Genomic DNA, 57423 nt, shown 5'->3' with positions numbered 1-57423 from the left:
GCTCCTTTGAATATCAATGGTTATTTTTATAACACGGCAATTATCAAACAAAATAACATGGCATATCACCATAAAGTAATTTTATGCATTCAGGACGGGTTTGGGTATGGTTCGGGGTGGGTACCTATATAGCTGTTACCCATCCCATACCCGTGTTTTGAAATCGGAGAAAACCCAAACTCATACCCAAACCCAATCAAAATGGGGAAAACCTGTCAAATTGGATTTGGTTTGGGCGGGTAATCACGAGTATGAGTTTTGTTGCCATGCCTAAGTGGAAGGCAATGTTAGAGATAAAATTGAAAAGCCAAATGAGTTTTTATTATTGTCAATCGTAAGCCATGTAAATCAATTTGAGTATTCATGATAAAGCGGTGGGCATACCACTCAAGTCCAAATGCAGATTAAAAAAATTGTATGCTTGAGACTTGTGAGAGAGGAAGAAAACCATGAAAAATAATTGAAGAGGAAGCAGTACATTTCAAGAGAAAAGGAAACGTATTTTTGTGTATTCAAGTGTGTCGATTCTTTTTTAGTGGAGTTTAATCATGATCGTGTATTTTGATCCATCGGATGATATTAGCTCCTCTCATCTCTCATTTAAGTTACTCCTCTCACTTGATATGCCATCTTCTCTTAGAAAAAAATACCCATATTTTTTGTTTTTGGAAAAATTAAAACAAAAGGACATAAATGTAATTTTCATTTAAAGTCAGTTTTTATTTTTATTTTTATTTTCTATTATTTTTTCGAGAGCTTTTATTCTCTTTCTTTCTTCTCTGCTTCTTTGTTATCCCTCATATGGTTTACAATTCCGACATTGGTGCCGCTCCTTCTTTGTTTCTCTGTTATCCCTGCTATGTTTATATTTCCGACGTCGATGCCGCTGCGGGACATTTCATTGAAGTTAAAACCTGCAATGCTAGAAAGGGGTTGTAGCTAGCTTTTTGGCATCTCAGTGAATTGAACATTCAAGCATCCAACTCTCTTGGTGACGGTATAAAGTATATTCAATCCTTATTTTCCTTCGTCCTTGTTTCTCCAGGCCATTCTCAAATTCTATAGGAAAACATAATTGTTGGATTGAACAATAGCAAGATTGTGAGAACTGATTTGATTATATTATCATATTCTAACCTATTTAAAAAAATGATTATACTAAATAAACAATTTAATACATTTTAGTGATTTAAATAAGCAAAAGAAAGGTTTGGTTGTGTCGACATTCATGGTTAAAGGTTTTGTAGGAGCAAACAATTATGTGCAAGAGAGAAGAAGGTCTTCAGTGAAATGGTAGGTCAAATGACCTATTTAGTCGATGCTTTTTGGCATACCACGGGAATATTGGAATATTTCACAACGGCTCCACCGCCGAAAACGTAAACTCAAGAGAGTTGCGAAGAAGGATAACCTATGAAGCACTCGGATTAGGCGTGTCCTGGTCTCGGACACATGTCGTGTCCGACACCGACACGACATCAACACTTATAATTACACTGAATTATGTGATTTTTTTCAAACTATTAGCTGTGTCGGTGTGTTAGTGTCAGTGTCGTGTCGTATCTGTTCTTCATAGGGGATAACAGAGAAGGAAGAAAGAGAATGAAGGGGACAGGAAAAGCTCTCGAAAAATGAAATGAAAATAAAAAAAAACGACCTTTAACTGAAAATTACATTTATGTCCTTTAGTTTTAATTTTTCCAAAAACAAAAACTATGGGTATTTTTTCCCAAGAGAAAAAGTGTTGGTTGCTAAAATATACATGTCCCATGTTGCCACATTTTCTGCACTTGACATCAGGCCTCCACCAACATCTTATTTGAGGATGGTTTGTCTTTTTTACAGTTTGCACATGGTTGAAAATTATCATCATTTTGCCTGTTGTTGCCTCCTCTTGGATTTTTTGCTTTCACATACCAAGCTCATTCGATGGACACTTTTTCTCTCATCATTTTCCTTTGTTCTTGTGCTTGCAATGCATTCACCAATTCTACCAAGGAAATGCTCGACAAATCTTTTGTTTCTTCTAATCAAGAAATTTTTGATTCATATCTCTCAGGCACAGAAACCAAAATTTTTTGCACAATTCTTTCATCAGAAAAATCATTACCAAGTAATCTCACCTTGTTAACAACGCCCAGCAACTTATCTACATACTCTTTTATGGTTTCCGCCTCCTTCATTTTTAGCATCTCGATCTCCCGAATTAGGTTGAGTATCTGCATGTTTTTGGTTCTTTCATTTCCCTCATATTCTTTTTTGATGTAATCCCTGTAACGCCCTATTTCTATTAAAGTGATAAAACACGCGAATAATATAAATATTCAAGAAATAGACGCTACGTCTTCAACAAAAACCAAATCAACATGCATATATAAAAAAATTCTCAACAGTCGCAGCAGATATAAATCATACATCTAAAAAATACATGTCATAACTCCAAATATATCAATACATGCAATCTCCAAAACCTGACACCTAATCAGAGCCTAATCTAAGACTCTATAAACCGATAACGGAGATTAGCTCCCACTATCCAAGCAATCACCAAGCAACTCACCAAAAGCAAACTAATCCTGCACTTCGTCTACCCATTCATACAAACAGGTAGGTGGTCAAAACCACTGGGGGTTAGCTTTACATCAATCATAATCAACTTAAACAAAACATAAGCATTCAAGGATTTCATGCATAACACATATACATACCCATCCCTCCTAGAATACTAACATCACATGATTATTATCCCCCATTCCATACACATCATGCTATCACAATTCTAACATAGCATAGTAAGCATATATAATCCCTGGTCAAGTCATCGACACAAGCTCATCATTTATCAACATCAATCAATGAAAGGATTTCCCACCTTATTTTCATTTAGCCTAATCAACTCAACAAATACAATTCATCATTTCAAGGCATAAGCAAGAAAGTCATCATCACCAAAAGTCATAAAATCACATTCAGATAAATTACACTTCATTATTCTCACTAAAATAAACATCATCAATTAAAATCATCAATTGTACAAGTATCACCATTAACCACAAACATTAACAAGTACACATCTTCGTCAAATATCACCAAGTGTACAATTCGCCAAACTCACCAATGTGTATAAGTCACCAAAGTTCACCAACCACATAATCAAATATGACGCATTTAACAAATTCACCAAATGTATGTAATGCGCCTAGACACAACTCCTACATGAACACGGTACCATCAACTACGACAAAGTCGTCAACTCTTGATGCAACAAAAACATCATCAACTATGTATGCATGAATATATGACTTAACACCAATACATATATTCAACCACACATTCACAAACACCATTGGATATAATATCCTATATCACCTTTAATTTACATACATGCATTCACCGACAATATCACATTCAAAATTAGAATGTGTGCATTCACCACCAACAATCAATATTCAACATGTTCAACCAACAACAAAACATAACCATGTTTGTCACAATTCATTCATCAAATAATCATCACCAAACATTTAGCATATATGCAATCATCAACAAATCGCCATTACTTAAAATATATGAAACACCCCTACTAGAAAATTACATAGAATATCTAGCATGAGTGTTAAACTCGGCATCGGGTACATTAAAATTACAATAATTAAAAACTCTCTGAACAATACATATAACTTCTCACCTGTTAATTCAGAAAAAAGTACCACTGACGTGTACTTTATATGGTCTAGCTACTTCTGCTCCTTCCTCAAGTATCATCCTGTCGTATAACAACTCGTATATCTGAAATAAATAAAAGGGATTGGAATGAGACAATATGTCTCAGTGAGTTCCACCTATCCTAGGCTATAGGCAACCTCGGGGAACCTAGGATCGCCATCTGTTTCTAAACTTAACCCATTTCGGGTTTATAGGATTTCACTACGCATAGCTGAGCGATTAGGGGATAACTAGAATCGCTCTCTCAAATACTACTTTGATTATATAATTCATATAGTCATACTCATAACCTTAATCATAATTTCATAAACATATTCACCATAATCATAATAATCATAAACATATCTCCAATATATCGTATTCTGGTATAGCTTACATTCTGACATACTTATCTACGTATGTTTCCGATCCTTTTCTGATAACAACTAGTTTCGGCTAACTAAGCCGGAATTCCATAACTAAAATTCCACATTCCCTACTTTTGATAAAAAATGCCCATGAACTATTGCTTCGTAGCTAATTCGTTCTAAACATAATTTTCATGATAATATGCGTATGCTATGTTAATATTCATGTTGGAGGGTCCTTAAAATTTTTTCCTTGGTTTCATAATTTTAATTTTTGTTCTCTTTCAATAATATTAGAAAAATTCTTGATTTAAAATTTCATATCATTAATTATACATTTAATTCGTTACTATGAGCCGTACCTCATAGGCTACATTATCTCTCGTTGTAGCAAACGGTATACTATGACCCGTACGTCATAGGCTACATTATCTCTCGTTGTAGCAAACGGTTTTTCCATATATTCTCTTTTTCTTTCTTTATCTATGAGCATGTTACTCATTTCAATTTTTCTTCTCATTTCCATTTTTCTGTGATTTTCTATAATTTTATACATCAATTGCCTTGATAGAATTTCCCTCCAACATTTATACTAACATAAACATAATTATTAACATAAAAGAGATTTTAATTTTTCTCAACCTCGAGTAATTCAACCCATAGCACTATTGTTTATCTAAACCATCATGGCATCATATTCTATCTAAATAGTACCAAAATTATAATCTACATTCACCACTTAATAAAATGAATCTCAAAACTCATAACTCCAACAAGAATACAAATACAAAGTTAATTTCTAGCTCCCATTATAAACCAGTATATACCAAGGCTCTAATTAAGTCAATACTCATGCTTTTCATAACAAAATAACATGCCTAAACAAGCTCTCTACTTTCAATCCAAATTTCACGCATTATTGTCGAATATAAACTTAATCAACATTTCTTTACACCGATTCAATTCTTAATTTCAAAAGAATCTAGTTCCAACCTTACATCAACATAAACTATGATTTTTAAACACATAATAGGATAAAATAAGGCTCAAACAACAACTAAGTATCATATAACCATTGAAGCCTTACTAGGAAGCTTAAAATTATCAATTTAACAAAAACAACATGCTAAATTTGTGGCTTTCTTCAAAAACCGAAAATAAATGTAAAAATTCCAAAAAATAAAATTTTGAGAAGTGGTAGAAGATAGAACTCACAATTATTGAGTTGATTCCTCTTGAATGTGTGGTGCCAGAATCCAAAACCCAAGTCACTAGCTATCCTCCCTTCTCTTCCAAAGCTCTTACAACATCAATTAAATCATTTTCATGATCACCACAACTTATAACACATCCTTTGTATTTAATCCACTCTTAGATGCTCCCAAAGACAAGCTTACATGATGAATTCCCATGAAATTGGAATGAAATTAATAAGTTAGACCAAGAGAGGGAAAGGACGTTTTTTTTTTTTTTTTTTTGGGAGTGAGTTGGAGGGAGGATGAAATTCAACTTTGTTCTTGCTTAATCCACCGCTAAAAACTCATATGAAGCATTGTTAGACGATTTCATGGAGGATTTGATGAAATTTTTGGTGGTTAAGGTGGAGATGGATGAGGCCGAAAATGAGAGGAGAAGAAGAGAAAGAAAATTGTGTTGGAGAAGGAAGTAGAATTGTGTAGAAGTTGGGATGAAATAATTTTTTATAAAATGAATTTTGGTTGGCAAAATACCAATTTTGCCCTTGCTTAAAATTTCTCATGGGATATTACATTCTACCCCCCTTAAAGAAATTTCGTCCTCGAAATTTTAGAAATTTATTTGCTAATAAGCATAAACAATTTCTCCATAATTTCAACTTTAGATTTCAACATACGTCCATTACAAACTGATTCTTTCTGACTGACTAATTTAAACTGCATAGGTACCAGCCACCACGCTTCCCCTGCGCCACTCTGGTTTATTTCTTCACACCTTACATCATACTCCTTATACTGCGTCTTCTGTTAAGGTTTCATTCATCTTTCAGACATTTGTTCTAACTGTCATATATTAGTCTGAGTTGATCTGGCTCAGCCAGACATGACATTTGAAATAAATATTTGGAACCCAATAGTCACACTACATATTATTGAATTCCATTGACCCTAGGCACAATCTGAATCGACCAGCTCTGATACCAAATTGAAACACCCATACTAGAAAATTACATAGAATATCTAGCATGAGTGTTAAACTCGGCATCGGGTACATTAAAATTACAATAATTAAAAACTCTCTGAACAATACATATAACTTCTCACCTGTTAATTCAGAAAAAAGTACCACTGACGTGTACTTTATATGGTCTAGCTACTTCTGCTCCTTCCTCAAGTATCATCCTGTCGTATAACAACTCGTATATCTGAAATAAATAAAAGGGATTGGAATGAGACAATATGTCTCAGTGAGTTCCACCTATCCTAGGCTATAGGCAACCTCGGGGAACCTAGGATCGCCATCTGTTTCTAAACTTAACCCATTTCGGGTTTATAGGATTTCACTACGCATAGCTGAGCGATTAGGGGATAACTAGAATCGCTCTCTCAAATACTACTTTGATTATATAATTCATATAGTCATACTCATAACCTTAATCATAATTTCATAAACATATTCACCATAATCATAATAATCATAAACATATCTCCAATATATCGTATTCTGGTATAGCTTACATTCTGACATACTTATCTACGTATGTTTCCGATCCTTTTCTGATAACAACTAGTTTCGGCTAACTAAGCCGGAATTCCATAACTAAAATTCCACATTCCCTACTTTTGATAAAAAATGCCCATGAACTATTGCTTCGTAGCTAATTCGTTCTAAACATAATTTTCATGATAATATGCGTATGCTATGTTAATATTCATGTTGGAGGGTCCTTAAAATTTTTTCCTTGGTTTCATAATTTTAATTTTTGTTCTCTTTCAATAATATTAGAAAAATTCTTGATTTAAAATTTCATATCATTAATTATACATTTAATTCGTTACTATGAGCCGTACCTCATAGGCTACATTATCTCTCGTTGTAGCAAACGTCATAGGCTACATTATCTCTCGTTGTAGCAAACGGAATACTATGACCCGTACGTCATAGGCTACATTATCTCTCGTTGTAGCAAACGGTTTTTCCATATATTCTCTTTTTCTTTCTTTATCTATGAGCATGTTACTCATTTCAATTTTTCTTCTCATTTCCATTTTTCTGTGATTTTCTATAATTTTATACATCAATTGCCTTGATAGAATTTCCCTCCAACATTTATACTAACATAAACATAATTATTAACATAAAAGAGATTTTAATTTTTCTCAACCTCGAGTAATTCAACCCATAGCACTATTGTTTATCTAAACCATCATGGCATCATATTCTATCTAAATAGTACCAAAATTATAATCTACATTCACCACTTAATAAAATGGATCTCAAAACTCATAACTCCAACAAGAATACAAATACAAAGTTAATTTCTAGCTCCCATTATAAACCAGTATATACCAAGGCTCTAATTAAGTCAATACTCATGCTTTTCATAACAAAATAACATGCCTAAACAAGCTCTCTACTTTCAATCCAAATTTCACGCATTATTGTCGAATATAAACTTAATCAACATTTCTTTACACCGATTCAATTCTTAATTTCAAAAGAATCTAGTTCCAACCTTACATCAACATAAACTATGATTTTTAAACACATAATAGGATAAAATAAGGCTCAAACAACAACTAAGTATCATATAACCATTGAAGCCTTACTAGGAAGCTTAAAATTATCAATTTAACAAAAACAACATGCTAAATTTGTGGCTTTCTTCAAAAACCGAAAATAAATGTAAAAATTCCAAAAAATAAAATTTTGAGAAGTGGTAGAAGATAGAACTCACAATTATTGAGTTGATTCCTCTTGAATGTGTGGTGCCAGAATCCAAAACCCAAGTCACTAGCTATCCTCCCTTCTCTTCCAAAGCTCTTACAACATCAATTAAATCATTTTCATGATCACCACAACTTATAACACATCCTTTGTATTTAATCCACTCTTAGATGCTCCCAAAGACAAGCTTATATGATGAATTCCCATGAAATTGGAATGAAATTAATAAGTTAGACCAAGAGAGGGAAAGGACGTTTTTTTTTTTTTTTTTTTTTGGGAGTGAGTTGGAGGGAGGATGAAATTCAACTTTGTTCTTGCTTAATCCACCGCTAAAAACTCATATGAAGCATTGTTAGACGATTTCATGGAGGATTTGATGAAATTTTTGGTGGTTAAGGTGGAGATGGATGAGGCCGAAAATGAGAGGAGAAGAAGAGAAAGAAAATTGTGTTGGAGAAGGAAGTAGAATTGTGTAGAAGTTGGGATGAAATAATTTTTTATAAAATGAATTTTGGTTGGCAAAATACCAATTTTGCCCTTGCTTAAAATTTCTCATGGGATATTACAATATATGCATTCACCGATGTTATCGCAATCAATTAACATATATGTATTCACCAATATCAACTTCATCATATAATTCAACAACATCATATGATTTCTCACAATCCAAATAAGGGAGAAAATACAACACCTTATGATAAACATCATATTCAACACTTAACAATCATTCATATATCATAATTTAATCATATAAAGCTATTCACGAAAGATTTATAAGGTACTCGGCTTTAAAGAACCATTTTCGACAAAGTCTGTATCAAGTAGTAAAAACGGTTAATATGGATATTTTTCAAAGCAAAGTAACTTGTTCAAGTTTGAAAACCTACAACTCGATCTTAATTAGTCATATAAGTATGAACATAGGCCACTTACAAACTATCAAGCATTAGTTCAAAGGTAAGTTCGTATGAGAAAATCTTAAGTTCATATATTCCTCAATCCCACCCGAAAATCAAGTTTTGCATGATTAAGACATTATACTATACTTACATGCCTTGTCTAAGTCTATATGAACTGTAGACCAAGCTTGTAATCCTTTTTGTTCACAAAAGTTCATATTCCGACAAAATCCGAAAAATCGAAAACGGCATAATTCAAGTTTCAAACCAAATAGAAAATCTAAGTTTCAACAAAGCCAAGTTTGTTCTAGTAGAAAAGTAAGTGAAAACAGCAAAGGAACACTTCAAAACGATCGCATAGGACCCCTACACGACCACCCCCAAGCACCTGGACACGAAACAACGTTCCCTGGGCGCCTGGCGCTAGAGGTGCAGCGCCTAGCGCTAGCTCTCTGACTATGGCGCCTAGCGCCCTTGCTCAGGCGCAGCGCTCCGTAAACGCGCGTTTTCGCGTGTTTCGGTCTCGAGTCTTCGCCATTTTTGCCTAAAAATCAAAGGGTTAAGTCCCCCATTCATCAAAAATGATCCAAGGCATGACCCGAGGCTCTAACATATCGAATACACTCGTTTTGCGACAATTGAATAAGTTTTATAAATTGTTTTAAAACCATTTTTTTAAAACAACAAGTTTTCAACAAAAACCACAATTCAATTATTCACAACTACAATCATAATTCATACTCAAACCATGGAATGAGATTATCAACAACAATCAACCACAACCACAACTTATAATCATGCATTCCATCACAATTCAACAACATGTCATAATTCATCAATTGAGCATATTTCATCAAGTATTTATATATATATATATATATATATATATATATATATATATATATATATATATATATATGTATATATAAATTGTTTTAAAACCATTTTTTTAAAACAACAAGTTTTCAACAAAAACCACAATTCAATTATTCACAACTACAATCATAATTCATACCCAAACCATGGAATGAGATTATCAACAACAATCAACCACAACCACAACTTATAATCATGCATTCCATCACAATTCAACAACATGTCATAATTCATCAATTGAGCATATTTCATCAAGTATTTATATATATATATATATATATATGTATATATATATATATATATGTATATATATATATATATATGTATGTGTATATATATATATATATATGTATGTATGTATGTATATATGTATGTATATATATATGTATGTGTATATATATATGTATATATATATGTGTATATATATATATGTGTATATATATATGTGTATATATATATATATATATATATATATATATGTATGTATGTATGTATCATGAACATGCAATTTCATCATCAACAATTCTATTAACATCAAATTAACATACTTAAACATATCATTACAGCATGAGCACGAATTTCAACGGTTGGGTTCACAATAATCACTTGTTCAAATAAGCACTTATGCATAGATAAAGAGAGAAGAAACTAACTAAGAGATTATGCTTGAAATCTAACCCCCTTACCTCAATAAGCAATAATCCTAGCAAAAACTTCAATTTAGCTCCTAGAATCTCTAACACCTCTTGGTTCTTCAAGCTTTCTCCCTTCTAACCCTTTTGCTCCTTCTCTTGAACCCTCTCTCTCTACCTTTCTCAAAATTCTTATGAAATGAAATGAAAACCTATTTTTCTCTAAAGACCAGAGTTTATATAGGCTCCTCACAATTGGGCTTAACCCTTAATGCCTTAATGGGCCTAACTCATTTACTAAACCATTTACAAAATGTTTCTACTCACTTAACGGTAAAATAATAATAACGATCACTTACCGTCTCACAACTAATTACTACACTAGTAACTTAGTAAAATAATGGTTCTCACTTGAAACACTAAAAATAATCCTCACCTTGAAATTACTAAATTACCATTACTTACAAAATGATCAAAATACCCTTTTTGCACTAAAACCCATTAAAATGCACCCAACGATAATTAATCACGCACAAGCACATATAAACACATATTAAAAAAATTAAAATAAATCTAGCGAAAATCGGGCTGTTACAATCCCAAATGTCTTTTTTCGATTTCAAGTTCATGGTTCTTGTAAATATTGTGCTTGACACTACATGGAATAAACATGCTTTAGCTTTGGCCTTCCTTGTCTTCTTTCCTTTGTGAATCTTTATTTGAGCCACCGCTGGATTTTCCGACAATGGCTTCACTTCATATTCTTCTTCTACAGCTTGCCAAAGGTCTAAGGCTTCAAGATATATTAACATCTTAATAGCCCAAGCATGGTATTTTTCACCATAAAAAATGGGTGGAGCACGAGAGAAGTTTCTTCTTCTTTTTCCCCATTTTTTAGGGTTTTTTTGTTTTTACTCAATTCACAGATCCCTTAAGAAAATAAGCTCTGCTACCAATTTGTTGGTTTGAAAGGGATATGAGAGAAAACGTATTATGGCAATTATATATTGGAAGACATAAATGTTTATAACATCAAAATCTACATTACAAACACTTGAGTGCTCTATAAATAGAGCTAAAATATAACTTTAAACCAAAAAGAAACTCCCTAAAATTATTGCCTTTAAAACAAAACATATCTGAAAAACAACTCACTAATCTCTCATAAAAAACTTAATAATATCATAACTGAAAATAGTAAGGCATACTAAGGCAATTTCTACAATATATATATATATATATATATATAATATAATATAATATAATACAATTACATCGATGTAATGTTACACCATTCAATATCGTTTAACTCGATGCATATTTTTTAAATTTGACCGTTGAATTATAAGTTTATATCACATGGATCATTTATGTAAATTTTTACAAAAATCTAAAATCATTTTGTATGTTATTGAGATACATCAAGATTATGGGTTTATACACTTTTATTAAACACCGTTAATCTTGTTGTATCTCAATAACATATCAAATGATTTTAGATTTTCGTAAAAATTTACGTGAATGATCTATGTGATATAAACTTACAATTCAACGGTCAAATTTAAAAAATACACATCGAGTAAAATGATATTGTACAATATAACATTAATATAACATTACATCAATGTAATTTGATCATTTCTCATGTATATATATGTATTGAAACTTTAGCTGTAAAAAAACTCATAATAATTTCTCATTGGCCATATTACGTTGAAGAGTGGTGAAGACCAAATTGAAGAAGATTTTGATTGATGTATTTTTATATGAGAAAACACAATTCATTTTATTTTTCAAAAGATTATGTCCAAATGCTACTAACACATTCACAACTAATGCATATCATATTTTCTGTCTCGGATCTAGTCTGTAAAGTGAGCGTGGACCATGTTGAGGACGGTGTTGGTGGCCCTACTTCAACTCGGTTTCATAAATTCATTACAACCTTGTCCTTTTTTGTTAACGAACAGCTACAACCGTGTCTTTACTAAGACTAGTAGCATAATATAGATTTACACGTAAAAAGATGGTGTTCCAAATCAAGACAAAACATGTTATGCTCAAAGAATATTTTTAAAAGAACTTGTGTTATTAAACATGGCAATCATAGAAAAAATGAGAAGAAAGCTTTGAACTATTTACATTGATGGAAAATGTTAATCACTAAGCATCAACTTATGACTAACTTAATATCTTCAATAATTTATGTTTATCTCACTATAAAGACATTATAGGGACTCGAATTTGAAACCTTCAAGTCTAAAATTTGTCTGAAGAATCAAATATTGTAAAATGAATCTAATTTAGAGATGAATAAAACATTATAAAGAGATATGTTCACAAAAAGGTGTGAATGGATAGAAGGGTTCAAAGTCTACTCTATTCCCTTCTTTTGCCATTTTAAGAGATTAAAAATTTTCACAATTACCCTTTTCATTTGAAGACAAATAGAATACACATAAAACACACACGTTATGCCTTGATTGTAGGCCATAATAAATGTATATTCTTTTGACAGCTACACCTATAGATTGCCTTTGGAAATTTTATATGTGGAATAATTGTATTAGATGGAGAAGTTGGAGAATGTGGTTACCACGACAACAATATAGCAAACAAAGTAGGTGACACTTTCAAGACAAATTATAGAATGCTAGAAAAATTACAAAACTCTCATATTACATTTATTTTAGGTCTTGTTAAAAAAAACATTAGAGAAGATAAAATGAAAATTTTTCAAAATACATTTTAAAAAGAGATTGAAGAGTTCCTTTAAAATGGAGTAAAAATAAAAATCTAAAGTAGACCTCCATATTTTTTTAGTAAAATGCTATAACTCTTTCTTTTTATAAATTTACAAAATTTACTATTTCACCCCTCGGAAAAATACTATTTTACTAAAGATAGTAGAGGGTTATTAGAGGAAATATATAAAAATACTATTAAAAGATTATAAAATATTTCCTATAAAAACTGTGTTACTGTTTGATATGTTTCCATATAAACATTCTAATTTTTTGTAAATAAATTAATTTTTATCTTCTCTCTCTTATAATTAAAAAGGAAAGACTATCATTATCATTTCTGATTCTTGCCAGCTACATTGTAAAATTGAAAATGTACCAATTAGTCTATTGTCTATATGTACCAATTAGCCACTTTAGAAGGCAACAATTGAGTTAAGTTTTCTCCAATATTTCAAATCAATCTATATATCATCATTGCATTTCAGAAATGTATCTCTAATAAAACATCATAGAAATTTGAATCCATCTATTTTTTTATCAAAAGCATAAGTTTCTCACTTGAAAAAGAAAGATGAAGTTTGGGAAAGAATTTGTGTCACAAATGGTGCCAGAATGGCAAGAAGCATACATGAATTACAACTCTCTCAAATCTATTCTGAAAGGCATTTCAAAGTTCAAAGAGAAAAATGAATCAGAAGCACCAATGGCATCAACACCAAAAGGATCATTAAAGAGAAGGTTAACTCTCTATAGAGCTTTTAGTGGTCTTAATGGTAAACAAAGAAGATCTTCAAGTAAGAATGAAGATGAAGTTATACTTGTTCGTTCCGAAGAAGGTGATGATTCAAAAGGGTTGTATCAAACCATGTTTTTAAAGCCTTCTGAAAATGGAGCAGAAAGAGAACTTTTATTTTTCAAGAAACTTGATTTTGAGTTTAATAAAGTTAATGCATTTTATAAGAAGATGGTGAAGGAAGTTGTTGATGAAGCTGAGGAGTTAAGTAGGCAAATGAACTTTCTTATTGCTTTTAGAATCAAGGTTGATAAGGTTGGATTTGGAAATGATGATAGCAATGGATTCTCATCTTCAACTTCCATTATGCATCATGTAGATGATGCAAATCATGGTAAGGCATTGTCATATTCTTTTTTTTAAATCTATATCAGCATGCATCTTAAGAATTCTATGCAATTCATGATATTATTTTGAAAAGTACAGACACTAGTCACGACACTGACATCGGTGTGGTTTTAAATTGCTGTCTCGGTTAGGTTGCAAACCTTTAGTCTTTCATATTGCAGTATAATACGGAAAAATGCAGCCTAGCCAATCAAAATTGCGGTTGCAATGCCATTGTGGAGACTTCAAAAATCTGCAACATTGCTGCCTGCCGCCGCAAATGCGGTTGAGGACTGCAATTTAAAATCATGTTGCCATGTTGGTAATAATTTAAGAAAGAGAGAGTAATTGAAGGAAATCATATGTGTTAGTGACATATTGGTGTCATACAGTGACATGAACCAGGCACGTCACTCATTGATATGAAGTGATATTTTCTTTAATTATAATATTAGGTGTTGTTTGATGAGTTAATCTAAGGGTTCTAATATAATTTTTGAAGGTCACTCACATCCACACATGGATGTGATTCATGAAGTTGAGATGAGCAATGAAAGTCAATTTAATGATAAAGAAGGAAATTATGTGTCACAAACCAATTCCAAGACTTCCACAGAAGGATTTCAACCAGCTTCTTTGGAGATCCTTGATCATGTGAAGATCAATGTGACCACACCAGAAACTCCTGTATCAACCATAAAGGGGCTTCTCTTAAATTCAAAATCTGACCATACATTCAGCAAGAAAGAGCTTAGGAAAGCAGATGAGCAACTTAGCACAGCCTTAAAGGAATTCTATCATAAGCTTAGGCTTCTAAAAAGATACAGGTGACATAGCTTCTTCCTTCACTTTTTAACTTAGGGACTGTTTGGATAGACTTATTTGAGCTTATCTACTAGTATAAGTACTTGTGTGACTATTTAAGAGTGCTTATGGAAACAATTTATGACAAGTCTTCTGCTTATTTAACCAAACAGAACCTTAATAGTGATTTGATTATCTTCTGCAAGGCTAATATTTATGTTTGATTGATTGCAGCTTCTTAAACTTGTTAGCATTCTCAAAAATCATGAAGAAGTATGATAAGGTATCCTTTATAATTTGACTGATAATCTTTTTGGTTTCAATTTTCTAAGTTTGGTTTTGTCTAACTAATAAACAACTATAGGTCAGTTCAAGGAATGCATCAAAAGATTACTTAAAGATGGTGGATAGTTCCTATGTTGGAAGCTCAGATGAGGTTCAATCTTAACTAAAATCATATTGATTTATATTTTCTATTAATCTATAGTTTTCTTCCCAACCTAAAATGCTGCATACTCCATCATGTATTTTAAAGGTTAATAGACTCATGGAAAGGGTGGAACATGCCTTCATTAAGCACTTTGCAAATGGGAATCATAGAAAAGGAATGAACACATTGCGACCAACCACAAAGAGGGAACGGCATCGAAAAACCTTCTTATTAGGCAAGGGCATGAGAAGTTGGTTAATTTAATCTGTCTCATTATTAGGCTTAGATAGAATAAAGGGTCCCCTAGAATAAACTATACCTCACTCTGACATTTGATCATTTGATTTTTCAGGACTATTAACTGGCTGCTCAATTGCTCTCATTATAGCACTAATTATACTCATACATGCAAGAGATATTCTATATAGTGAAGGCAGAACTAAATATATGGAGAATATATTTCCACTTTATAGGTAAGTTACAAATGTTCGATTGAATTTTATCATGCAGTTACGTGATTGTGTATATGTACATATTTGCATACATGATAGAACCTATGAAGCAAGGACACAAACACCAGATAGGACACCAACGCCAATAATAATTTGATTAAACGGAGGGATTGAATATAATTCACATGCATGTGGCAGACACCGGACACGCGTTCAATAAAAAGGGCCAGTGCTACACGTAGAGCCACCTAGATTTTTTATTTTGCCATAAATATGAAGTGTTTAGACGGAATTCCATTGATTTGTATGCTACATGACATCATACGCGCCTTCAATCTAAAGTATCGATTCTACATAATTAATGAACTTCAGTTTTATGCAGTCTCTTCGGATACATCGTCTTGCATATGATCATCTACTCTGCAAATACATACTTCTGGCGGCGTTTCAAAATCAACTATCCATTTATATTTGGATTCAAGGAAGGAACAGAGTTAGGCTATAGAGAAGTATTTCTTCTCAGCTCTGGCCTTGCAGTACTCGCATTGGCTGCTGTTCTCTCAAACTTAGATATGGAGATGGATCAAAGAACAAAAAGTTTCTCAGCATTTACAGAACTTGTGCCTTTAGGCCTTGTCATTGTAAGTTGTAAAAGTATATCTATTTCAAATTTTAATCATCTTCTGTATTTTCTTACTGATATACTTGAGAAAAGAAAAAGTATGCCTATAAAGGGGTTGAACTCATTTAATGAGCTTCAGTTAGGGTCTAATTGTTTAGGAAAACTCGAGATAGAATCCTGACCGGAACAACCCTTGGCTAGACTTTACATACCTCCTGAGTGAACTCCGGATTACCAGGGTCCCCTTTCCCTAGGAAACAAAGGGTTTATGACCAAAAAATTGTTGGAATAATTCATGTATTAGTATATTGATCATTGTGTATAGCCAAAGTCTGTTTGGATTGCCATAGTTGAGCTTATCTGCTTGTAGAAACACTTATGAGACTATTTGGAAGATTTTGTAGACTCACCTTATGCTAATAAATCTGTATTACAGGCTGTGCTTGCCATAACATTTTGTCCCTTCAATATCATATATAAATCAAGCCGCTTCTTCCTTATTAAATGTGCATTTCGTGCTATTTGTGCTCCTCTCTACAAGGTAAACAAAGTGAAATATTTCAAAATTTTGCTCAAATCTTAATTGAAAGCACCAGTCTTGATTAATGTTTCTGTTTTCAGGTCAATTTTCCAGATAATTTCCTGGCAGATCAGCTTACCAGCCAGGTTTAAAACTTTACATTATACTAAATTTTAATATTAGTCGGACTTGGTGTATAACATTGTTGTAAAACCAGACCGAACTGGTTGGTCAACTGGTTGAACTAGGGAACGTCCAATTCGTTAGTTTAATTCTGATCACATTGTAGTCGGGATGAATATGTTCAACCGCGATTTAAGTTTACAATGTCTACAAACCAGACCGAACTAGTTGGTTCAACCGGTTTTCATTATATATATTTTTTTAACACTTTTGTGTTTAGGTACAAGCATTTAGAAGTTTGGAATTCTATGTGTGCTACTATTTCTGGGGGGATTTCAAGACCAGATCAAACAAGTGCAGTGAAAGTGATATCTATAAAGCATTTTATTTAATTGTAGCTATTATTCCATTCTGGATCCGTTTTCTTCAGGTATGCTTATGTTGCAACTCAGCTGATGATGGAATTCATGTTCTCTCCTTTCAAAGATAGCACGCATCCACGCAGCCAGCACATCAATGTTTGTTGGATCGAGACCAGATGGTCCAGATTATAATGCCGATTTTGATATTTATTTTTTTTTAAATTTAAAATACTTAGTTTGAAGGTTTTATCGTCAGATCTCAATCCAACAGTCAACGATGTGCTGACTTTCTGATATAGTTCATCCATTTATAATCTTTCCTATTAACATTACCGAATCTAACATAAAGCTTATATTTTTAAGTGCGTTAGAAGACTATTAATTGAAGATAGAAATACGATGCATATGGACTCAATGGACTAAAATACATCTCAACGGTAGTTGCACTTGTAATGAGGACTACTAATGAGTTTCACAAAGGAATGGTTTGGAAAATTCTTGCTGCAAGTTCTTCAAGCATTGCAACAATTGTTAATACTTATTGGGATATTGTCATTGATTGGGGTTTGCTTAGAAGGAACTCAAGAAATCCATGGTTAAGAGATAAACTCTCTGTACCTTACAAAAGTGTATATTTTCTTGCTATGGTAAGTTATTTTGTTGCAAATATGCGTGCTCTTGTCTATTTATTTTTTATCGGCAAATGTTTGTCTATCAATTGTTAGATTTAAATGTATTTTGGTCCACTTAACTTAGTTGAAATGCGATTTCAATCCCCCATTTCTAGATCCGGGGTTTTGGTCCACATAACTTAGTGCCTAACTGTTATATTAGTATTTTGTTTTGAACCCTAATCCTTTGGTGTTGTGATTAATGATTATGAATGAATGGTTTTGCAGGTGTTGAATGTTATACTTAGGCTTGCTTGGATGCAATCTGTTTTAGGCATTAAGGAAGCTCCATTCCTTCATAGAACGGCTTTGACAGCACTTGTAGCTTGCTTGGAGATCCTTCGTCGTGGCATTTGGAACTTTTTTAGGTATTTTTTAAACTAATTCAATATCGTTTCTAGAATTTCAATTAGCCGAACTCCGTGATCAATCCCTTGCGTTCTTGTGTGTCTTTAATTGTTCTCGTCTATTAAATATGAGTCTTGACAGTCTGATTATGAGATTCCTCTCCTTCTCTCGTTTTTCCTCGAAAAAGAAAATATAACTAGGAAAATATATGACAACTAGTATAACTATATAAACATATGTTATAGATAAGCTTTCAATTCATGGCATTATAACTGTTGGTATCTCAAAATCTGATACTAGTCTTATATAGTATTCAGTTATAACAGTTTTTTGCAGCATTCTGTCTGTTACAGTCTGTTAGGAATTGACGTTGTCGTTGTGATTTGAACAGGTTGGAGAATGAGCATTTGAACAATGTTGGAAACTATAGGGCATTCAAGTCAGTACCTCTTCCTTTCAATTATCAAGTTGACGACTATGATGAAGATAGCTCAGATACATAGACAAACATATATAGGTTCAAGTTCAAGGATTGAGTAAAGATAGGGTGTTTGTGAAGAAATTAAACAGGCTTTCCCAATCAATATATTAATTGTAGTTGTTTTGATATATAGATATCGGGAAAAACTGAGCTAAGCTCACGGGGATATTTTAGATAACATTTTAATCCTGATTTAGTCTTTATGTTATAAAATGTCAATATAATTATCCTTTTTTATGAATAAAAAACAAATCAAAAACTCCAAAATAATACATTGAATTCATAAACAAATTCAAGTCTTCATCTTACAGACCTATAAAATCAGATTTTATTGAAAAAATCTCATAAAAAATGATAAGGTATTGTCTATCAATGACTAAATCAGGACGAAAGTGTTACCTAAAATTAAATTAAGAGACGAATTATATAATTTTTCCACAAACTAAAAACCAAATACTGTATATCTCAATTCTCAAATTGCAAACTCATTCCACCGGAAAATATGGCAACGGCAACTAATGAAATAGTTTTCTTTATTGTGAGTATTTACGAAAATTGGATGCAAAATTGCATGGTGAATGATTAAATATTTGTGTATTTATATTTACGTGGCTTACACTACCTAAAATTTATGGGTCTGTCACTATGTATATAGGTAAAAAAAATTGAAAAAGTAGTGAGGGCCTTGGCCCTCAATGTGATTAACGTGGGGCCGTCCCTGGTATTGTTAAAGTCAAATATTCTAAATAATTTATGATTATGATTTATTGACAATGCTAAAAACATTTAGACTAGCAATGTATATAACTTAAATCCAACCCAAAATCAATGTGTAAAAAGAAATTCTCAATTACCCTTTACATTTGAAGACAAATAGTATACACATAAAACACACGTTATGCCTTGATTGTAGGCCATAATAAATGCATATTTTTTTGACAGCTACACCTATAGATTGCCTTTGGAAATTTTGTATGTGGAATAATTGTATAATATGCAGATGGAAAACTTGGAGGATGTGGTAACTGTTGGAACTTGAACTATTCACTTAGTTCATTCACACATTTTGATTTTGTTTTTCTGTTATGGTTTTTGAGTTTCAATGTATCACATGGAGTTGTGATATTCTCTTATTCATATATCAAGTATTTACACATGAGTAACAAACTACTCTAACTAACTTCCAACCGTAAAAACAAAATTTTGGAGCTCTATCACTATGTTACTTGCGCAGCAAGTAATCTCACAAACTCTATTATTACATTGTCACAAGCAATCACATTATTTTAATTTTAACTAAGAAAAATTGAAGAATGTTACGAAGTAGGTGATGCTTTGAAGACATATTGAAGAATGTTGCGAGAATTAAAGAACTTTCCTATTACATTTATTTTAGGTCCTGTAAAAAATATATTAACTAGTTGCTTTTTTAGTTACTTCTTGTGTTTCCCGTTTTCATTTCCACCGATAAAATAAACACCAGAGAAGAATATTATGAAAGTCTTTAAAATATATTTTAAAAAGAGATTGAAGGGTTCATTTTAAAAAATAGTATAAAGGTAGACCACCATCATTTTTAGTAAAATATACTACTCGCTCCGTCCCAAACTATATGTCGCTTTACAAATACCAACATAACATAAATGTTATTTTTCTATTATATCTTTAACTATTTATTACTCTCCTTTTTCAATTCTTTAAGTTATCTTTCTCATACTATTTATTAAAGACAATTTTGTAAAACAGCTCATAATATATCTTTTTCATACGAAATTAATTACATTTCTTAATACGTGTGAAATGACCAAAATGTCGTATAATTTGAGATGGAGGGAGTATACTCTTTCTTTTTATTTATTTACAAAGTATATTATTTTACTAAAGATAGTGGAGGGTCCTCATTTATAATTTTTTTTAGGTTCATATTAGAGGAACGCTAAATTGAAGGAATCCTTATTTTTCTCTGAACGTCTTCCTCTTGTCTTCTCAACCTCTTCTTGCTTTGGTGCCTTAGTTTCCAGGTTGTTTTCTCTTCTCATTCCACTTTCTCATGGTTTTCATTCTCTTGCAAATTCGATTTCAGCCATCATTACTTTGATTGATTGCAGCCAGTGAGTATTGAAGCAGTGGAATTTGATCGTCTCTAGATGAAATTTAATACAAAAAATAATAATGAAATCAAAAGAGTATGTTTTATCACGTAATGATGGCTATTTGTTATCATATGCGCATCAAACACATGATAAGATTGGTTTTGCCATCAAAAGAGGTTTAGTGGTGCAGCTTGTTGCCTGTTTGTCTTCCACTCATGTGTAATTTTCTGTATATATGTATATCAATGAAACCAATGACATGATCCTTTCATCAAACAAAAAAAAAAACTCAACATACTCTTTTCTGTATATATATCAATGAAAACAATGATCATTTTTGGATTATTGTTTATCATGTTCATGTCATGTCATGCCTCTACCAACTTCATATCATTTCATATCTCTATCTTATCCTGACCATCAAATGAACCATATAATAAATACGAAGGTAAAACTGTTATCAATTGTGATTCTTGCCACACAAATTGAATACCAATTAGCCATTTTACAAGGCAACAATTGAGGTGTATTCTCCAATCTTTCAAATCAATGTATATATCATCATTGCATCATAAATGTATCTCTAATTAAACTTCATTGAATTCTATCAATTTTTTTTAGCACAAGCATAAGTTTCTCACTTGAAAAAAAAAGATGAAGTTTGGGAAAGAATTTGTGTCACAAATGGTGCCAGAATGGCAAGAAGCATACATTAATTATAGCTCTCTCAAATCTGTTCTAAAAGAGATGTCAAAGATCAAAAAGAAAAATGTATCAGAAGCACCAACGGCATCAACACCAAAAGGATCGTTGAAGAAAAGGTTAACTCTCTATCGATCCTTTAGCGGTCTTAATAAAAAACAAAGAGGACCTTCAAGTAAGAATGAGGATGAAGTTATACTTGTTCGTTCAGAACAAGGTTTAGCTTCAAAAGGGTTATATCAAACCATGTTTTTAAAGCCTTCTGAAGATGGAGCAGAAATAGATCTTGAGTTTTTCAAGAAACTTGACATTGAGTTTAACAAGGTTAATGCATTTTATAAGAAGATGGTGAAGGAAGTTGTTCATGAAGCTGATGAGTTAAGTGAACAAATGAATTTTCTTATTGCTTTTAGAATAAAGGTTGATAAGGCTGGGTTTGAAAATTTTGATAGCAATGAAATCTCATCTTCAACATCCTTTATGCATGATGTAGATGATGCTAAACATGGTAAGCCATTGTCAAGTTCAGTTTTTTTTTCTTTTCTTTTTAAATCTATACAATGAGCATGCATCTTAAGAATTCTATGTAATTCATGATGTGATTCCGGAAAGTACATACACCAAACATGACACTGACATTTGTATGGTTTTAAATTGTTTTCTCGGTTATGCTGCGAACCATTATTCCTTTTTATTGCAGTATAATGTGGAAAAATGCGGCCGAGACAATCCAAATTGTGTTTGCAAGGCCGTTGTGGAGACTTAAATATCCACAATATTGATGTCGCCTGGCACAAACGCGGTTGAGGGCTGCAATTTAAAATCTCGGTAATAATTTAAATGAAAGTGATTGAATGAAATCACATGTGTCAGTGTCGTATTGGTGTCATACATAGACATGCACTGGGTACATCACTCATTGATATGAAGCGATATTTCATAAATGAATTATAATATTAGGTGTTTATTGAGGAGTTGACGCAATCTAAGGGTTCTAATATCATTTTTCAAGGTCACTCACATCAACACATGGATGTGATTCATGAAGAGGAGATGAGCAATGAAAGTCATTTTAATGATGAAGATGGAAATTATGTGTCACAAACCAATTCCAAGACTTCCACAGAGGGATTTAGACCAGCTTTTTTCGATATCCTTGATCATGTGAAGATCAATGTGAACAATCCAGATACTCCTGTATCAACCATAAAAGGGCTTCTCTTAAGTTCAAAATCTGACCAAACATTTAGCAAGAATGAACTCAGGAAAGCAGATGAGCAAATTAGCAAAGCCTTAAAGGCATTCTATAATAAGCTTAGACTTCTAAAAAGATACAGGTGACATGGCTTCTTCCTTCCCTTTTTAACTTATGACAGTTTGAATTGAATTATTTAAGCTTATCTACTAGTATAAGTCCTTGTGAGACTATTTAAGATTGTCTTTTACAAGGCTAATCTTTATACTTGATTGGTGTGCAGCTTCTTAAATTTATTGGCAATCTCAAAAATCTTGAAGAAGTATGATAAGGTATCCTTTATTATTTGAATGACAATTTTTTTGGTTGCAATTTTCTATGTTTGGTTTTATCTAACTTATAAACCGTTACAGGTCAGTTCAAGGAATGCAGCAAAAGATTACTTAAAGATGGTGGACAGTTCTTATGTTGGAAGCTCAGATGAGGTTTAATCTTAACTAACATCATATTAACTTATATTTTCTATTAATCTATATAGTTTTCTTCCAAACCTAAAATACTGCAACTCCATCATGTACTGTAAAAGGTTAATAGGCTCATGGAAAGGGTGGAACATGCCTTCATTAAGCACTTTGCAAATGGAAATCATAGAAAAGGAATGAGAACATTGCGACCGACTGCGAAGAGGGAACTGCATCGAAAAACATTCTTATTAGGTAAGGGCATGAAAAATTGGTTAATTTTTGAATAATCTCATCTGTGGTTTTAAATCGCAATCGCTTTATGCTGCAAACCTTTATGTTGAGGTAAAATGTCGCCAATATGGTCAAAATTATTGTTGTGATGTCGTTGCAGAGACTTCAAAATCCACAATATTGTTGTCGCAATTACGGTTGCGGAATGCAATTTAAAATCACGAGAAAATCACAAGGTGCATTGATACTATGGTGAACATCGGTTAATTTTTTACCATATATATACAATTCTTTATTCATTAGATGCTAACTAATTTAAATTAATTCAATCTGTCTAAATGTTATTCTTGTAAAGAATAAACTATGTTAAAACTGAATATATTTCAAAGTTCTCAATAATTTACGACCACCGGTCCACTAATGTGTTTATATAGGCTAATGTAACTTAATGGGCAAGACTAATAAACTAATGGGCCCAATACACATAACCACTAATAATAAGAATTACTCTTAATAATAGTTGAAATAAATTATTTACAACCCTGAATTATGGGCTATGCTAATAGAAGAAGATTTATCATCACAATAGAGCCTCATTGGTTCATCAATCTTTATCCTCAAGTCTTCCAAGATGCTTCTCAGCCATAGTAATTCACATACACCCTATGTCATTGTCCTGAACTCTGCTTCGGCACTAGATTTGGATACCACGTTTTTTTATTTTTCTAAGTCACAAGATTCCCACCTAGGAAAGTGCAATATCCTATAGTCAATATACTATCCACATTTGACCATGCATAGTCCGCATCAGTGTATGCTTCAAGTCCCACACTTCCATTCCGTTTGAACAAAATTCCTCAACATGGGGTTCCTTTCGAATATTGCACAATTCGAAGTGCGGCTTGTAAATGAATCTTCTTTGGTTGGTGCATCAATTGGTTGACTAAGCTTACAGTAAAAGCAACATCAGGTCTAGTGTGTGATAGGTATACAAGCTTGCTGACTAACCTTTGATACATTTCTTTATCAACTACAACATCTTCTGCATTTCCCAACTTCACATTTAGATCAATTGATGTACTTGCAGACTTGCATAATGTCTTTCCAGTCTCTTGTAGAAGATCAGTAATGTATTTCTGTCGAGATATGAAAATTCCTTTCTTGGAGTGAGCCACTTCAATTCCCAAAAAATACTTTAATTTTCCCAAGGTCTTGTTCTCAAACTCTTTGGCTAAGTGTTGGCCTAACAGTTTTTGCTCTTCTTCATCATCGCATGTCACTATAATGTTGTCCACATATACCAGCAACACGATACTCCCCCTGTCTTGGAGTGTTTGACAAATAAAGTATGGTCTCCTTGTCTTTGTTTGAAGCCCAAACCTACCATAACTTTAGTGAATCTCCCAAACTATGAACATGGTGATTGTTTTATCTCATATAAAGCCTTTTTTAACTTGCACACAGTGTTGACAGCATTATGTTCACTGTATCCAGGGGGTACATTCATGTAGATCTCTTCTTCAAGTTCTTCATGAAGGAAGACATTTTTCACATCAAAATTGGAGCAAATGTCTCTGAGTAATATACTCCATAATTCTGAGTGAATCATTTGGCTACCAATCTTGCCTTGTATCTCTCAATCGAACCATCAACCTTGTATTTTACAGTGTATACCCATTTGCACCCTACATGTTTCTTTCCATTTGATAAAGGAACCAATTCCCAAGTATTGTTCTTATCAAGTGCCTCCATTTCCATGTCAATGGTTTGTTTCCATTTTCTGTCAGACAATGCCTCAGATAAAGAGGTAGGTATAATGGTAGTGTTTAGGTTGGTGAGGAAGGCTTTATAGGTAGGTGATAATTGTTCAAAGCATAGGTAGTTGGATACAGGGTAGAGTGGTTTATTTGTACAAGTTCTAGGATCTTTTCTAAGGGCAACTGGAAGATGTAGGTGTTCATAGTCTTGTGGTGGTACTTATCAGGATTTTGGTTTCTTATGTTTTATTGGGCAGGATTTTGGTTCATTTGCATGAGAAAATTTAGAAATTCAATCACAAGAATTTGAAGGGTCAAGCAAAGTTACCTCATGTAATGTCGGATCAGATTCTCTTGTATATGAGTAGATTCATGAATGGCCTTTCTTCGTGTATAAATCATTATATTTTTCCCATAGCTTACATCGGCTGCAACATTTACATGATTTTCTAAATCAACTTTCGTCTTAACATTGTCACCTCCAGTTTCAACCCCAATTTCTGGTCCTATATTAAGGTCAGGAAGTAGAAGAGACTCGTCTTCCTTACATGAATTCTCCCCCTGAAAGTGAGTTTGAACAAAGTAACTTTCTTGTTCATGGAAGGTGACATCTCAAGAGACAGAATTTGTGAGATGGTGGATGATAACATTTGTAACCCTTTTGGGTGGAAGAATACCTTATAAAGACACATTTTAAGGCTCTAGGATTAAGTTTCCCTCTACCATCACTATGGATATGGACAAACGACGTACACCCAAATATTATAGGGGTGAGATTACTAGAGGTGGACAAATCAGGATAGAATGAGGATAAAACTTCCATAGGATTTTTAGAGTCAAGAACACTATAAGGTAAGCAATCGATAAGATAAGATGTCATTAGACGTCTTACACCAATATTTCTTAGGAATTTTATTTTAGAATAACATAGCACAAGTTTGATCCAACATGTGACCATTTTTTTTCTCTTAGCAATTCAATTTTGGTGGGGTGTTTTAACATAGGAGGACTCTTGAATTATGCCTTCCTTTTTACTGAATGAATTTAATCCGTGATTAAAATAATATTTGGGATTATCGGATCTAATCCATTTCATGGTCACATCAAACTGATTTTTAACCATGGAATTTTTTTTTGAAGAAACACATAACTAACTTCAGATTTGTGTTCAAGCAAATAAACCCAAGTAACCCAGATGCAATCATCAATAAAAGTTACAAACTAACGAGCACTTGATATATTTAGAACATTAGAGGGATCCCAAAAATCTGTATGAACTAAGTAAAACGAAAAAGTACTCATTTTATTGCTAACTGAAAAAGGTACACGCTTGTTTTTAGCAAGCTCACACACCTCACATTTAAAATTCTCAACATCTAATGTCTTAGAAAATAAAGGAAATAATTGTGTAATGACTCTAAATAATGGATGACCCAGGCGATAGTGGTACAAGAGAACCTTCTCCCTGTTGGTCTTTATTCATTTAAAAAAAAAATTGTTGCTAAGTAACTTTGGACTTGAGTCTTGGTTATCCAAGTAGTAAAGACCATTCCATTCTCTAGCATTTCCAGTCGTCCTCGCCGATTCTTTATCCTAAAAAACACAAGATTTATTATTGAAAATTACATTACATAATAGGTCTTTTGTGAGTTTTTGTATGGAAATCCGGCTAGTGGACAATTTTGGGATATAAAGGACATTATTTAAGGTCATGAATGGATTAAAATGGACATCCCATTGACCTACTGCAGTTATAAGGGTTCCATCGGTTGTAGATATTTTTTTGCTATTGGAACAAGGTGAATAGGTAGAAAAGTGTCTGGGTAAAGGTGTCATGTAGTCAGTGGCCCCAGAATCCAATATCCAGTATTGTTTAAAGGGTAAATATGAAGCATTAAGTCCAAAAGAAAATGGAAATTCACCAAAAAGAAATGGAAATGTACCTGAATATGCCAGAGAGCTAGTACAAGTTGGTTTCTCCGACCTACTGAGGAAAGATCCCATTCGTTCTATCTTATCTTTGTTGAGTGGCTTGACATCTTTTGGACTAGCTTCACTAGCGCGTGCATCCATGTGTGCTTGTCCTCTTTTTTTTTTCCCATTCTCTACCAAGTGGCTCCTTTTTTCCCCACTCTCTATCAGGTGGCTTTCCATTCCCCACTCTCTACTGGGTGGCTTTCCATTCAATCTCCAGCATTTTTCACGAGTGTGGCGATATTTGGGACAAAAAGTACAAAACAATTCTTTACCTTTCTTCTCCACATAGGTTTCTTCCCCTTTCTTCTAGTCAGCGATCACGATCAAATTCTTCTTAGCTAACATTGATGAGCTTTCCACAGCATGAGGGACTTCCAGCATTAGCCCCCTTATACTTTCTTCACTCCTCACTACAGCCATTACCTCACTAATTCCAGGTACCATCTTCTGACCTAGAATTTGCACTCTAACTTGGTCATATTCAAGGTAGTGACCCACCAGAAAATCATAGACTATATCCTGCTCAATATACTCCTCGAGTGTTACTGTATCTTCTGAACATTTGGCTTTAATAACCCTATATTGATCCATCTCCATCCACAAGGTTTTGAGGTGATTTGCATACTGTGTATCAGTTTTGTTTCGCTATTTAGCACCCATTATTTTCACCTTCATATCATATATTTGGGCAGCATCTCTTTTAACGATTTCTAGATGTTCTTTGCAGCACCGAGAAACACGCAATTGACACTTATTTCTTCGGTCATTGAACTCCATAACCATGACATGATGGAAGAGTCTTCCTCATCCCACTTCTTGAACTTAAGACTTTTCTCTTCGGGAGGATCATCAGTTAAGTGTCTTGCCTTTCCTTTACCTTTTAAAGTGGTTTTCACAAGTTGAGACCACTTCAAATAATTCTTCTCATGTAATCCGTAAAATGAGGTTATGGTTGGTAATTCTTAAGATTTGTAATCCCCTATTTCGGTTTTGTTATTGATCCCTTTTTCATCATCAGAGCCATCCATAGAGCTAGCAAAAAATAAAAAAAAATACGCGAGTTTCAAATGACCCACGAATCAAAGTGCTCAGTTTGAAAAGTGAACACCCAAAACGAAAAGAGAAAGCAACAATATACAATCTGGAAAAAACGACGTCGAACAGAAGTCCCTAGGGCGGCGCATGGTGATCACGTGCCGGAAGGGTTGCCGAACAGTGGGGGCACGTGGATGCGCGTGTGGAGGCCGACTGAAGCCAAACTTCAGGGTTTGACCGATTTTGGGCCGACGATGACGTTGGTGATTGAGGTGTCGTTAAAATCGCAACGGAAATAGGTGAAATCGGTTGTTTTATGGCTACATGAATACTGATAGGATGGGTGATGGGGCTAGCTGCAAACTGAGATAGTGAAAAGTCTGCAATTAAGGCATCAAAAAGGACCGCAATTAAGGTGGCTAATTAAAAATAAATCCGCAATGAAGGGGGCTAGGGTGTTTAGGAGGAAGCGAGGCCCTCCGGAACGAGAGCTCGTGATACCATGTGAAATCTAAATATATTTCAAAGTTTTGAATAATTTACAACGACTAATGTGTTTATATAAGCTTTTTTTTTGATAAGGCAAGAGTCCAATGACAATAGAAAAGGAATAGAAGAAAGTCCAACAAAGTTGGAATGTCTTACAGATTCTTGTCTATGTCAGGTGCTCATATATATTATTAAAAAAAGGAAAAAAATAAATACCAAAAAAAAAAACTGGGGGGACATAAACCTAACACAGTCAATTCACACAAAGTTTATGCAAACCCAATCGGGAGATACAAAGAAATAAAAACAACATTGGTGAATGTCTAACGTGCGGTGTATGCACCAACCATCAACACGAGATAGATCCAAGAACCAACAACTCCTTGCGACAGCAACAAGCATAGCGTCTCTTTCGAGCTACACAATCCAACATCAAAGACTGATGAGGATTTTGAAACCTCCCCCAAGTTATATAGTGCTAAACTTCATGAAGGTGAGAGATTCGACCGCCAACACGGATACAGAACCTCACGCCTACAACCTGCAATGTTGCAACAGAAAGCTTCACAACCATTTATAGCCAAATCCCATAGAAAGCAACTCAAATCCAATTGAAGGCTAGATCGAGGGATAGTCAATCAACGAGTCTGAGCACCACGAGCACCGCCAACACGGTAACACCCGCACCCACATTCACGGCAACAACGGACAACAGGTACATGACCATTTCTAGCCTAGAAGACCTATTACGAAGCACATCCATGATTTAGAGGAGCATAACGACTCTTTCTAGTCCCAAACAGTACCCCAGCAATTCAGTAACCATTGCATACCGAATCGAACACATGAAATCGATTTTTTGAGAATGGTAGTGAGCCCGACGCCAACATGATAGCAGATCCACAAACCAACTACTCGTTGTGACAAAGGACAGCAAGTTAAAAGGTCATTTATGACTCAGCAATCAGAGATCACCACGTGGAGGCAACCTATGCTCAACCTGTTCAGAACCAAACACGAAGAACACACCCACCACCACGGCGAAGATCAAAGCTAACAAACCGCAACGGATATGAAACAACCAGATCTCACCATTACTATGTATAGTGGCGGCACAACCTCAACAAACACAAACCCAATCTCCAACTTTTGAGACAGAGCCCAAACGAAGGAGATCTGAAAAACCAAAGGATATAACATACCAACGACCACAACTGATAAGGAGGCGGCGGTGGTTTTAATTGATCCATGGGTTAAATCATCGACGATTGCAAAAGCGCCGAAGACTGTAAACCATTCTGAAACTACCGGTGCTGACGAAAGGCCACCGTATCCAGCCTTGCCTCACCTTCGGGGTGTAGAGGTGATGCGACGGTGAGGCAAGACTAGCTAATAAACTAATGGACCCAATACACATAACCACTACTACTAATAAGAATTACTACCAATAGTAGTTAAAATAATTCCTTAAAAAAAACAAAAAGTAGTTAAGATAAATTATTTACAACAAAATATATCTCACTCTGACATTTGATCATTTGATTTCGCAGGACTATTAACTGGCTGCTCAATTGCTCTCATTGTAGCAGTAATTTTACTCGTACATGTAAGAAATTTGATGTACAGTGAAGGTAGAACTCAATATATGGAGAACATATTTCCACTTTATAGGTAAGTTAGAAATGGCCGTTTGAATTTTATCATGCAATTACATGATGGTGTTTATGCATATTTTCATACTTGTATGATAGAACTTACAAAGCACCGACACAAACACCAAACACCAATAATAATCTGATTAAACACACGAATTGAATGTAACTTATATGCATATGTCTTCAAAATAAATTATCAATTCTACATGATTAATGAACTTCAGTTTTACGCAGTCTCTTTGGATACATCGTCTTGCATATGATCATTTACTCTGTGAATGTATACTTCTGGAGGCGTTTTAAAATCAACTATCCATTTATATTTGGATTCAAGGAAGGAACAGAGTTACGCTATAGGGAAGTACTTCTTCTCAGCTCTGGCCTTGCAGTACTCACATTGAATGCTGTTCTCTCAAACTTAGATATGGAGATGGATCAAAGAACAAAAAGTTTCTCAGCGTTGACAGAATTAGTGCCTTTAGGCCTTGTCATTGTAAGTTGTAAAAGTATATCTATTTCATACTTTAATCATCTTCTGCTGTATTTTATCACTGATATACTTGAGGAAAGAAAAAGTGTGCTATAAAGGGGTTGAACTCATTTAATGAGCTTCAGTTAAGGTTTAATTATTTGGGAACATAGTCACATAATTCGTGTAATCAAGGGAGAATTGCGAATTGGTACGTGAGTACCGAATTCGGGTACTTCGGCGTATTGGTACGCACAAACCAGCGAACCAAGCGTACCAAAGCATGGTTACCGCTGATTGGTTGAAAAAAAGGTTTAGACTACAAAGTAAATATAAAATGAATCACCATGAGTTGAGGGCTGAGTGAGAAGAACATGAACAAAGAGTGGAGAGTGAGAAACTTGGTAGAAGAAATTAGGTAAAAAAAATACTTTTTTTTTATAGCTCACTATATTTATTTAGGTATTATTACTACTACGAACCGGAGCGTACCGAAGCTGTATACCCCTATACGTACCGAATTCTTCTCCTGTCGCGTACCGCGAACCCGTACCCGTACCGCGTACCGGAACGAACCGCGAATTATGTGACTATGTTTGGGAAAACCCAAGCTCGAACTCTGACCAGAACAATCCTTGATTAAACTTTACTTACCTCCTCCGAATTATCAGGGTTCATTTTCCCGAAGAATTCATGTATTAGCAGGGCCGGCCCAAGACCAAAGCAAGTGAAGCAAGAGCTTTAGGCCCCAAATTTTTGGGCCTTAAGAATAGGCCTCAAATATAAATAATATATAGACTCGTTCCATTGACAGAAAGCAATCAATAGCACAATGGTAGAAGGCATTTTTTGGTAGTTGTCGGTCACAAAATCAACAATCATTTCATTACAAAGTTCACTTTTTGACAGAAATACTTCATTTTTTATTGACAGTATTCATTATACGTAGTTTTTTTTTTTCTTACAGTTCATTATGCGTACTTAATAAGACAAGATTCACTATAATTTTTTTATAATCATCATTAAAATTTATGGTTATTGTAATTCATCTTCATCATCATTATTGCCTCAAGAAATAAAATTAAATGACTCGACCAAAAAAAAACTTTATTATTATTTTTTAAAAGGCATCATCTAAATTTTCGCTTTAGGTCTCAACATATGTTGGGCCGGCCCTGTGTATTAGTATATTGGTCTTTGTGTACAGCAAAAGTCTGTTTGGATCAACTTATCTGAGTATATCTGCTAGTATAAACACTTTCGACTTATTTCCATAAGATCTTTAGAATAGCTTAAAGAAACAACTTACATATTATATGAAAAACGGTTTGACTTTATTTTATCTTTTGTTATACAAATAGTTATACAGTAGACTTGTTTGCTAATAAATTTGTATTGCAGGTTGTGCTTCTCATAACATTTTGTCCCTTCAATATCATATATAAATCAAGCCGCTTCTTCCTTATTAAATGTGCATTTCGTGCTATTTGTGCTCCTCTCTACAAGGTAAACAAAGTTAAAATTTCAAACTTTTTATCAAAACTTAATTGGAAGTACTAATCTTTATTAATGCTTCTTCTGTTTTCAGGTCCATTTTCCTGATAGTTTCTTGGCAGATCAGCTTACCAGCCAGGTTTTAAACTTTAAATTACACTAAATTTTAATATTAATCACCTGATGTATAACAATGTTTTAAAACCAGACGGAACTGGTCGATTCAACCGGTTGAACTAGGAAACAGCCAGTTCGTTGGCTAGTTATTTCGATCAAACTATAGTCAAGTTGAACCGGGTTGAATAAGTTCAACCTTTCATCCACGGCTCAAGTAGAGTTCGTTCAACTTGTTTTCATTATATATCTATTACCAGCATTCAGACAGGCACTCCGTGCATGTCTGTCTGCCATTTTTTATGGCTCTGACGAGTGTAAATTATAAGCAATATATTTTATAAATTTGATTTTTATAAAAATTATGTATATATATTTGTCAAAAATAAATAAATTACATGTATATATATTTTCATTGTTTGGTTAATTATCTTTAACTTTTATTTTGTTAACTTTTCCTAATTTTCTGGCACGCCTTTTGGTATGATGAATTAGTTTTGTGGTAATATATTTCATTTTAGCTTATTCAAAAAAAAAAACTATGTTTATCTTTTCCCAACAATATATAAATATGATAAAAATTCTTATCTTTTTTAATAATATAGCATTCTCAAATTTGATGTAGATATTCATTTAAAACAACACAATCCTTTACTTTTGTGTTTAGGTGCAAGCATTTAGAAGTTTGGAATTCTATGTTTGCCACTTTTTCTGGGGGGATTTCAAGACCAGATCAAACAAGTGCATTGAAAGTGAAGTCTATAAAACATTTTATTTAATTGTAGCTATCATTCCATTTTGGATCCGTTTTCTTCAGGTATGCATCTTCCATTCATTTTGTATTCATAATAATAAATGTTTTCTTATAAAAAAATTATTTTGTAAGGAGTCCTTTAAGGAAGTTTTGTCTTCCAATTTTAAGGAGTCCTTATAATAAAAAAAAATTTAGCCCTGAGACATTTATAAGTGTATGATATATATGATATAATTCACCCATTTATATATAATCATTTCCAATTTACATCACAAGTCTAACATAAAGCTTATTATTTTAAGTGTCTTCGAAGACTAATTGAAGATAAAGATAAAATGCATGCACTCAATGGACTAAAATATACCTCAACAGTAGTTGCACTTGCAATGAGGACTACCAATGAGTTTCGCAAAGGAATGGTTTGGAAAATTCTTGCTGCAACTTCTTCAAGCATTGCAACAGCTTTCAATACTTATTGGGATATTGTCATTGATTGGGGTTTGCTAAGAAAGGACTCAAGAAATCCATGGTTAAGAGATAAACTCTCTCTGCATGACAAAAATTTATATTTTGTTGCTATGGTAAGTTTTTATTTTGTTGCAAATATGTGTGCTCTTCATTATTTTGTTTTTTTTATGGGCAAATGTTTCAATATTAATTATTACGCTTAAACGCAATTTTGATCCTCTTAATTTAACTAAAATATGATTTCAATCCCCCATTTCTAGATCCGGGATTTTATTCCCCAATTTCTAAACCAAAATCCTTGTTACAACGTTTGTTTTCCGGTTTCATCTATCAATATGTAAACATGTTTCAATGAAATCCACGGTTTTAAGTCTAAGTCATCCTTATGAAAAAGCATCAAATGTAAGTTCACGTCATAAAATTGGATTGTAAGAAGAAAAAATCCTAAAACTTGTGAAACGGATATTAAAGCCCAGATTTAGATATGGTAGGAGTAGAATCGTGTTTAAGTTTAAATTTAATTAATTTTTGAAGTCGTGTTTAAGTTTAAATAGAGAGAGTAAAAGTGCATCAAACCCTAACTGTTATATTAGTGTTTTTTTTAACCCTAATCCTTTGGTGTTGTGATTAATAATTATGATTGAATGGTTTTTTTAGGTGATGAATGTTATACTTAGGCTTGCTTGGATGCAATCTGTTTTAGGCATTAAGGAAGCTCCATTCCTTCATAGAACAGCTTTGACTGCTCTTGTAGCTTGCTTGGAGATCATTCGCCGCGGCATTTGGAATTTTTTTAGGTATTTTTTCAACTTATTCAATATCCTTTCTAGAATTTCAATTGACCAAACTCCGTGATCAATTCCTTGTTTTCTTGTGTGTTTATTTTATATGCTATCTATAAAACTAAATTTGTTATTCTTTTTTTTTTTTTTGTCAAGTTACTAAATTTGTTATTCTAATAGTATCAAATAGTATCATATTGTTCTCATATATTAAATATGAGTCTTGATAGTATGATTACTATGTTCCTCTCTTTCTCTCATTTTACTCGCACAATGAATAAATTTCAATTTATCTCATAAAAAATTGAAACATGAATTTATCGTACTTCTATAAAAATTAGGTTTAATAACAAATGTTTAAGGTTTTAAAGAATTAATCTCTAAATTTTACTTCGGTGTTAAATGAAGTATTTTGAGCTATTTTCTTTGGTCAAGAGTTTTAATAATTGAATGAATCGTCTGTCTCCATGGCTGACGCAGAACGGAAGTAACGATTAGCATGCGCTAAACCTAAAAGATAAACAGATAAGTTGCAAGCGACAAACCTTTCAAAAAGAGGTTTCCGGAATCCACCAGAATTGAGAAAAAGTTCTCGATATTTTATTGAATGAAAAACTGTCTCTTAGGCTACGAAAGTTTAGTTTAAATACTATAGAAATAACATACCATTAATGTGCCAAAAATAAGAAACTGAAAACAAAACATATCAATAATAAAATTGGACCAAAATAATAAAGTACGACTTAATCAATTCCAAGTAAGTGATATTTGTGACAAGTAAAGAACAACTTGTAGCATCCTCGTGAGCTTAGCTCATTTGAAAGGGATATTGCATATTATATGCAGTGGACGGGGTTTGAACCCCGGATACTTCACTTCTCCACATTTAAAAATGGGAGAGCTCTAACCACTAGGATACTTGAGGGTCGGGTTTGAACCCCAGATACCCCACTTCTCCACATTTAAAAATGTGTTAGCTCTAGCCACTAAAAAAATGTGTTAGCTCTAGCCACTAGGATAGGTTTGAACCCCAGATACCCCACTTCTCCACATTTAAAAATGTGCTAGCTCTAGCCACTAAAAAAATGTGTTAGCTATAGCCACTAGGATACTTAACCGAACGGATATACTTAACTAACCGAACGGATATACTTAACCGAACGGTTCTTAAAGAGGCTCTAATATCCTCTTAGAAATCATGGTTGGGTCTAACACAACCCCACAAAACCGATTTGTGAGTTAAAGATTGTCCCCACTTATAAAACACATTGTCAAACCATCTCCTATCCAATGTGGGACTCTTTAGAAAATTTATGACAACTAGTTTAACTGTATAAACATATTTTTTTTAGGGGAACTGTATAAACATATGTTATAAGTAAGTTTTCAATTCATGGAATTATTATTGACTATTGTTGAAGTGTCTCAAAATCTATTACATGTCTGCTATACTCTTTTACATTCTGTTATAATAGTTTCTTGCAGCATTCTGTTACAGTCTGATATACTCTTTGACATTTGTTTACTGGAAATAATTATAGCTACAATTGGTTAATATTAAATATTATGACTTGATTTCTTTACTTGAACAGGTTGGAGAATGAGCATTTCAACAATGTTGGAAACTATAGGGCATTTAAGTCAGTACCTCTACCTTTCAATTATCAAGTTGATGATGATGAAGACAGCTCAGATACATAGATAAACATATATAGGGTCAAGAATGGAATATAGATAGCGTGTATGTGAAGAAATTAAACATACAAATTTTGTGTATCAATTTGCTATTTGACTCTAATTTATATGTGTGAAAAACAAACTTTTTTAGGTGATGTGAAAAACAAACTTGTCAGTTGTCATTTTCTAGCATTAAGATCGAAAAGGGAAGAAAACATGACAAAAAAACAACAAAAGAAAATTTGAAGAATGTGAAAGTTTCCACTTGTTATTAAGGACAGTCCAACGGGACTATCACTAAAGCAAGGGTTTTAGGCCTTATATTAGACCCCCAAATTTTTTTGTTTCAAATGTATTTTGTAAGTCAAAATTTATAAACATTTTTGCGTCTAACTTGGTGGGTAGTCAAATTCCTTAAAGGTGGCTATTTTATTGGGCATATGTATCTTAAATTCTTAAAATCAAATCCACAAACCTAATCAGAGATCAAGATAGAGAGTAGAGAAACAAACACACCGTGATTTGGTTAGTCAGTGCAGTCCAACAATGACCTACGTCTGAATGAAGGAGAAACAAACACACCGAGATTTGGTTACCCAGTTCGGCTCAACTATGACATACGTCTGGAGGAGGAAGATCTCTTTGATCCACTATTAATAATTTTATTACTAAGAGATACAAAAAAAAAAGTTATAAGAAATTAGCTTCAACATGTTCTCCAAAAACATCTAATTTATACCCATTTCCTAATTTATTCCCATGAACAATAAACTAAAGTCTCCACTCTCCCAAAGTGTTTATTGTAGCTTCTAGCTTATTTTAGGTTTTAAGTGATATCTTATTGTTAGATTTGAAAACACTACTGTATTTTAAAGAGTCTAACTGTATACAATGTCTCAAGTAATAGTATAAAAAGATCAAACTCACAGGAACTGAGGCGATGTAGCTTTCTACAACTTTTCAGATTGTAAACTTGTTTGTGTGAAAATAAAATAAATCATTCAAAGTAACAATAATAAAAGTAAAGCTGAAAACTGTAAAAGATGGGAAAGCAACAAAGCATTTAGGAGATCTCTAATGACAAAGCGTAGTTAAGAACAATGAATGAGTTATGAGCACAGGTTTGCAAAAATATAAAGAGTTGCAACAATATACAACTTGCTCAAAACCAAATGGTCTTAGGGGCCATTCAACACAACCATCATGGTAAACATAGAGCAACAACCTTTATAAAGGTATATGTTAACATGCTTACCATGCAACATTATCAAGGTCAGGACTCAGACACATTTCTCGTGGAAAGGCTGAGCATTTTTTATATGGCAAAAAATCTAAATAGACCTTCAAACTTAATGCCTAAGTCTAAGTTCAAATCAAATAGTCTTTTAAGACTTTTATCTCTCCCAAAACTAAAGAAGTAACTCATATTAAACAAACAGTTATATTCTCATCTTCATTCCAAGTTTTGTCAACGATGGACCCAAGTTCGTACACTTGTATGATCTCGTACTGAAATTCCTTCAACGGTGTCGCTCCAGACTTCTTTTCAATGCTACATCTTCTTACAGCGTCACATCAAATACTCAGCATGTTTCACAAAAGAAATTATAGCAAGTATTACTAGTTCAAAATGACTAAATTACAATTAAAACTAAATAAATTTCTAAAATGATAAATAAACACGGATTAGATGATTTAGACCATTGAATCAATCAAGATATCATTAAATAGAGGGGTTATCGAAGAGTCTACCACCTCATTGCACCAATGCTTCTAATATCTCTCATATTACCTATTTATTCAAAATAGAAGAATAAAGTAGTAAAATACAACTAAAACTTAAATAAAAATATAAATTTATTAAACAAAACATTAGTAAAAATACTATAAATTATTGAGTTATTAAAAATAAATAAAAAATTAGGCCCCAATATAAATATGTAAAAAAGGGTCCTTTAAGCTAAAAAAAAAAAAACTAAAGTCTAATATTTTTACTATTCCGCATCATCAATATCACCATCGCTAAAGTTTTCTAAACTCACCCAAATAGTCAAGAATTATCACCACGACACCACATCCTCGTTTGCATTTTCTACTTCATTCACCACACTTCTTCTAATTTCCATTGTTCCTTCTAATTCACAATTTTGAATTCTAACTTTTTTGTAATATTTCATTCAATTGTATGTTTTATTAAATAATGATAATTATGTAACTATAAATTGTAAAACAATAGCAGCAACCTTTTGGTTTTTAATCATAGTACCCGTTTTATTTTTATTTTAAGATTTGCAATTAATTTATTTTGTAGGAATACAATGCAGGAGCGTCGTTCTCGAATTTCAATCCTTTATTCAAGTCTTCAAGCTTCCATTGCATTGATCATGACTTCAAACGTGTTCCAGATGTTAATCAATTAAGTGGCTTCCATTGAACCGTTTTACTCAGCTGGTTGTGTAGGCCATGACTTCCATTTTCCCATCGTCCTGTGTCGCAAGTAATGGTCCTTCGATAAAGCTTGTTGTTCCTTTTGTACATGCGATTACAAAACCATCCTTCGCGCAGGTGGTTACAACCTTCGCAGTGGATGTGATCCCATCTCCAGCTATCAATGGAGATGCTCTTTGTATCAAGTTTACGCAACAAGGTATGAGAAGAGATTGGCAGACTGTCAAAGAAAACTTCATGGTAATTTGGTTTTAAATATGAGGAATAAGCCTTAAACAACAAAAGAAATATCCTTGAAGTTGTCTAAGGTATGAATCATAACCAGTTCGTGGAAGATGACCTCCCTAGGACCTGGATTTTTTAAGTTACGATGTGTTTGGGCCATGGGCATTATCAATTAAGACTGGTTGTTATTTGGATTTGTTTGAGACTTATGTTGCATCGTCTTTTAGACGGAATTTAATTTATATTTCTGTTTTGGACAAATTTGGTTTTTCTTATTCTTTGGAAATAATAAAGTTAGCCTCTCAAATAATTCAAATATTGTTGGTTACGGGTCTTTAATTGATAATCTATATATGCTTGATATTGAGCGTTCCTCTAACGAAATATTGCAAATAGAGTCACAAGGTACAAACGTAGAATTAATCATAATTCAGCCACTTTATGGCACAAGCGATTAGGTCATATCTCTAAACAGAGAATTCAGAGGCTTGTGTCGGAGGGAATTCTTGAACCCTTAGATATGTCAGACTTTGAAGTTTGCATTTAGTGTATCAAGGGTAAGCAACCAAACAAAAGGAATTTTAATGCCGAAAGAGCTAAAGACGTCTTAGAACTAATACATACTGATATATGTGGTCCTTTCCCATCAAGTACTTGGAATGGACAAAGGTATTTTATTACGTTCATAGACGATTACTCGAGGTACGGCTATCTGTATTTAATTCATGAGAAATCTCAATCCCTGGACATGTTCAAATCATTCAAAGCTGAAGTTGAACTTCAACTTGGAAAGAAAATTAAAGCTGTCAAGTCTGACCGTGGTGGTGAATACTATGGTCGGTATGATGGATCAGGAGAACAACGTCCAGGACCCTTTGCGCTTTTCCTCAAAGAATGTGGAATTGTTCTGCAATATACAATGCCGGGAAAACCCAGCATGAATGGAGTTGTAGAACGATGAAACAGGACTCTTAAGGATATGGTGAGAAGTATGATTAGTCATTCTTCTCTTCCAGAGTCACTTTGGGGGAGAGGCATTAAAGGTTGCAGTCTATACCCTAAATAGAGTGCCTAGTAAAGTAGTAGCTAAAACCCCTCATGAGTTGTGGACTGGGAAAAAGCCCAGCATTAAGCACTTGCACGTTTGGGGATGTCTAGCTGAAGCAAGGCCTTACAGGCCTCATGAAAACAAGTTGGATGCAAAGACAATTAGTTGCTACTTTGTTGGGTACGTTGAACGCTCTTACGGGTATAAGTTTTACAACCCCATTAGTAGAACAATTTTTGAAACGGGAAATGCAAGGTTTCTTGAGGATGTAGAATTTGGGGGGGAGGGAAACATAAGGAGTGTTGTCTTTGATGAAGAAACTGTTACTGAAAATGAGCAAGTTATTGTGCCTGCTTTTGTTCCAGAAACAGATTCAGAAACAAACAATGATGTTATTCATAACATCCCTCAAGAACAAGACAACACTGAGTTTCTTCCTCAAGCACCACTTGAAGTTCAAATTCAACAACCTCAAGAACCGCCATTAAGAAGATCCACTAGAGAGAGGAAAAGTGTAATTTCAGATGATTATGTTGTATTTCTTTAGACACATGAGGATGTCATTAGTTTGACTACGGAAGATCCAATCAACTTTAGTCAAGCTATCCGAAGTCCTAACTCTCTTAAGTGGGTCGATGCCATAAAGGATGAGATAAAATCGATGGCTGGCAACAATGTTTGGGATCTCATTGAATTACCTGAAGGAAAGAAACCCATTGGTTGTAAATGGATATTAAAAACTAAAAGGGATTCAAAGGGTAATGTTGAGAGATATAAAGCCCGTCTTGTCGCCAAAGGTTATACTCAAAAGGAAGGCATTGATTATAAAGAGACTTTCTCTCCGGTTTCTTTGAAAGACTCTCTTAGGATCTGTTTTATCTTGGTTTTTCGGGTGTCAAACATTGATTACGTTTGGACCTTTTAACCTGTGATATCTCATTTTTTCTTGGGAAGGGAAAAAATAAGCAAATCCCTTGAGAATCGAGGTCCGGTAATTGTTTTCGCTACGGGAAGGTGTTAGGCACCCATAATGACTATAGTATCCTATAGGAACCGTCTTTACTTTCTACGTGCGCGCTTTATTTTTAAATGCTATTTGAAAATTGATATTTACACCTAAGGTTTACTAAGTCAAGAATTGGAGGGAGAAGAAAGCGTTTGAATTTTTATTTTATTTGAATTGAAGGAATATTGGTTCCTTGCCTACGTACCCGGTTAAGGGATCAAATCCACCGAGTTCTCTTCCAAAAAATGTTTTTGTTTTTGTTGGTTGATTTTAAGTTTGAAAATTGAAATTTTGAAGAATGAGAGAGAGAGGCTTCAAGGGCATAAGATTGTGAAATTTTGAGGTTTGATTAGTGATTTTGGAAAAAAGTCAAGTATGATTAATTTTCATTGAAATTTGATTAAGAAAATAAAAGGAAAATACAATGGGATTTTGATCCCAAGGTTTATTTAGAAAATGATTTGAGTGATATTATTCATATTTATTTGGAAAATGATTTTTCTAAGTGTAAATCCTAGGCATTCATCTAAACATTCAATCCTAAACATACATCTAAACATGCATATCCTAGCCATACATCTAAAATATCTATGTGATGTGTGTGCATGTGTCGGTGCTTGTGTCGGTGTACATCATTAGAGTTCATTGTCCTTTACATCATGCCCTAATTACATGCTATGGTCTTGCAAGAATTTAAGTTGCATGAAAGTAAAATACAAGAATCCCTAGGTTATTACATTCTAAGCCTTTGTGTAAAAATTAAAGTATATGATAATAAGGACTAAGAATATAAGATGGAGGATGAAATGCTTATGGAATGTGTGAAACATGAAATGAAATGGTTAGTAATATAAGGCATAAAAGAATAGAAATATAGGCAAGAAAGGCTATCATAACAAAAGGGAATAAAATGGATATAAAGAAAGCAAGAACACTATGTAATAGACCTAAAATTCATCACCAAGACAAGGCTTAACTATGGCTTATAATTCTCATGGTTCAACATATTTTCAAGACATGAAACCTAGGGTTTAAAATGAGAATCTAAAATTTATTGTAAGCCTTGCATTTTAATGTGAATTTAGACCTATTTGCTTTATTTATTCACAAACATAGCTTGCAAGGCAAGCAACTAACCAACACATGTACATATCCAATACAAACACACATTCAAATAGTAACAAAATTCCCACAAAATCATATACCATGAATCATAAACATCCATCAAGAAAGAGGATCAAATCATACCATTTTCATAGGTTTTTTAATAAGAAATTCAAGTAATAAAGCAAGAACATGTCACAATATTTTTTCATTCAATTTTTTTAGCAAACAAGCAGCACAAACACATCACAAAATCATCAAGAAAATATCCATACATCTCATGAAATTTTCCAAAACAAATTAGTCATGACAGGGGTGCAAATATCAAAAAAATAATGTGGAAATAGCAACAAGAACAAGTAAAAACGAAAATCTGCAAATGAACAAGTCCAGGCCCAAAAGAAAGTGGATCCTGGATCATCCAAACGCATCAGGGGCGTTGGATTGATCCAGGTCAGTCTAACCCTAAATCAGACGGTGGAGACACAGGTTCAGGGGTGAACCAGACTGGTTCAGGTGAACCGGTCTGGTTCAAGCCCCTTTAAAAACACAACAGGCCGGTCCAGGTCATTTTACACTTCGCTCTCTCTCTCTCTTCTCTCAAACCTAGTGAGAGAAGCTCTCACTTCTCTCTAAGATTCGGTCGTCTTCTCCGACGAGCACAACGGTGCAGGTACGGTGGCCCGCCGGTGGCGCCGCCGTACCTGAAGCTTTTTCTGAAAATTTTAACACCGTTACGTTTGTCTTTGCCTCCTCTTTAAGATTCTGGAACTAGTTTTTCAAAACGAGGCTTTGATAAGAGCAGATCTGAACTTGAATCTTACGTTTTTAGGTTTTCAAAACTTTTCGTAACTTCTTGAAATGAAACCCTAATCTACACTATTTTCTTCACTGATGATGATTACGAGCCTGGATTTACGAAATAAACGGTGAATCTTTGAAGATTTACATTTTTAGGGTTTCGTTTCGAAGTCTTTCGTATCTTTTCAAAGTTTATGCTTCGATTCACCGTTTATTTGTGTTTGTGGATCTTCGTTGAGCTTTTGCGATGAAAACGAAGAAATTTTTGAGGATTACCTGGTTTTATTTGGAGATTCGAACGAAAAGATCCTTGCTAAAGCTTCTGGTAAGTTCTGGAACCGAAAATAAATCGGTTATCCTCTTCTTCTTCTTCACTAGTTCACAATTGCTTCGATCTCTCTTCTTCTCACCTCAAAACCTCTCTGTGATCGTCCAGTTCATTGCATTTGTGATGAATTTGGGCTCGAATTGCAGAGGAAGTGATTCGATGATGATGATTCAAGCTTGAGTCTCTGAGAATCGCAATGAATTCATCAAATTGATGATGAATTTGATTTCTGGAATTCTAGGGTTTGAGAATTGTTATTTGTGTTCTTGGAATTTTTGTGCTTTTGATCGTAACTGAATGGAGAGAGAATGTGAAATCTGTTTGTGTGATGTGGCTCGTAGTTAATGGCTCTTGACACTGTGCACTTATTTATAGCTGACATGTGTATCCTCTGGACCAATGTGTTGTTGACACCTGTACTTGGACTTGTAACTAACTCGGCCTTGCTGAGTTTGGGATTTAAGGACCCTTTTGCAATTTTGGGAACTTGAAGGACTATTCTGCAAATTCAAAACTTAAAGGGACAAAACTGAAAGATAACAAAAAAAAGGACTGAACTGCAAAATTTTAAGACTAAAGGACTTAACTGTAAAAAAAAAACTTAAAGGACTAAAAATATAAAATTGAAAAGAGACTTAGAGGACTGAAATGAAATAGGGAAAGGACTAAAGTGCAAATAATAGGACTTTAGGGACTAAAATGCAATTAAGAGTAAAATTGAATAAAAAATGTAAATTGAAAAACAACGTAAAGTGAAACCAAAAATAAAATCAACAAAAGGACTAAAATGAACCAACTACACAAAATGAGGTACTTCAAAGTAACCTCTCTCTGCCAAAATTTCGTGTGAAATGACCAAAACGCCCCTGGGTACTAAAATGACTCAAAATGACTCAGATGCAATTTTAAAATAGATTTTAACATTGAATTAAAGCAAGAGTTTATTCAGACCACTTGAAAAGACCCAGAGACAATTTTTAGAAATTAAACAGAGTTTTGACATAGGAAATGACTAAAATGCCCCTTTTCATGAATTTTGCAAATAACATTGAAATAAAATGCAGAGAAAGATGCAACTGTTCAGAGACAAATTCAAATGATTTTAAATGCAAGGAAAATATTTTTGGATGACTTGGAATGCAAGAAAACATGGACAAATACACAGTTGAAAAGATTTGTAAAGCTAAGTTGAGAGATAAAGCAGAGTAAAATGTTAGTGTAAACAATAACCAATTGGCAAATGTTTCAAGAATGATAGACATATATCAAGGATGAAAGAAGATTTGAACAAGTATTTTTAGGTCCAAAATTAGGGTATAACAGGATCATAATGGCATTAGTAGCTCATTTTGATTTAGAGATGCATCAGATGGATGTAAAGACTGCTTTCTTAAATGGAAACATTGAGGAAACAATATACATGGTGCAGCCAAAAAATTGTGTCAGGCAACCCAAAATCTATGGTTTGCAAACTTAAGAAATCCATTTATGGCCTTAAACAGGCTTCCCGTCAAAGGTACTTTAAGTTTCATCGTTACATCCTCGTTCAGTTTTGAGGCTAATCATGTTGATGATTGTTTGTACCAAAAGTTCAGTGGGAGTAAATTTATTTTCTTGGTATTATATGTAGATGATATCCTTTTATCAAGCAACGATATAGGCTTATTGCACGAAACCAAGAAATTTCTCACAAACAATTTTGAGATGAAAGATCTTAGGGACGCCTCCTTTGTCTTAGGAATCCAAATACTTAGAGATCGCTCTTAAGGCATTTTAGGATTGTCGCAAAAGAGATATATCGATACAGTTTTGGATAGATTCTCCATGAAAGATAGTAAACGAGAAGACACACCCGTTGCTAAAGGAGACAAATTTTGTCTCAAACAGTGCCCCGTTACAAATCTTGAAAAGAAAGAGATGCAAAAGATTCCCTACGCTTCAGTTGTGGGGAGTCTCATGTATGCTCAAGTTTGCACCCGTCTCGACTTAGCCTTCATTATAGGAGTTCTAGGGAGATATTTAAGCAACCCTGGTATGCAGCATTGGACAGCAGTAAAGCGTGTTATGTGTTACTTGAAGAGAACAAGAGACTTTGTACTCACTTATCGGAAGTCAGACAACTTAGAGATCGTCGGATATTCTGACTCTGATTTTGCAGGATGCCCGGATAGCAAACGTTCCACTTGGTTGGAGAAGCCGTCTCTTGGAAGTCTGCTAAGCAGACTTTAGTGGCTCCATCTACCATGGCAGCGGAGTTTGTGGCTTGCTTTGAGGCATCAAATCATAGAACTTGGCTGAGGAACTTTGTCACTGGCCTACGCATCGTTGGGAGCATCCAGAGGTCCTTGAAGATTTATTGTGACAATAGTGCAGTTGTACTCTACTCCAACAACAATATGAGTGCTACGAAATTGAAATTTATCGACATCTAGTCTCTTGTTGTGAAAGAAAGAGTTCAGGAGAAACTAATTTTGATAGAACAAATAGGAACAGACTTTATGCTAGCTGATCCACTAACTAAAGGCTTGGCACCTAAGGCTTTTCATGGACATGTTGCAAACATGGGCCTTGGTTTTTCGGTTGCCTTAGATTAGTGGGAGTCATTTCCTATTCTTTATTTTATGTTCTATATTATTGATGTAATTTTGGTTCAAACTTGCAGTTATGTTTGATTTTTTGCAAAAATAAAACTTATGTGATATTATTGTTATAACAATATCAAGTTTAATTTTATTATGTGCAACTACTGTAATTTTTATTGCACCTATTGAACTACATTATGATCTCAATAAAGACTTATGTAAGACCAGTTGGAAATAGACTTGATTTAGAGATCACATTACATGAAATTTCCATGCCACTCACCCATATTAATCTATGTCATTGAGTACATTAGTATGATGGTCGTCGGGGTTTCGTCACGTTATATGTCAGTGACGACAGCCGCGGTGGTCCCATTATTAATGTATGAGATGGACCATATTGTAAAGTTGAAATCTAACGATAGATAGCATTCAGATGTGCACCTAAAGGACCTTGATATAATCAAGTGGGAGATTGTTGCAATATTTAGTTATAATTTATTTAATTATATTATTCCAATAATTATTTTGTGGGCATATATATCTATTTTAATTATATTAGCTATTTATCTTTTAAGGGCCTTAATTGATTAGTGATCATATAATGAAAAAGGCTTATTAGGTTTCTATTAAAATAATAATTAATTATTTAAGTGATATGGGCTTGGATCGGGTGGATGTCCGGATGGTCCATTAACGGAATAATGGGAAACCCTAATGGCCATCCAATATAAAAGAGGCTATGGTCCCCAATATACCGTACATAGTAAAATCGATCTTCTCCCCATCTGAAGCGCATTAGGGCATCAAGGTACCTGTTGAGGAAGAACCAAACCAGCCGCCGCTGACTTTGCTTTTGTTTCATATCACTGCTACTGGAAAACTCTTTTATCATGGATCCAGGTATTCCTATGACCTTGAACTTTAAATTTCAGTAAATCAAACATGTTGTATCTAATCATAAACTTGTTCAATAATTGCTTCCACTGTTGATTGATAAATTAAATTATATATATTGAACTGTTTATGAAATTTACTAACACTCCTTTGATTATACCTAGTGCAATAGGTACTTCTTTGACTGTAGATACTGCCATAAAAAATGGGATATTCAGTCATTATGCTCGTATTTTGGTGGATATTGATTTTTCTCGCCGCATTTTTTATGAAATAATGGTTGAAAGAGAAGGATGAGCTTTCAATTTGGAGGTTGCTCAAGAATGGTTACTAGACGTCTACTCTCATTGTCGAATCAAAGGTCATATGTCACATTTTGTCGTCAGTTGCACCTTTTGAAGGTTGATGAAAAGGTGGTTGAAGATTTGCAATTAATTTTCTTAAACAATTCAATGAAAATTTGAACGCTAACAATCCCATGAGTGATCATGATAATGTTCTTGATGTGTCAAATGTTGATATAAGCATCGATGACAACTCCATCTCTCCTTTAAATATATATGATCCTAGAAATTAGGGTATTCTTGATACTAAATATCACATTTCCTCCTATAGATTGTCTTTCTAGGCATTTTTCATATTCTTATTTTTGTATAGACAATGTTGCAAATTTCTTTGCCAAATGTTTTGATGTTAGCATTTGAAATGTTTCAATTGCTTATTGAATCCTCTTAACTCTGACTTTGATTGTTGCATCTAACAAAATAAGTTTTTCGAAGTTAAAATTGTTGAATAACTACTTGAGATCGTCGATGTCAACATAAAGGTTGAATGCTCTAGCCATTATATACATTGAGGAAGATATGATAGAATATATTTGATATTAAATAAAAAATTCATGTTTTTTGTATGAAGTCTAATGTTTTTATTAGACTATTTCTTAACGTGATAAAAGTATCATCTTCAAGTAAATTAATATCACACTTTGGAAATTTAAATTTTTGCGTACAACTTATAAATTAGCGTTCAGGTTGTAATTTCTCCCTGGGGCACCAAATTCTAAATAAACAGATCTGAGTGCATATGATCACTAGGCATTTCAAAATAAACAGCTATAAGTTTCAGTAGCAAACAATCGCCACAGTTCCAAATCTAAATTGGATATTAGGATGATAAAATGAAGATAAAATAAAAAAAACATATTTTTCCAAGGAGCACACAGTATTACAGCTTCATGTTGGCAATAATTAACTCCAAGTGAAAGATCTCCACCTCCTCATTTGAAATCCTCACTTTTGCTTAATGTTTTCTCCATCTGATCCACCACTTGATTGTCTCTGCAAGAAGCCAATTAAACATTAAGAGGCATAATTGAAAGATATAAATCATATGATTCCACAATGCAAAAGTTAAGAATAACACATTTAACTTCAACTTCAATTGATTTTGATGGGAGGTATAAAGACAGGACAAGATCAAAATGTATAGTACTTCAAAGCCAAATTAGACTTCTAGAAAAAATAAATTTGCTACCTTGAATTGAATATTATATATAGCAGATTTTAGTACATTATCTCCAACAATCGACCTCAAATTTGACCCGAAATCATCACGGGAAATCTTTTTTGACTACGCAAATGTGACATGATACATTAGTGATAATTTGTTATTTATGAAATAGGCATCGATTGGATTTTTAGATATCATTTACATGCCATAAACAATTCATAATGGGCGTCTACAAGAAACATAATATGGGAAGGAACCATTTTTCTCATGGAAGATAAAAGAATGGAAAAATGAAGCCAAGGGGAATTTGGAGCTTTTATGGTGGTAGCAGAGACAGTGGTAGGTTTTGCCTAAGGTATTTCACAAACCAAAATTGTATTAATAAAGGTAATAAAGCAAAACATTAAAGGATTAAAAACCAAAAGAAGAATCTCATAAGAGGAAAGTCCAAGATGAATCATAGAAGATGAAAGCCCCAAAACGTAGCAGATAAATATGTTAAAAAAATAAAAAGGAAAAAAATCAAATAATAGAGTGGGAAGTTGTACACTAGAGAAAGAATTCGTAGATTTTAAAAACGGTAAAAAAAATGGAATTAACATTTCATTTTACATAGAAAAATATGAAAACATAAGAACCAAAACTCATGAAAAAGCTTACAGTGTCCACTGTAGAATTCACGGAGCTATTTTTCTTACTCTCATTTGAACAAACATTTCCTGTAAAAACAAAAAACAAAAATTGTCATGTGTCGTGATCAAGAAGAATTTTTCGTTGTTGAAATATATATCAATCATATAGTGTAGTAGCATAAATAAATGATTGTTTCATCATATTAGAGTGAAGCGGTTAATATGTTGAAAATAATTACATATTAATTAACTTTTCGATGATTAATTCTTTCATGCTCTACTGATAATTATGTCATTCTAAAACATAAAGCATTTTTTTATACAAAAACATATATCTAACACTAACACACGAGGTAAAAAAAAAAATTAAAGGAAAATTACATCACCTTCAACAACCAATGGAGCCTTGAAGCTGACAACAAATTCTGGATAGATATGTGTGTTCATATTCATGTTCCAAACCACATAGTACTTTGGGAATTGAATGTCATCCACCCCATTATCATATTCGCAACCACTTGGACGAAGTTGATCACTACCAGGACGAAGAAGCTCCATGTTCCCCATTATGACACGACATAGAACCAAATATTTAATTTCTTTTCCATCAACATCACAATAAAGTGAACTGTAAACATGGAAAAACTAAATCGTCTGAGAATTCAAACTGAATAATCTAAAATGACATGTCTAATGATGATGATGATAATGTAAAAATTCAATTTTGATCATATGATAACAAACCAGAGATAAGGGTAGGTAACAGCTGCAAGATGAACACCAAATCCATATTTGCATTTGGATGGAGACAGTTCATAGTGACCAACTCCATATTTCATCATTATTGACAATTCCTCTTTAGAACAAGCAAGCCATGCATAGCGAACATTAGCATCCCCTCTAGCTCCTTTTGTGATATCAGCTTGCTTCTGGAATAAATCAAGTCGTCTTTGCATTAACCTACCTGAGCTACGGTAAATCTCAATTATGTGAGACTCTGTAATGCCCAAAGCAGTCATTCCTGTAAGAAACAACTTCTGTGCAGAAATTACATCCAATTTTCCATATCCAGATTCAGTATAATCATCTAAATCTATGTTTAGATCTAGCTTAAAATCTATACCAACTTTTCCACCTCCCATTTTGTTAGTGATGTTATGACCATCAGCTTTTACATCATCAGTTGCAGCTTCAGACTCCCAACTATACCCCCCTAACTTGGATTCATCTTCCCCATTTATTTTGTTGGATAGGTGTAATTTTATCTCATGTTGATCTTTCGCATCAAGACTTTCTCCACCCTTCTGCTCGCTTATATTATTGGGTTCATCAGTAGAACCAGCAAAAACTTCAGGAAAAAAGTGGTTCCCTTCCTCATCTATCCAACCAATGGGTTGTTGCAAACCCGTTTTCAATTCGACATGATACATATGCAAAAAATCTAGCACAACCTCTTGGCCATTTAACTCTACCTCCACAGCTCCCTTCTTGATTTTAAAATCTTTCTTAACCAAGTCAACAACTTCCTCCGGATAGTCCAACCATTGATTGTTCTTATAGAACATCAACCGTTCGGGCATCCCACTATTCTTATACTTTATGTAATACCTGACGAACGACCTAGAAATACTTGCACCATAGCCATCTGGTTTGCATACATCTCCAATCAATCTCGTTTGTTTGGCAACCACACTTGTCGGTGTCAAAACTCCAGTCAAATCTGCAACACATCTAGTGTCCCACTTTCTTTTTAGATTAGTTGCAGCTCCATCCAATGACTTTGAGGGCTTTCCTTCCATTCTCAATCTACTAGATAACTATATGTATACTTGTGCTCAAATATAAAATCTCAAGTGTGCAATAGTTAAATAGAACTCTAGACCTTGAGCAACAAGAATATTTAGTCGTCCCTGGATGTTTAAAACATTTAAGAATATGTAAATAGTCTATAGGATCATGTGCTCATCATAATCATATAATGCTAACACAATAATAAAGATAAAGAGTTAGTCAATACGAAAATTCCCAAACAGGCAAAACAAGTAATTTGCAACAATTGAGAAGGAAAAATATTCCAACAGTACAAACATAACATAATGGAATATAATATTAAAATAGAGTTTGAAGGTTGACTTAACATCATATTGTTGCATATGCTAGAAATTTGCTAATATGCCAAATGGGAAAACTTATGCTCTATAGTTCTACATAAGGCAGTCCAAGTGAACTCATAATCATAAAGTATATCAAATTGGCCTTTTATGACACCGACTTTCCAACAAAACAAACCTATCTCTACAACTCTTTCTATGGTTCCCAAAAAGCGTTCAAAATAAACACTTAATAACTAATATGATTTTCTTAAAACTAGTAGTTTAACCCATTTCTCATTCACTTATTAAAAAATCTATGTAGAAAAGGTTTCCAACTTGCCCGTATATGGGTATAACCTAAAGCAACCTTTGAGAAACACTAGTATGGATTCTCAAGAGACCCATCATTAGTGAAATTTTCACCATCTAGCATTCATAAGAGGATTGGGCATAACAACCAAATTGGAATATAGTAAAGGTTAGAGCTAAAGAATAAAAGTATAAACACCATAACTAAAACATGAAGAAAACAAAAACAAATTAAGCACAATCAGGAAATGACTCTAAATTTACAATCATAACACAAAGAAATGGTGCCTACCCAACACTCCAGAAACTGTAAATGCTCTTCTCAAAGACGCTTCTACACTTGGTTAAAGAGTTTATAAAAGATCATAATTATTTTGAAGAAGAAAAAAAAAATAGTACTTGACTTAATCAAAATTCAAAACCAACAAAGCCTTGAATGCACTATTCACCAATCCCAACCGAAAGTTGTATCAATATTTCCCCGAATTTAAATAAATAAATTCACACCCCCTTATGAATTTTCTTAAAGCAAAAATTTATAGTGTAAATACATCATTAAGAATTACTGACAACTCAACTATATTGAAACTCAAGTAATCCAATAATTATGTACAACACCCCGAACAAAAAATTCATTCAAAAAATATTCGTGAGTTTCAATATTACTTCAAACAGTAAAATCATCCCAAAAAATTTATAAAAAACAAAAAATAAAATCGATTCGAACACAAAAAAATAAATCGCAACTTAATCCACTTAAACAAACCTATCAACTACATGTTCAATCAAAGACATAAAGGAAAAAACCAAAAACAAATTAAACTACAAAAATTAAAACTCAAGATAAAATAAAAAATAAAAAATAAAAAACTAAGCAAAAAAGACAAGACTTTGAAATTATACCTGAATGCAGAAACACACAAAACAACTGAAAACCAAACAATTTCAAATGTAATTTGTTCTAACTTTGAAATTGTGCATCTAATTAGGGGGAGTAAGGGGTCCTTTTTATACTAATTCTAATAAAAAACATAAACTCAAAATTAATCCATTCGACGAATTGGATATGTCACAAACACGCCTAAAATGGAAAATATTAAAGGTGGAGTTTTTCCTTACATGGAAATTTTTTTTATTGGTCATTGTCACTTCTAATTGGAAGACTTTTTTTTGATGAGTAAGCACTAATTGGAAAACAGTTTTTGATGAGTAAGCATTTAGTCATCGTTCGTTCATTGTATTGGTTTTCATTTTCAACAATTCATTCACAAATCTGATTGGTCCTACTAAAATGCAAATTTTTCATTTTTAAATTTATTTTCAAAGGTTTGTTAAATCATAAAAAGAATTCTATTAATGTGAATCCAAGTATGGATTTTTTTTAATAAATTCGGATATGTTAATTTAAAATAAGGTTAATTATTATGGTAGTACAATTATCGTGTAAACGGTTTTATTAAACTACTTATTTTGACTATGTATACTTGGTCACATTTTTCCGCAGAATAGAATAAATTATTTTTGCACTAACATCAATTGAAGTATAATGTCACCTTCAATATTATTTAACAATTAGCCTGTTTTCAAATACTTTTAAAATTTAGTACCGTAAACATTTATCATTATTTTAAAGTAACAAGAATCTAAAAAGTTTAACAAATAACCATACCTGAATATCTCCATAAAAGAAAAATAATTTATGAATTAATAAACAATTCAAATATCAAATTAAAAAAAAGTATTCTACAAACATAGACCGTCAAGCGATATATAGTTCCATACCTCGTCCTAAAGAAGAGAGATTCGTTGTCGTCTTGGAGAATCAAATGACCAGAAGTTAATAATCTTTCAAAGGAATCGTTTAAGAAATCATTTCCTTTTATAATTTCTTAACCAGTGCCCCGGGAGCACCGGTTAACATTTCCCTTTAAAAAATCATGAACTTTCGGGACAACTAGTATCTACTCCCTCCGTTTCAAAATGAGTGTCGCTTTAGCCAAAAAAAAAATTCAAAATGAATGTCACTTTTGGTTTTCAATGTAATAATAACTTTTTCTTTTCAATTGTACCCTTCAATTAATACTATGTTACACTACTTCCAAAGTATTATTTTTTCTTTAATGAAAAACAAACCAATAGTTGATTAGGATAATTTGATAAAATTGCTATGACATATGACTACTTTATTCCATTCCTTAATCTGTGTGCAATTGGCTAAAGCGACACTCATTTTGAAACGGAGGAAGTACATAATTTATGATCTAAGTTGAGCAGTTATTGATTTTATGGCTGTCATCATGAATTTGGTGGTTCATATATTACAAATTAATTTTCCATGACTGCGATGATAAAGTATACATTAATTTTTGCAACATCATTATTAAGAAAGGGGTATGAATGCAGTTAAAAGTTTTTAAACTAGTACACCCTTCCTCTGGTCCTTATTATAAGAAGAAAAATAAAAAAAAAAACATCAAAACTAATGTTATCATTAATTGTTGTAACTTTTTTAATATTTTTACAACATACCCTTATACTCCCTCCGTTTCAAAATGAGTGTCGCTTTAGCCAAAAAAAATTGTTTCAAAATGAGTGTCGCTTTACATTTCCAATACAACTTTAATTTTTTCCTTCCAACTTTACCCTCTCCAACTTTTCTCTCACACAATTTTCAATGCAACTTTAATTTTGTCTTTTTCTTATAAAGTAAGGGCAGTTTAGTAAAAGCGTTATATCCAATGATTATTTCATTCTATTTCTTAATCTGTGTGCCAAAGCCTAAAGCGACACTCATTTTGAAACGGAGGGAGTAGAATGTTTGAAACACTAAATGCATCCTCTAATATTAAAAAGACAATTATTAAATAAGGGATGAAAAAAGTTTTTTAAACAATAACTACACCCTTAAAATTTGTGACGTTTTCTTATAACAGGACCAAAACTTTTTTAAAAAAATTTCTTCTATTAAGGACCGGAGAAAGTATGATTTTAGAACATTTGGTTTTGGTCCACCATCAAAGCTTGGATATTGTTTTGATTAATAAAAAACAATATGAGAAACAAAAGTTTTTTTTTAAAGAATGAGAAACAGAAGTTAATAATCGAACTTATGAGATCGTGCACATTATAAATAAAAGAGGCATCCTATTTATGATAGGTGATTGAGAAGTAAAGAGAGTTGAGAAATTTGAAAGTTAAATTCTATCAAGAGGAAGGTAAGACCTTGTAACACAGGTTCCGTATAAAATGAACCCATCAAGATATTGGTCCATGATGGACCAGTCTTTTCAATGCTTAGATCATATCAACCCACTAAATCTTATCATGGTCCATAAACACCAAATCAAACTCATCAACTCTATCACTCCCATTTACACACTCTCTCTCTGCCTTTTTCTTTCATACAGATACCTTCATTAATTTTTTACGTCTTCCATTAATTAATCAAATTATAAACTAGTATTAGATAAAATTATATTAAAAATAACAAACTCATATTGTACCAACAAAATGAAATAATAGCAAACTCTTATACTTGGCTTGCTTGGTAGAGGTTTTTGGGTTTGAACTTTTTCATTTAAAAAAAAAAGATCAAACTTGCTTCAGCCTTGCAAGTGGTATTTCTACACATGAAGAAACAATGGAAGCCGAGCCAATTACAGCAGAAAATTAGAATTATGTTATGAATTTGGTTTTGGTTTCTTAGGGTTTGTTTTTAAGTTGAGGTTCTTAATGGTTCATAATAATTTCAATCTCTTTGATTATTAGTATTAAGCTTTTATACATTTGTAATGAGCTCAGCCACTTTAAGAGAGAGATAGCTTGCAATGAGACAGAGAGAGATCGCTATGAGAGTCGAGAGAGAAGAAGTTGATGAGTTAGATTTGGTGTGGATGGACTATGATAAGAATTGCTAGGATGATCTAATCTAAGGTTGAAAAAAATTGGTCCATCATGGACCAATACTTCAATGGGTCCAAGCTAAATGCCACCTGTAACACATGCATTTTAAAAACCTCAAAAGTCCTATTTGGGAGGAAGGTAAGACCTTGAAACACATACTTCATCCGGTCACATTTATAAGCAAAAAGTAACTTTTTAGGTTTATTCAATAAATAATGTATCCGCTTTATATATAGGTCGGATACATTAGTTATTGAATGAACTTAAAAAGTTACTTTTTGCTTATAAATGTGACCAGAGTGAGGACACCTTAAAAACCTCAAAAGTCTTACTTATCTTGGAGGAATGTAACACCTTTCAAACATGCACTTTGAAAACCTCAAAATTTCTATCTTGGAGAAAGGTAAGAACTTGAAACACATGCACTTTATGAACCTCAAGAGTTCCAACTTGGAGGAAGGTAAGATCTTAAAGGTGACGTGAGTTCCATTAGTTTTTTTTTTTTTTTTTTGTATAATGAGTTCCATTAGTTAATCACCCTACATTCTTCAAGTTCCAAAAAGAGGAATGCTCAAACTATTACCCAATTATGAAATATTTAAAGATGAGGTATAAAGGGAAAAGCTAGCATATAATCATAATTTTAAAATGGATTTTAGACAAATCCTTTTATTAATATTTCACTCTCGATATACAAGGGTGACGTATATGAAAATGATAGGGATACACTCTTTTCTTCATACTTCGCTCTATTCATCGTCCAAATAACTAAGGCAACGTGTATGTTATGAAATTATTGCACATTTATGATATCATGATAGTTGAAGTACCAATGTTCATACCTCTCCTAGAGCAAGATAAGCAAAGAACTCTCTAAATTGCGATAAATTCAATAAATCAGACACTTCACTTTGATAATAATCTCATGTATAGAAATACTTCAAGCTGGTATGAATTAATTGAAGTATGACAATATAAATCATAATTTTTTTTTGAAGGAATAAATCATAATATTTTGTATACAATGATAGAAATAAAAAATAAAAATATATCTCGCCCATTTAAAATCATGGTTTTGGGGCATGGCACAATCATAAGAAGGTCGTCTCGATATTTGCATATAGCATATCAAACACTTCGCCCTTTTAGGTATTGTACTTGGGGGGATGTGAACTATCATATGAAACATGGCTCCATACTGCATTCCGAAAGAAAAAGATATAAATCACTTCGCCTAATTTTAGTCGTGTGCTTGAGGGGTTGTGGACTATCACAAGAAGAATCGTTACATACCTCCAACATATTTGTGAACTATCATCAAGTTTACATCTATCTCAGTGCTATGCTTAAAAAACACTTCGCCTAAAGGTTTAGCATCGTGCTTGGGAGGTTGTAGACCGGCATACGCTATATAGTTCCATACCCCCGTCCTAAAGAAGAGATTTGTTGATGTCTTAGAGAATCATGTGCCTCACACATGGGCGATTAGGAAGGCTAGAGGTCGGAGAGTCAAACACCTCGGTGAAACTGTTAGAAGGTTGTTTTCTTGACAAGGGGTTAGAACAGAGTTATCTGAAATGACATTTTGGCGATTTTGGCACAGGGCAGTTCCTGTTTCCCTAAAAAGAGGCCTTGGCTTCATAAAGAGGGATCACTTTCATTAACTATGATTTCTGCTCTTCACCCAACTGTTTTTCCTCGTTTCCAACTGAAATTCTCATAATGCCCCTACGTGAGTTAACTCACGCAAAGACTCACGCAAAAATTAACACTAGCTTCAGTTAACTCACGCAGAGAATAACACTAGCGTGAGTTAACTCACGCAGAGTTATTTTGGATTGGAATTTCAGTTGGGAGCGAGCAATTTCTGTTGGGTAAAGAGCAGAATTCAAACACTAAAAACTTTACTATAACATACAAAAGAATTGTTAAGTAGACATATCAAATTTTGGTGGATTCTAGGGTGAGGGATCAATTAAGTCCCTCACCGGTGTACCACTTTATTCCACCGTCAGATTAAATATGTCTCTATGATTTCATTACTTATTACCACACTGGATCTTTGCTCCCTGTTCTCTCTTCTCTGTGTTCACGT

At 33.3% G+C, this 57423-nt stretch overlaps 2 protein-coding genes, 1 long non-coding RNA gene and 2 pseudogenes across 4 annotated transcripts; 3 read left to right on the top strand and 2 right to left on the bottom strand.

Moving 5' to 3' along the window:
* Window positions 1-3570: 3570 nt before the first annotated feature.
* Window positions 3571-8558, bottom strand: LOC146904163 (uncharacterized). The gene is made up of 3 exons (XR_015020728.1): window positions 8008-8558; window positions 5289-6474; window positions 3571-3789 (listed from the first exon to the last, which is right to left on the bottom strand). It is a non-coding gene; the product is annotated as an uncharacterized LOC146904163 (long non-coding RNA).
* Window positions 8559-13576: 5018 nt separating this feature from the next.
* On the top strand, window positions 13577-19319 carry LOC146904162 (phosphate transporter PHO1 homolog 7-like; annotated as a pseudogene). The gene is made up of 13 exons (XR_015020727.1): window positions 13577-14281; window positions 14777-15101; window positions 15313-15361; window positions 15443-15514; window positions 15614-15743; window positions 15861-15981; window positions 16343-16601; window positions 17019-17123; window positions 17204-17248; window positions 17506-17655; window positions 17951-18234; window positions 18487-18626; window positions 18998-19319. The product of XR_015020727.1 is annotated as a phosphate transporter PHO1 homolog 7-like (transcript).
* Window positions 19320-21101: 1782 nt separating this feature from the next.
* On the top strand, window positions 21102-36611 carry LOC146904161 (phosphate transporter PHO1 homolog 9-like). Its single transcript, XM_085731202.1, has 13 exons — window positions 21102-22390; window positions 22895-23219; window positions 23361-23409; window positions 23491-23562; window positions 23664-23793; window positions 30581-30701; window positions 30920-31178; window positions 32556-32660; window positions 32743-32787; window positions 33430-33579; window positions 33819-34097; window positions 34642-34781; window positions 36359-36611. The coding sequence occupies exons 1-13, from the start codon at window positions 21835-21837 to the stop codon at window positions 36465-36467; spliced, it is 2340 nt and encodes a 779-aa protein (XP_085587328.1). The 5' UTR covers window positions 21102-21834; the 3' UTR covers window positions 36468-36611.
* Window positions 36612-45227: 8616 nt separating this feature from the next.
* On the top strand, window positions 45228-45632 carry LOC146904160 (secreted RxLR effector protein 161 pseudogene; annotated as a pseudogene).
* Window positions 45633-48171: 2539 nt separating this feature from the next.
* LOC146904159 (putative inactive poly [ADP-ribose] polymerase SRO1) lies at window positions 48172-50998 on the bottom strand. Its single transcript, XM_085728240.1, has 4 exons — window positions 49768-50998; window positions 49410-49651; window positions 49052-49110; window positions 48172-48219 (listed from the first exon to the last, which is right to left on the bottom strand). The coding sequence occupies exons 1-4, from the start codon at window positions 50820-50822 to the stop codon at window positions 48172-48174; spliced, it is 1404 nt and encodes a 467-aa protein (XP_085584366.1). The 5' UTR covers window positions 50823-50998.
* Window positions 50999-57423: the final 6425 nt, after the last annotated feature.

The sequence above is a fragment of the Medicago sativa genome, chromosome 7 (genome assembly GCF_051527215.1).
Source record: "Medicago sativa cultivar Bolivia chromosome 7, Bolivia_mono, whole genome shotgun sequence".
Taxonomy (NCBI): Eukaryota; Viridiplantae; Streptophyta; class Magnoliopsida; order Fabales; family Fabaceae; genus Medicago; species Medicago sativa.
This window is presented reverse-complemented; position numbering and strand designations above follow the sequence as displayed.

Excerpts from the sequence above, each read along its gene's own strand:
- LOC146904159 (XM_085728240.1), bottom strand. The coding sequence starts at position 50,822 with ATGGAAGGAAAGCCCTCAAAGTCATTGGATGGAGCTGCAACTAATCTA. Across the intron at positions 49,652-49,767 it reads GTTACCTACCCTTATCTCTG|TTCACTTTATTGTGATGTTG; the intron begins GTTTGTTATCAT and ends CCATGTTTACAG. Across the intron at positions 48,220-49,051 it reads TGAATTCTACAGTGGACACT|AGACAATCAAGTGGTGGATC; the intron begins GTAAGCTTTTTC and ends GGCTTCTTGCAG.
- LOC146904161 (XM_085731202.1), top strand. The coding sequence starts at position 21,835 with ATGAAGTTTGGGAAAGAATTTGTGTCACAAATGGTGCCAGAATGGCAA. Across the intron at positions 22,391-22,894 it reads TGTAGATGATGCTAAACATG|GTCACTCACATCAACACATG; the intron begins GTAAGCCATTGT and ends TCATTTTTCAAG. Across the intron at positions 32,788-33,429 it reads CAGATCAGCTTACCAGCCAG|GTGCAAGCATTTAGAAGTTT; the intron begins GTTTTAAACTTT and ends TTTTGTGTTTAG.